The sequence below is a fragment of the Cherax quadricarinatus genome, unplaced genomic scaffold (assembly GCF_038502225.1).
Source record: "Cherax quadricarinatus isolate ZL_2023a unplaced genomic scaffold, ASM3850222v1 Contig507, whole genome shotgun sequence".
NCBI lineage: Eukaryota > Metazoa > Arthropoda > Malacostraca > Decapoda > Parastacidae > Cherax > Cherax quadricarinatus.
The window spans coordinates 45,333-117,421 of record NW_027195533.1 but is presented as its reverse complement, the minus strand read 5'-3'; the positions used below and the strand labels follow the sequence as shown (position 1 = coordinate 117,421).

At 43.9% G+C, this 72,089-nt stretch overlaps 1 non-coding gene across 1 annotated transcript; it reads right to left on the bottom strand.

Annotated features, from left to right (window-relative positions):
* Nucleotides 1-54,672: 54,672 nt before the first annotated feature.
* LOC128703365 (U6 spliceosomal RNA) lies at nt 54,673-54,779 on the bottom strand. Its single transcript, XR_008409236.1, has one exon. It is a non-coding gene; the product is annotated as a U6 spliceosomal RNA (small nuclear RNA).
* Between the last annotated feature and the right edge of the window lie 17,310 nt (nt 54,780-72,089).

Here is a 72,089-nt window from a genome sequence, read left to right as displayed (position 1 = left end):
CATGTTAATGTAGACCACTTTTATGACATGTTAATGTAGACCACTCTTATGACATGTTAATGTAGACCACTCTTATGACATGTTAATGTAGACCAGCCTTTTGCGATGATGTTCTTCCCTCTAAACTTTCATCACTACCCTCACACTTATCATCACCCTCTCCCTAGCCCTCACCCTCTCCCTCACTATCACTCTCCACTCCCATCATCACCCTCTCCCTAGCCCTCACCCTCTCCCTCACTATCACTCTCCACTCTCATCATCACCGTCTCCCTAGCCCTCACCCTCTCCCTCACTATCACTCTCCACTCCCATCATCACCCTCTCCCTTGCTCTCACCCTCTCCCTCACTATCACCCTCCACCCCACAACCACTACCTCTCAACATCAATATGAACAACAATCATTTATAATTATATGTGCTTTACTGTTCACAGATTTTTTATAATATTCACAGATAATGGAGAAGAAGAACTTGGAATTAGCAGCAGTGAAAGGTTTCAAGGTCGTGTTTACCACCAACTCATCTTCTCTAACACAAGTCAGTAACTTTCTCACTTAAATGTTCAATCCATTTGTCTTTAAATAACCATTTTATAATTCACTTAAATCTGATACCATGTACGGAGACCCATACATCTCGTGCCATGGGCGGAGACCTATACATCTCGTGCCATGCACGGAGACCCATACATCTCATACCATTCACGGAGATTCCATAAATCTCATACCATGCACGGAGACCCCAAACATCTCATGCCATGGAAAGAGACCCATACATCTCGTGCCATGCACGGAGACCCATACATCTCATACCATGCACGGAGACTCCATACATCTCATACCATGCATGGAGACTCCATACATCTTATACCATGCACGGAGACTCCATATATCTCATACCATGCACGGAGACCCCAAACAACTCATACCATGGAAAGAGACCCATACATCTCGTGCCATGCACGGAGACCGATACATCTCGTGCCATGCACCGAGACCCTTACATCTCACACAATGCATGGAGACCCCATACATCTCGTACCATGCACGGAGATCCCATACATCTCATACCATGGAAAGAGATCCATATATCTCGTGCCTTGCACGGAGACATATACATTTCATACAATGGAAGGAGGCCCATATATCTCCTACCATGAATGGAGCCCCATACATTTTTACATTATCATCTGTTGATGAGTTTGAACACGATTTTCATCCCACTTTTTGGCAAGACTCTTATTTAGAGGGGATATAAAGCTGAAATTTTAGAGTTAATGGTGGCATTTTTGTTTGGTTCACTTGTTCGTTTGCTGTGCACACTCGCGGCTCATGGTTCCCTGAGTTGTGTGGTTCATGGTTCCCTATGTTGTGTGGCTCATGGTTCCTTGTGTTGTGTGGTTCATGGTTCCCTGTGTTTTGTGGCTCATGGTTCCCTGTGTTGTGTGATTCAAGGTTCCCAGTGTTGCATGATTCATGGTTCCCTCTGTTGTGTGGCTCATGGTTCATTGTGTTGTGTGGTTCATGGCTCCCTGTTTTGTGTGGTTGATGGTTCCCTGTGTTGTGTGGCTCATCGTTCCCAGTGTTGCGTGATTCATGGTTCCCTGTGTTGTGAAGCTCAGGGTTCGTTGTGTTGTGTGATTCATTGCTCCTTGTGTTGTGTGGTTGATAAACCCCTGTGTTGTTTGGTTGGTTGTTCCCTGTATTTTGTGGCTCATGGATCCTTGTGTTGTGTGGTTCATGGTTCTCTGTGTTGTGTGGCTCATGGTTCCCTGTGTTGTGTGGCTCATTGTTCCTGGTGTTGTGTGGCTTACGGTTCCCTGTGTTGTGCGGTTCATGGGTCCCTGTGTTGTGTGGCTCATGGTTATTTGTGTTGTGTGGTTGATGGGGCCCTGTGTTGTGTGGCTCATGGTTCACTGTATTGTGTGGTTCATGGATCCCCGTGTTGTGTGGTTCACGGTTCCCTGTTTTATGGGGCTCATGGTTCCCTGTGTTGTGTGGCTCGTGCCTCCCTGTGTTGTGTGATTCCATGTGTTGTGTGGCTCATGGTTCACTGTATTGTGTGGTTCATGGATCCCCTTGTTGTGTGGTTCACGGTTCCCTGTTTTATGGGGCTCATGGTTCCCTGTGTTGTGTGGCTCGTGCCTCCCTGTGTTGCGTGATTCCATGTGTTGTGTGGCTCATGGGTCCCTGCATTGTGTGGTTCATGTTTCCCTTGTCATGTCGACGGGGGTATTGGACGGAATGGATAATTGAGGAATATGGGAGTAAGGGAAGGGAATAGGCAGGAGAGGCGAGGCGTGTGATTAGTGAAGGTCGGTAATGTGAGGTCACCGGTGACTACACCTTCACCTCTCACTACTCTACCCATCACCCTACTCACTCTCTCACTACTTGAAATAAAATAAATGAATAAATGAGTAAATAACCGGGATAGTGAATATTACTATTCTATTACTTTTCTATTAAGTCCTTGTACAATAATATATTTGAGAACAGGAGTACGTTATTGGGTTTTAGATAAATGGGGCGGTACATATAAGCAGTGAGACAGGGAATACAATCAACTTAACGAAACGGAATATAACTTACAATATAGTTCAGAGGACAGTACACCACAGGAACTAAGTGGGGGGGCTAGTCTCTAGCACCTGAACTTCTTTATTTTTCGTTCGATTTGTTTTTTTTTATGTATGTAAAGAAGCATCTTTCCATTTTAATACGATCAAGTTTCAATAAGATAGCTCAACAAACAACTGAGAAAAAAATTATTTACTAATAATCAGACATATTGCACACTATTGTCGTAATGGGACTTGCAGAAGATGTTTTTTTTTTCATTGTCTATGCATAAAACAATGCTAAACTGTATTTATCATGTGTGAAAAATAATTTTCCCAAAAATTATGCTGTATATTTTTATAATGTAAATATACCTGATTAATAAATTACTATTGCCCTAAGGTGTATTTTAAAGAAGAGAATTGACAGGGAAGCTCTGCACCTGCACTGATGAGCAGGGAAAGAGACACCATAGTTTTTGAATGTGATACAAGCACGTTAATGTAATGTGCATAATTTTCATCGCTCTATATTGGGCTTAAAACCTCTCAAATAGGAGCCAAAATTGTTCGATTTGCAGTCCTGCATAATGTGAGCATTAAGCAGATGGGCAGGACAGCTTCAGAACCCCAGCTAAGTTGTCTATTTATATTGGAATTCTTTCCAGTATTTTCTTCATAAATTTAGGCAAGGGGGTTGGTAAGATACACAGTAATCTCTAGACAAATTGGTGAGTGCTATGATTATAAATTCTCCTTCTGTTGCCTAAATGTGTATATGTAATCATTTATTAATTTTAACATACAGTCCACGTATATATATATTAATGTTTACCATAATTCCTGGTAACGTATATTTCATTTGAAATTAATATAGGTCAAGAGTGACTTGTGGATATGACAGTAGTAGGTATTGAAGGGGGACATTTTTTGTGGCCTAGGTGTCCTAAAATTCCTACTTGTCTCTGTAACTTTGATAAAAATTAATTATCTTTGTTACCATTTACTGGTATGTATCTTATGAGTTACATCCAGGTAAACTTAATTTTCCACATCATGGTTAACTTTACTGTAATTTATCCTATCTTCATTCTTAAAAAAAATAAAGTTTGTATGGTTTTGACATTCAGCCAAATATCTGACATTTGCCCTTACACAAATCAAAAACAAATTATGATATCTCAAAATGATAACCACCAGTTTGTAAAACAATCTTTTGTTTATGGTGATTGTGAATTTCATTGCATTCCTATCATTGTTAATGACAGAAAAGCAATATATATGTGAATAACTTACTTCCGAGATAATCCGCGAAACAATCTGACCACCGATTTTTTTCTTTTTCTTTTTTCTAGAAAATAGCATTTTTCTCCATTTTATACTGCATTATGAATGTATATCATAGTTACCCCATTCCGTTTTCTTTAATACAAGGACCCTGGAGGTGATAGGAGAAGAATATGGTAAGCCCATTCCCTGTTAATGAACATTATATTCCAGAGGGAGCGCTCGAAGAATATGCCATATATTAATCATTCTGGAGTATTTACCATATTTCTTTGTTATTTATGTTGTTTATTATGTCATATTAGATCAATTGTGATAGATAAATAAGCCGTAGTAGCGGTAATAGCGTTCGTTATGTTGAAGCATATTCCCCGGACTATACCGAGACAGGAATTTCTACTGATGTAAGCGCTGTATAACCCTTGTGGCTTAGCGCTTCTTTTCGATTATAATAATAATAATACTGATGTAAGCAAGATGTTCCAGACGGTTCCTGATTGGCTGTAAGTCTACGTATAAGTCCCGCCCACTTTCTTATGATGCCAAATCGTCAATTATTTTATTAGAAAGAATAATACAATAAACACACGAAAAAAATCGGAAAAAAAACATGAAAATTGACAGCAGGTAAGCAGACCTGCCGAGGGTGGTGACGTCACCATAAGGTGTTATAAATGACTATAATTCCTTGTAGGAATGTCCTAGAACAATGATTCTTTTACCAGTGTGTTGCCAGAGAGTTAAGCTACTTTTCTATATGATTAACTCAATTTGTGAAATTTTTTAAATATTTTTTCGTTTGTGCTGGGTGAGTGCATAGCCCCCTAAGCCACAGATCCCAAGACCTACACAGCCGAGTACTACTCCAAGCCAGTACTCTGCCCACTGTCTCCAACAGTCTCCTCCAGAGACTTCAGCAGCCTTCTCCCGAGCCCTGCACCTTAGCAGCAGCTCCTCTCAAATCTCCCTGCTCAGTGCTCTGCACACAGCAGCAGCTCTGCTCGAAGTCCCCCTGCTCAGTGCTTTGCACACAGCATCAGCTCCACTCGAAGTCTCTCTGTTCAGAGCTTGACACACAGCAGCAGGTCCGCTCGAAGTCTCCCCGATCATGCTGTTCCTTGGGCTTATATGGTGGCCCAAGCACCCTCCACAATGGGGTGTGCACCACGTGTATGACTTGATGCTGAGGTCTGATGCTGTCCAGAACAAAAGACCTCAGACTTAAGCCAAAAAGGCATGGCTGACAGATATTTGCGATGGCCTGGTGTGACCATATAATTGGTTATATTAAGTCTCCCCAGTGACCTCACAAGCACAGCCGAACTACATCACATCCTCCTTTCTTCCCCAGTTTAAAATATCTGAGAAGTAGGACAATTTGTCTTAAGTTATTAGACCATTTTAATCCTAACCCCTTAATTCTATTATAATACAAAGACAAAATTATACATAACATAATACAAAATTATTCAACTACATATATTTCCCTCAACCTCAACTCCCACAAGGCAGTAAAATCAGTACACCTGGCAGTTGACCAGCATAACAGTTGCTCTCTGGTGGAAAGCCTCCTTGCCCTTCATTTTTCCTTACAACTAAATATCAAGCTCCAGTGCTTTTCCTACTTTTACTAGAAATCCACTAGCCAATTCTAGTCACCTTCGCACGTTAACCATTTGGCCAAACCTCTCTAGGCTTCTTTGGCATGGAAAACTTCTCCAACGGGTTGCATTCTTTCAAGTAACTGCAACTGGACCACTTCACGACCACTAAGGTCGCATTTTCAACACACTTCACATTCACACTTCAACAACTGAAAATCAAGACAAGGCAGGCATCGCAGCAAAGACCCTCCATTATCCTATGCCACTACTAGGATTCACTGGCTTCATAAAATAAGGCTGCCATAATCACTGGACCGTATTCAAGGTCACCTTATTTCACACAGGTAACACTTACACTTCTGGCAATTCAAAGTAGGCTGGGGACATCTCACACTCTTAACTGTCTCTCATGGCTGGCAGGACATCCCCACATACCAGTCGTACAGGTTGACCAGCAAGGCAGGATACACCTCCATGCCGCCCTTGATAGCAGGCTGGTCCCAGCAGCTGGAGTCCATTCCCACAGCTCACGTCCTTCCACATCTCCGAGGATGGCAGCTTCATCATAGTAGATTGTCCTGTCCTGGCACACCAGACAGAATCCCTCATACACCGCCATCGTCTCCTCTTGAGCTAGGCAGCATCGCAGCATTACAGCACTGCCACAGCATCGTAGCACGGCTACAACATCGCAGCACGGTCCCAGCCTCTCAGCATCACAGTACGGCCACAGCATAGTCATCATCACAGCACGGCCACAGCATCTCAACATCACAGCATGGCTGTATCACAGCAGCACACAGCACTGCCACAGCATCTCAACATCACAGCATGGCTGTATCACAGCAGCACACAGCACGGCCACAGCATCACAGCACGGCTACAGCATCGCAGCACGGCCCCAGCCTCTCAGTAAACCACAGCATCATAAGTAGCCGACATCAGCAGCAGCAGGCTATGGTCAGCTTCTTGAGGTGAGATGAGGTGAGGTCACTTCAGGCCATCATTAGGGGTGCAGTCACCCATCCCTGGCAACTGAGGGTAACTGGCGGTCCGCCGGTGATGGTCACAGAGACTGTGACGCAGACAGACACCCAATACAATGGATGGCAGACCAGGACAGCAATTACATCTACTGGGGCACATCAACTAGGTGACTGGACACATCAGGTGGATAACAATCATAGGCAGCTCTTCAATGGTTGACAGTTGTGGGTGAGTCTTCCAAGGCGGGCTGGGTGACTTCTTCCTCTGTAAATATTCGGTTTAGGCCAGTAATTTCTTTCCCCAAAAGTCTCACCAAAACACTCATAACTTCCACCATTTCTCAAACCAACACACAGCTCCACCAAATATAATATTACAACCACACAATTACTCAGATTCACGGTCGAAAAGGGTCGGCTAGGGTCACTAGGATTATAATATCACATAAATATTTACTTTATCCTTACACACACAAGGAAAAAATTGGTAGCAAATGATAGCATAACATAGGTACAACCGAGCAGATAAAAAGGCACATGGGACTGATTCCTACTATAAAAATATTAAGAATCACTACCGCTTAGACACCATGTCATGTCGGGGGGGGGGGTTATTGGACGGAATGAATAATTGGGGAATATGGGAGTAAGGGGAGGGAATAGGCATGAGAGGTGGGAGATAGGCAGGAGAGGCGAGACGTGTGATTAGTGAAGTTCGGTAATGTGAGGTCACTGGTGACTACACCTTCACATCTCACTACTCTACCCACCACCCTACTCACCCTCTCACTGCTTGAAATAAAATAAATGGATAAATGAGTAAATAATGACGGCAGTGAATATTACTATTCTATTCAAACACAGTTTATCATTAAGTCCTTGTACAATAATATATTTGGGAACAGGAGTACATTACTGGGGTCTAGATAAATGGGGCGGTACATATAAGCAATGAGACAGGGACTACAATTAACTTGGAGGACAGTTCACCACAGAAACTAAGCCACAGGTCCAAAGCCCTACACAACCGAGTACTGCTCCAAGCTAGTACTCTGCCAACTGTCTCCAACAGTCTCCTCCAGAGACTTCAGCAGCCTTCTCCTGAGCCCTGCACCTCAGCAGCAGCTCCTCTCAAATTTCCCTGCTCAGAGCTCTGCACACAGCAGCAGCTCCGCTGGAAGTCCCCCTGCTCACAGCTCTGCACACAGCAGCAGCTCTGCTCGAAGTCTCCCTGCTCAGAACTCTGCACACAGCAGCAGCTCCTCTCGAAGTCCCCCCGATCATGCTGTTCCTTGGGCTTATATGGTGGTCCAAGCACCCTCCACAATGGGGTGTGCACCACGTGTCATATGCAACAGTTAGGTATCTTTATTTCGAAACGTTTCGCCTACACAGTAGGCTTCTTCAGTCGAGTACAGAAAAGTTGATAGAAGCAGAAGAGACTTGAAGACGATGTAATCAGTCCATCACCCTTAAAGTTTTGAGGTGGTCAGTCCCTCAGTCTGGAGAAGAGCATTGTTCCAAAGTTTGAAACAATATGGAGTTGAAGTGACAGGATGGAGCCTTATATAGCGCCAGGAGGTGAGACGTAGGTCACTAGTAGAACGCAGATGTTGGGAGGTCAGGTCCCTCTCAAATCCAGCCGTTCTCACTAGTAGAGGTAGTCGAAGTTGATTTCAGGTCTGTACCAAGATACCCTTGTGTTGCAGTGTCTGACAGATTGAACATTAAAATGGTATAAAATACCGACAGATTGTTAGGTAAGACACATATGCAACAGTTAGGTATCTTTATTTCGAAACGTTTCGCCTACACAGTAGGCTTCTTCAGTCGAGTACAGAAAAGTTGATAGAAGCAGAAGAGACTTGAAGACGATGTAATCAGTCCATCACCCTTAAAGCAGAAGAGACCTTGTTGCATATGTGTCTTACCTAACAATCTGTCGGTATTTTATACCATTTTAATGTTCAATCTGTCAGACACTGCAACACAAGGGTATCTTGGTACAGACCTGAAATCAACTTCGACTACCTCTACTAGTGAGAACGGCTGGATTTGAGAGGGACCTGACCTCCCAACATCTGCGTTCTACTAGTGACCTACGTCTCACCTCCTGGCGCTATATAAGGCTCCATCCTGTCACTTCAACTCCATATTGTTTCAAACTTTGGAACAATGCTCTTCTCCAGACTGAGGGACTGACCACCTCAAAACTTTAAGGGTGATGGACTGATTACATCGTCTTCAAGTCTCTTCTGCTTCTATCAACTTTTCTGTACTCGACTGAAGAAGCCTACTGTGTAGGCGAAACGTTTCGAAATAAAGATACCTAACTGTTGCATATGTGTCTTACCTAACAATCTGTCGGTATTTTATACCATTTTAATGTTCAGGGTTCCCTGTATTTTGTGGTTCATGGTTACCTGTGCTCTATGGTTGATGGTTCCTTGTGTTGTGTGGTTCGTGGTTCCCTGTGTTGTGTGGGTCATGGTCCCATGTTTTGTGTGGTTCATGGTTCCCTGTGTTGTGTGACGGATGGGTCATTGTGTTTTGTGGTTCTTGGTCCCCTGAGTTGTGTGCCTCATTGCTCCCAGTTTTGTGTGACTCATGGTTCCCTTTGTTGTGTGGTTCATGGTTTCTTGTGTTGTGTGGTTCATGGTTCCCTGTGTTGAGTGGTTCTTGGTTCTCTGTGTTGTGTGTTTCATGCTTCCATGTGTTATGAGGCTCATGGTTCCCTGCATTGTGTGGTTCATGGTTCACTGTGTTGTGTGGCTCATGGTTCCCTGTGTTGTGTGGTTCACGGTTCCCTGTGTTTTGTGGTTCATGGTTCTCTGTGTTGGGTTGTTGATGGTTCCTTTTGTGGCTCATGGTTCCCTGTGTTGTGTTTCATGGTCCCATGTTTTGTGTGGTTCATGGTTCCCTCTGTTGTGTGGTTCATGGTACCCATTAGTAGTGTAGATTTCTTCTCAAGCATCCCTTCTACAGAGTGGCTCCTCCTCTCAGGCATCCCTTCTACAGAGTGGCTCCTCCTCTCAGGCACCCCTACCTCTCAGGCATCCCTTTTTCACACCTATGTGCTAATGACCTTTTCACACCTATGTGCTAATGACCTTAACCCCGCCAACGACCCCCGCGCACGACCCACCCACGACCCCCCACCCGTGCCCCACGCGCACCCAATCGTGCCCCCCGTGCCCCTCACCCGCGCCCCCCGTCCACCCACCCGCGCCCCCCGCGCCCCCACCCGCGCACCCCGCGCCCTCACCCGCACCCCCCGCGCCCCCACCCGCGCCCCCGCGCCCCCCGCGCCCCCCACCCGCCCCCGCCCTCACGCCCCCCGCCCTCGCGCCGACCCACCGGCCCCGCCGCGCCCTCGCGCCCGCCCGTGCCCCTCGCGCCCGTCCGTCGCGCCCGCCCGCGCCTTCTGCTGCGCCTTCTGCAGCGTCGTCCGGATCGCCCCCGCGCCCCGAATTTTTTTCCGATTTTTTTCGAATTTTTTTTTTGAATTTCATTTGCTCTCCTCGAATCAAGTTTTCTCGATAATACAAAGACTCCAATTCCTCGGATCAAGGTTTTCTCGATAATACAAAGACTCTACTTCCTTGGATCAAGTTTTTTGGATTCCCCCACTTTCACCCCCATCCCAATTTTTTCTCGATATCAAAATAATACAAAGACTCTACTTCCTTGGATCAAGTTTTTCTCGAAATCAAAGACTCCATCTCCTCGGATCAAATTTTTGAGGTTTCCCCTCCCACTTTCACCCCCACCCCAAATTTTTTTTTCTCGATAATACAAAGACTCCAATTCATCGGATCAAATTTTTGGGTTCCCCCCTCTGTGTATAAGCATTCAAAATGGACTCCCACTTCAACCCCATTTTTTTTTCTCGATATCAAAATAATACAAAGACTCTACTTCCTTGGATCAAGTTTTCTCAATAATACCAAGACTCCATCTCCTAGGATCGAGGTTTTTGGATTCCCCCCTATGGGGTTTCGAAATTCTTATGATCTCCTCGGATCAAGTTTTTTTTGGATTCCCCCTCTGGGGGTAAGCATTCAAATGAACTCCTCCTATGGGGCATGGTACTTTCTCTTACTACAGGTCTAAACAAGTATTCCTCTCATTAAGTTAAATGAACTAAAAAGCGTGTTTACTCGGCGGTCAGTGACGTCACACACACACATACAAGCTGAATCTTGTCGACTTCCCCCTATGTCAGTGACGTCACGTGATAACCTCACACATACAAGCTGAATCTTGTCGACTTCCCCCTATGTCAGTGACGTCACGCGATGACCCCACACACACACAGGTTGAATCTTGTCGACTTACCCCTACACACATTTCATATACAACATAGGGAAAACATTTTCACTCTTAGAACATCAAAATGGTATAAAATACCGACAGGTTGGTAGGTAAGACACAAAGGCAACAGTTAGGCAACTTTATTCCGAAACGTTTCGCCTACACAGTAGGCTTCTTCAGTCGAATACAGAAAGTAGGCAGGAACAGTAGAGATGTGAAGACGATGTAATCAGTCCATCACCCTTGAAGTCGTAGAATTTGAGGTTGTCAGTCCCTCAGCCTGGAGAGTTCAGTTCCATAGTCAGGAACTATCTGAAGATCAAGCGACAGTGCGGAGACTTAAATACTGTCGGAAGGAGAGGTGCATAGTAGTAGTAGTAGTATTAGTAGTAGAATGTAGCCACTGATGAGGTCAGGTCCCTCTCAGATCCAACAGTTCTCACTTGAAAGGGTTGTCCAAGGTGTTTTCTGTACCAAGAGGCCATGTGTTGCAGTGTCTGACAAGATGAACATCAAAATGGTATAAAATACCGACAGGTTGGTAGGTAAGACACAAAGGCAACAGTTAGGCAACTTTATTCCGAAACGTTTCGCCTACACAGTAGGCTTCTTCAGTCGAATACAGAAAGTAGGCAGGAACAGTAGAGATGTGAAGACGATGTAATCAGTCCATCACCCTTGAAGTCGTAGAATTTGAGGTTGTCAGTCCCTCAGCCTGGAGAGTTCAGTTCCATAGTCAGGAACTATCTGAAGATCAAGCGACAGTGCAGAGACTTAAATACTGTCGGAAGGAGAGGTGCATAGTAGTAGTAGTAGTAGTAGTAGTAGTAGTAGTGAGAATGTAGCCACTGATGGGTCAGGTCCCTCTCAGATCCAACAGTTCTCACTTGAAAGGGTTGTCCAAGGTGTTTTCTGTACCAAGAGGCCACGTGTTGCAGTGTCTGACAAGATGAACATCAAAATGGTATAAAATACCGACAGGTTGGTAGGTAAGACACAAAGGCAACAGTTAGGCAACTTTATTCCGAAACGTTTCGCCTACACAGTAGGCTTCTTCAGTCGAATACAGAAAGTATTTCTGTATTCGACTGAAGAAGCCTACTGTGTAGGCGAAACGTTTCGAAATAAAGATACCTAACTGTTGCATATGTGTCTTACCTAACAATCTGTCGGTATTTTATACCATTTTAATGTTCAATTGGTTACCTGTGTTGTGTGATTCATAACTTCCTGTTTTGTGTGGCTCATGGGTAACTGCGTTGTGTGGTTGATTTGCCACTATGTTGTATGGCTCATGGGTCCCTGTGTTCTGTGGTTCATAATTCCCTGAGTTGTATAGTTCTCGACTCCCTATGTTGTATGGTTCATGGTTCTCTGTGCTGTGTGGTTCGTCGTTCCCTGTGTTATGTGGCATGTAGTTCCCTGTGTTGCATGGTTCATGGGTCCCTGTGCTGTGTGGTTCTTGGTACCCTGTGGTGTGTGGTTCATAGGTGACTATGTTCTGTAGCTCATGGGTCCCTGTGTTGCTTGGTTCATTTGTTCCCTGTGTTGTGTGGTTCATGGTTCACTGTGTTGTGTTGTTCATGGATTCCTGGGTTGTTTGGTTCATGGTTCCCTGTATTGTGTGGCTCATGGTTCCCACTGATGTGCAGTTCACACTCCTTGTGTTGAATGGCTCTTGGTTCTCTGTGTTGTGTGGTTCACAGTTCCCTGTGTTGAGTGGCTAATGGTTACCTGTGTTGTGTGGTTCATGGTTTTCTGTACTGCGGGGTTTATGGTTCCCTGTGTTGTGTGGTTCATGGATCCCTGGGTTGTTTGGTTCATGGTTCCCTGTGTTGTGTGGCTCATGGTTCTCTGCGTTGTGTGGTTCATGGTTTTCTGTGTTGAGCGGTTGATGGTTCCCTTTGTGGTGTGGATGATGGTTTTGTGTGTTGTGTGGTTCATGGTTCCCTTTGTTGTGTTGTTCATGGTTCCCTGTGTTGTGTGGTTGATGGTTCCTTGTGTTGTGTGGCTCATGGTTCCCTGTGTTGTGTGTTCCATGTTCCCATTTTTTGTGTGATTCATGGTTTTGTGGTTCACGGTACCCTCTGATATGTGGTTCATGGAACCCTGTTTTCCATGGCTCATTGTTCCCTGTGTCGAGTGGCTCATATTTCCCTGTGTTGTGTGGTTCTTGGTTCTCTGTGTTGTGTGGTTCTTGGTTCCCTGTGTTGTGTGGTTCAAGGTTCCCTGTGTTGTGTGGGTCATGGTCCCATGTTTTGTGTGGTTCATGGTTCCCTGTGTTGTGTGACGGATGGGTCCCTGTGTTGTGTGGTTCTTGGTCCCTTGAGTTGTGGGGCTCATTGCTCCCAATTTTTTGTGACTCATGGTTCCCTTTGTTGTGTGATTCATGGTTTCCTGAGTTGTGTGGTTCATATTTCCCTGTGTTGAGTGGTTCTTGGTTCTCTGTGTTGTGTGTTTCATGCTTCCATGTGTTATGAGGCTCATGGTTCCCTGCATTGTGTGGTTCATGGTTCACTGTGTTGTGTGGCTCATGGTTCCCTGTGTTGTGTGGTTCACGGTTCCCTGTGTTTTGTGGTTCATGGTTCTCTGTGTTGGGTTGTTGATGGTTCCTTTTGTGGCTCATGGTTCCCTGTGTTGTGTTTCATGGTCCCATGTTTTGTGTGGTTCATGGTTCCCTCTGTTGTGTGGTTCATGGTACCCATTAGTAGTGTAGATTTCTTCTCAGGCATCCCTTCTACAGAGTGGCTCCTCCTCTCAGGCATCCCTTCTACAGAGTGGCTCCTCCTCTCAGGCATCCCTACCTCTCAGGCATCCCTTTTTCACACCTATGTGCTAATGACCTTTTCACACCTATGTGCTAATGACCTTAACCCCGCCAACGACCCCCGCGCACGACCCGCCCACGACCCCCCACCTGCGCCCCCTGCGCCCCCACCCGCGCCCCCCGCGCCCCTCACCCGCGCCCCCCGCGCCCCCACCCACACCCCCCGCGCCCCCACCCGCGCCCCCCGCGCCCCCACCCGCGACCCCTGCGCCCCCACGCGCACCCCCCGCGCCCCCACCCGCGCCCCCGCGCCCCCCGCGCCCCCCACCCGCCCCCGCCCTCGCGCCCCCCCGCCCTCGCGCCGACCCACCGGCCCCGCCGCGCCCTCGCTCCCGCCCGCGCACCTCGCGCCAGTCCGTCGCGCCCGCCCGCGCCTTCTGCTGCGCCTTCTGCAGCGTCGTCTGGATCGCCCCCGCGCCCCGAATTTTATTCCGATTTTTTTTTAATTTTTTTTTTGAATTTCATTTGCTCTCCTCGAATCAAGTTTTCTCGATAATACAAAGACTCCAATTCCTCGGATCAAGGTTTTCTCGATAATACAAAGACTCTACTTCCTTGGATCAAGTTTTTTGGATTCCGCCCACTTTCACCCCCATCCCAATTTTTTCTCGATATCAAAATAATACAAAGACTCTACTTCCTTGGATCAAGTTTTTCTCGAAATCAAAGACTCCATCTCCTCGGATCAAATTTTTGAGGTTCCCCCTCCCACTTTCACCACCACCCCAAATTTTTTTTTCTCGATAATACAAAGACTCCAATTCCTCGGATCAAATTTTTGGGTTCCCCTCTGGGTATAAGCATTCAAAATGGACTCCCACTTCAACCCCATTTTTTTTTCTCGATATCAAAATAATACAAAGACTCTACTTCCTTGGATCAAGTTTTCTCGATAATACCAAGACTCCATCTCCTAGGATCGAGGTTTTTTGGATTCCCCCCTACGGGGTTTCGAAATTCTTACGATCTCCTCGGATCAAGTTTTTTTTTGGATTCCCCCTCTGGGGGTAAGCATTCAAATGAACTCCTCCTATGGGGCATGGTACTTTCTCTTACTACAGGTCTAAACAAGTATTCCTATCATTAAGTTAAATGAACTAAAAAGCGTGTTTACTCGGCGGTCAGTGACGTCACACACACACATACAAGCTGAATCTTGTCGACTTCCCCCTATGTCAGTGACGTCACGTGATAAAACCTCACACATACAAGCTGAATCTTGTCGACTTCCCCCTATGTCAGTGACGTCACACGATTACCCCACACACACACAGGTTGAATCTTGTCGACTTACCCCTACACACATTTCATATACAACATAGGGAAAACATTTTCACTCTTAACCCAGGATAACCCAAATAATTTCACATTTTTTCGTTAATACCCACATCAATCCACAATTTCTTCACAACTGGTAGGTAAGACACATAGGCAACAGTTAGGCAACTTTATTCCGAAACGTTTCGCCTACACAGTAGGCTTCTTCAGTCGAATACAGAAAGTAGGCAGGAACAGTAGAGATGTGAAGACGATGTAATCAGTCCATCACCCTTGAAGTCGTAGAATTTGAGGTTGTCAGTCCCTCAGCCTGGAGAAGTTCAGTTCCATAGTCAGGAACTATCTGAAGATCAAGCGACAGTGCGGAGACTTAAATACTGTCGGAAGGAGAGGTGCAGAGTAGTAGTAGTGAGAATGTAGCCACTGAGAGGTCACGTCCCTCTCAGATCCAACAGACTCACTTGAAAGGGTTGTCCAAGGTGTTTTCTGTACCAAGAGGCCATGTGTTGCAGTGTCTGACAAGATGAAGCCTGGTATACAATACCGACTGTGTAGGCGAAACGTTTCGGAATAAAGTTGCCTAACTGTTGCCTATGTGTCTTACCTACCAACCTGTCGGTATTGTATACCATTTTGATGTTCATCTTGTCAGACACTGCAACACATGGCATCTTGGTACAGAAAACACATTGGACAACCCTTTCAAGTGAGAAGTGTTGGATCTGAGAGGGACATGACCTCTCAGTGGCTACATTCTCACTACTACTACTACTACTCTGCACCTCTCCTTCCGACAGTATTTAAGTCTCTGCACTGTCGCTTGATCTTCAGATAGTTCCTGACTATGGAACTGAACTTCTCCAGGCTGAGGGACTGACAACCTCAAATTCTACGACTTTAAGGGTTACGGACTGATTACATCGTCTTCACATCTCTACTGTTCCTGCCTACTTTCTGTATTCGACTGAAGAAGCCTACTGTGTAGGCGAAACGTTTCGGAATAAAGTTGCCTAACTGTTGCCTATGTGTCTTACCTACCAACCTGTTCAATTGCCTTTAAATACTCCAAAAACATCATTCGAACACCCCCAAAATCACCTCTGAATACTCCCAGAACACCTTCATAAGTACTCTTGCACATCATTTGAACACCTTCAAAAACACCTTTGAACATTTCCAAACAACACTGAAACACTTCCAAAACACCATTTGAGTACTCCCAAATACACCACTGAATACTACTAAAACAAAACACCACCACCAAAATCACCATAAACTAAGATCAAAACACCACCACAAACCCACACACCCACAACCCACATCACCCACACCCCACAATTTTTTCTCGTTTTAACTAATTTCATCAGAAAAAGTCACAACAACAACCCACTTATAACACTTTTTCGGTATCTCTAGTTCGACAACACCCACACCCACAACACCCACAACCCCACAACACCCACCCCCACAACACCCCACAATTTTTTTCTCGTTTAAACTAATTTCATCAGAAAAAGTCACAACAACAACCCACTTATAACATCTTTTTCGGTATCTCTAGTTCGACAACAACACCCACAACACCCACATCCCACAACACCCACAACCCACATCACCCACACCCCACAACACCCACAACCCACAACACACACAACCCACATCACCCACACCCCACAATTTTTTTTCTCGTTTTAACTAATTTCATCAGAAAGTCACAACAACAACAACCCACAACTTATAATCACACCTTTGAATAACCTCAAAACACCATTTGAGTACTCCCAAATACACCACTGAATACTACTAAAACACCACTGAATACACTCAAAACACCACCAAAATCACCATAAACTAAGATCAACACCCACATCCCACAACACCCACAACCCACAACACCCACATCCCACATCACCCACAACCCACATCACCAACAACCCACAATTTTTTCTCGTTTAACTAATTTCATCAGAAAAAGTCACAAAAACAACCCACTTATATCATCTTTTTTTGGTATCTCTAGTTCGACTACATTACCCACAACCCTCATCAATTACCAATTTATTCACAATTTTTTTCCCCTTCTTTTTACTGAATCTTAAATGTAATACACATTCCTCTTTACATTACTAAAATTCTAATAAAATCCTCTCCATACCCATGTCCTTGTATCCACATAAATTGATATTATACTCGCATCAACTAATCTCACTACCCAACTATTGCGACATGTTTCAACACCCTCCATTCTTTTCCAATATATCATAACTTTTCAATTCTATAATTTCTTTTTAAAATATTCACACATTACCTTTATTTTCAGTAAAATCTCCCCATATTTCATTAAATTTCTAATACAACCCTCCCCATACCCCTCTCCATCTCACCCGCATTTCTTCACATCCACTCACCCATCTCCCAACACACCTCTTCTGAACACACACAAAAATCACATTTCACATCCACAAATGCATCTCATCACCCATCTCAAATCCACTAAAATCACTGTAACCAAGATATTCACAAAACTCTATGACCACCTAACACACACACACACACACACACACACACACACACACACACACACACTACTACACTAACCTAACCTAACCTAACCTAACCTAACCTAACCTAACCTAACCTAACCTAACCTAACCTAACCTAACCTAACCTAACCTAACCTAACCTAACCTAACCTAACCTAACCTAACCTAACCTAACCTAACCTAACCTAACCTAACCTAACCTAACCTAACCTAACCTAACCTAACCTAACCTAACCTAACCTAACCTAACCTAACCTAACCTAACCTAACCTAACCTAACCTAACCTAACCTAACCTAACCTAACCTAACCTAACCTAACCTAACCTAACCTAACCTAACCTAACCTAACCTAACCTAACCTAACCTAACCTAACCTAACCTAACCTAACCTAACCTAACCTAACCTAACCTAACCCAACCTAACCTATCCTAACCTAACCTAACCTAACCTAACCTAACCTAACCCTAACCTAACCTAACCTAACCTAACCTAACCTAACCCTAACCTAACCTAACCTAACCTAACCTAACCTAACCTAACCTAACCAAACCTAACCTAACCTAACCTAACCTAACCTAACCTAACCTAACCTATCCTAACCTAACCTAACCTAACCTAACCTAACCTATCCTAACCTAACCTAACCTAACCTAACCTAACCTAACAACCTATATAACACTAAAATAACCAATAACACTGTAACCAAGATATTCACAAAACTCTATGACCACCTAACACACACACACACACACACACACACACACACCACACACACACACACACACACACACACACACACACACACACACACACACACACACACTCACTTTACTTTGAACACCTTCAAAACACTCTCATACATCATTTGAGACCACCTTTTCTCAATATCTCTCATCCACAACCTTTATCATCTCACTACAGAACAACCCCAAGATTACTTCGAACACTCTCATAAATCATTTGAATACTCACATAAACACCTTTGAACATTTCCAAACAACACTGAAGCACTTCCAAAATATCATTTTGATTACTCCCAAATAAGATTTATCATCTCTAATTTATCTACACTTACACATTTCATTAACTGAAATTACAACACATCCACCATACTACTCCCTCAGTCTCCAGACTTTACAACATTAACACAAAAACTAACTCAGACACTTATGACATGAGACATTTTACCAAAACTAACACAAACACATATCTGTTATATCTCCAATATCTAAGATCACCACAATCAAGACGTTTGCCAAATTCTATAACCCCACCACTAAGACCACACATTTTTTTTTGTACACATTCTCTTAAAACATCATCATAACGAAGATCACTAAAACTATCTATACTTTTACTAAGATCACATAACATTTTGTCTTCTCTAACTCACCCACCAATTCACATTCTCATTCACACTTACACATTTCATTAAATTACAACTCATCCCCCCCCAAACTCCTCCCTCATTCTCCAGACTTTACAACATTAGCACAAAAAAAAAAAAAAACTAACTCATACACTTATGACATGAGACATTACCATATCTAACACACTGACTAACTTTGAACCAACTCTGAACACCACTGATCTTCTTCAAAAAATACTCTGCACATCATTTGAACACCTTCAAAAAACACCATCAAACACCTCCGAATACTCCCAAAACACTACTGATTACTACCAAATCACCACTGAATACTACCAAATCACCGTCAAAATCACCAGAAACTAAGTTTAACATCACCATCTAACATCCTTTTTATAGAAATCCCCTCAAATCACTATAACCAAGAACTCCCTCCCCATTTGGCGCATAAAAAAAAAAAAGCATGAACACAAACCTAATACGCAAACACTTAGTACATGATCACCATCAACTGAAAACATATCTTGTACACACACATAATCTAAGACAACCACCAACTACAATCACCCATGTTCACTTACCTCAAAAATCACTAATATCACAGAAAACACTCATTTTTATAAACATTTCACACACAAAAAAAAAATCATATTTGACAATATCTAAGCGCACTCACCTCACTACCACCAACACACGATGTCACACCTCACAGGACCGACGAGCTCACCTCCAGTGACGTCACACTCCCATTGTGTTACTTGGTGGTTGGTAACATCACACCCAACCCACCTTGTTTCAACCTGTTGTACCCTACATTATCTAAGAACACTATATCCAAGACGATTACCAGATTTTATGACCCCACCACCAAGATCACAGAAAACACACATTTTTATAATTATTCACACAAAAATCACGATCACCAATTCCATATCATGTTTACCGTCATCTATCAACACTCATCACCAAGATCACCAAAAATCTAAGATCATGCATCTCAAAACTACTATGATCACTGAAAACACTTATTTTTTAAACATTCGCACAAAAATAAGACATACACAAAAATACCACAACACTTCCACCAACATCTATAACATAACATGAGCACTATAACATATCACTATCACAAAAAAAAAATAATACACAGACACCCACATCTTATACATTTCAATCACAAATTTAAGACATGAGACATACACACCAAATCTAAGACATTCACCTCCAACTAAGACATACACATCTTAACTAAGACATACACCAAAAACCTATACTTGACATATTGCGGTATGAATATTCATACCGCATTTATGTTGCATATCACATTTCCTCATCCACATCATCCCTAAAACATCCTTCCTTATTCATTCCGTATATCTCCTAGAGTTGTTTTAACCCCGACGGGCCCATCACGACGTAGGAGCCAGAGTGTAGTATCACCACTCCAGTGGTGATGGTACTACACTCTGGCTCCTACGTCGTGATGGGCCCGTCGGGGTTAAAACAACTCTAGGAGATATACGGAATGAATAAGGAAGGATGTTTTAGGGATGATGTGGATGAGGAAATGTGATATGCAACATAAATGCGGTATGAATATTCATACCGCAATATGTCAAGTATAGGTTTTTGGTGTATGTCTTAGTTAAGATGTGTATGTCTTAGTTGGAGGTGAATGTCTTAGATTTGGTGTGTATGTCTCATGTCTTAAATTTGTGATTGAAATGTATAAGATGTGGGTGTCTGTGTATTATTTTTTTTTGTGATAGTGATATGTTATAGTGCTCATGTTATGTTATAGATGTTGGTGGAAGTGTTGTGGTATTTTTGTGTATGTCTTATTTTTGTGCGAATGTTTAAAAAATAAGTGTTTTCAGTGATCATAGTAGTTTTGAGATGCATGATCTTAGATTTTTGGTGATCTTGGTGATGAGTGTTGATAGATGACGGTAAACATGATATGGAATTGGTGATCGTGATTTTTGTGTGAATAATTATAAAAATGTGTGTTTTCTGTGATCTTGGTGGTGGGGTCATAAAATCTGGTAATCGTCTTGGATATAGTGTTCTTAGATAATGTAGGGTACAACAGGTTGAAACAAGGTGGGTTGGGTGTGATGTTACCAACCACCAAGTAACACAATGGGAGTGTGACGTCACTGGAGGTGAGCTCGTCGGTCCTGTGAGGTGTGACATCGTGTGTTGGTGGTAGTGAGGTGAGTGCGCTTAGATATTGTCAAATATGATTTTTTTTGTGTGAAATGTTTATAAAAATGAGTGTTTTCTGTGATATTAGTGATTTTTGAGGTAAGTGAACATGGGTGATTGTAGTTGGTGGTTGTCTTAGATTATGTGTGTGTACAAGATATGTTTTCAGTTGATGGTGATCATGTACTAAGTGTTTGCGTATTAGGTTTGTGTTCATGCTTTTTTTTTTTTATGCGCCAAATGGGGAGGGAGTTCTTGGTTATAGTGATTTGAGGGGATTTCTATAAAAAGGATGTTAGATGGTGATGTTAAACTTAGTTTCTGGTGATTTTGACGGTGATTTGGTAGTATTCAGTGGTGATTTGGTAGTAATCAGTAGTGTTTTGGGAGTATTCGGAGGTGTTTGATGGTGTTTTTTGAAGGTGTTCAAATGATGTGCAGAGTATTTTTTGAAGAAGATCAGTGGTGTTCAGAGTTGGTTCAAAGTTAGTCAGTGTGTTAGATATGGTAATGTCTCATGTCATAAGTGTATGAGTTAGTTTTTTTTTGTGCTAATGTTGTAAAGTCTGGAGAATGAGGGAGGAGTTTGGGGGGGATGAGTTGTAATTTAATGAAATGTGTAAGTGTGAATGAGAATGTGAATTGGTGGGTGAGTTAGAGAAGACAAAATGTTATGTGATCTTAGTAAAAGTATAGATAGTTTTAGTGATCTTCGTTATGATGATGTTTTAAGAGAATGTGTACAAAAAAAATGTGTGGTCTTAGTGGTGGGGTTATAGAATTTGGCAAACGTCTTGATTGTGGTGATCTTAGATATTGGAGATATAACAGATATGTGTTTGTGTTAGTTTTGGTAAAATGTCTCATGTCATAAGTGTCTGAGTTAGTTTTTGTGTTAATGTTGTAAAGTCTGGAGACTGAGGGAGTAGTATGGTGGATGTGTTGTAATTTCAGTTAATGAAATGTGTAAGTGTAGATAAATTAGAGATGATAAATCTTATTTGGGAGTAATCAAAATGATATTTTGGAAGTGCTTCAGTGTTGTTTGGAAATGTTCAAAGGTGTTTATGTGAGTATTCAAATGATTTATGAGAGTGTTCGAAGTAATCTTGGGGTTGTTCTGTAGTGAGATGATAAAGGTTGTGGATGAGAGATATTGAGAAAAGGTGGTCTCAAATGATGTATGAGAGTGTTTTGAAGGTGTTCAAAGTAAAGTGAGGTGTGTGTGTGTGTGTGTGTGTGTGTGTGTGTGTGTGTGTGTGTGTGTGTGTGTGGGTGAGTTTTGTGAATATCCAGTGATTTTAGTGGATTTGAGTAGGATAAGTTAGGTTAGGTTGGTTACAGTGAGTGGTTAGAGTTAGGTTAGGTTAGGTGGTTAAGGTTAGGGTTCTTAGGTTAGGTTAGTTAGGTTAGGTTAGGTTTTAGGTTAGGTTAGGTTAGGTTAGGTTAGGTTAGGTTAGGTTAGGATAAGGGTTATTAGGTTAGGTTAGGTTAGGTTAGGTTAGGTTAGGTTAGGATAAGTTAGGTTAGGTTAGGTTAGGTTAGGTTAGGTTAGGTTAGGTTAGGTTAGGTTAGGTTAGGTTAGGTTAGGTTAGGTTAAGTTTAGGTTAGGTTAGGTTAGTTTAGGTTAGGTTAGGTTAGGTTAGGTTAGGTTAGGTTAGGTTAGGTTAGGTTAGGTTAGGTTAGGTTAGGTTAGGTTAGGTTAGGATAGATTAGGTTAGGTTAGGTTTAGGTTAGCTTTGGTTAGGCTTAGGTTAGGTTAGGATAGGTTAGGTTTAGGTTAGATTTATGTTAGGTTTTGGATAGGTTCGGTTAGGTTAGGTTAGGTTAGGTTAGGTTAGGTTAGGTTAGGTTAGGTTAGGTTAGGTTAGGTTAGGTTAGGTTAGGTTAGGTTAGGTTAGGTTAGGTTAGGTTAGGTTAGGTTAGGTTAGGTTAGGTTAGGTTAGGTTAGGTTAGGTTAGGTTAGGTTAGGTTAGGTTAGGTTAGGTTAGGTTAGGTTAGGTTAGGTTAGGTTAGGTTAGGTTAGGTTAGGTTAGGTTAGGTTAGGTTAGGTTAGGTTAGGTTAGGTTAGGTTAGGTTAGGTTAGGTTAGGTTAGGTTAGGTTAGGTTAGGTTAGGTTAGGTTAGGTTAGGTTAGGTTAGGTTAGTGAGTGTGTGTGTGGTGTGTGTGTGGTGTGTGTGTGTGTGTGTGTGTGTGTGTGTGTGTGTGTGTGTGTGTGTGTGTGTTAGGTGGTCATAGAGTTTTGTGAATATCTTGGTTACAGTGATTTTAGTGGATTTGAGATGGGTGATGAGATGCATTTGTGGATGTGAAATGTGATTTTTGTGTGTGTTCAGAAGAGGTGTGTTGGGAGATGGGTGAGTGGATGTGAAGAAATGCGGGTGAGATGGAGAGGGGTATGGGGAGGGTTGTATTAGAAATTTAATGAAATATGGGGAGATTTTACTGAAAATAAAGGTAATGTGTGAATATTTTAAAAAGAAATTATAGAATTGAAAAGTTATGATATATTGGAAAAGAATGGAGGGTGTTGAAACATGTCGCAATAGTTGGGTAGTGAGATTAGTTGATGCGAGTATAATATCAATTTATGTGGATACAAGGACATGGGTATGGAGAGGATTTTATTAGAATTTTAGTAATGTAAAGAGGAATGTGTATTACATTTAAGATTCAGTAAAAAGAAGGGGAAAAAAATTGTGAATAAATTGGTAATTGATGAGGGTTGTGGGTAATGTAGTCGAACTAGAGATACCAAAAAAAGATGATATAAGTGGGTTGTTTTTGTGACTTTTTCTGATGAAATTAGTTAAACGAGAAAAAATTGTGGGTTGTTGGTGATGTGGGTTGTGGGTGATGTGGGATGTGGGTGTTGTGGGTTGTGGGTGTTGTGGGATGTGGGTGTTGATCTTAGTTTATGGTGATTTTGGTGGTGTTTTGAGTGTATTCAGTGGTGTTTTAGTAGTATTCAGTGGTGTATTTGGGAGTACTCAAATGGTGTTTTGAGGTTATTCAAAGGTGTGATTATAAGTTGTGGGTTGTTGTTGTTGTGACTTTCTGATGAAATTAGTTAAAACGAGAAAAAAAAATTGTGGGGTGTGGGTGATGTGGGTTGTGTGTGTTGTGGGGTGTGGGTGATGTGGGTTGTGTGTGTTGTGGGGTGTGGGTGATGTGGGTTGTGGGTGTTGTGGGATGTGGGTGTTGTGGGTGTTGTTGTCGAACTAGAGATACCGAAAAAAGATGTTATAAGTGGGTTGTTGATGTGACTTTTTCTGATGAAATTAGTTAAAACGAGAAAAAATTGTGGGGTGTGGGTGTTGTGGGTTGTGGGTGTTGTGGGTGTTTGTGGGGGTTGTGGGTGTTGTTGTCGAACTAGAGATACCGAAAAAGATGTTATAAGTGGGTTGTTGTTGTGACTTTTTCTGATGAAATTAGTTAAAACGAGAAAAAATTGTGGGGTGTGGGTGTGTGGGTGATGTGGGTGTGGGTTGTGGGTGTTGGGTGTGGGTTGTGGGTGTTGTTGTTGTGTGGGGGTTGATCTTAGTTTATGGTGATTTTGGTGGTGTTTTGAGTGTATTCAGTGGTGTTTTAGTAGTATTCAGTGGTGTATTTGGGAGTACTCAAATGGTGTTTTGGAAGTGTTTCAGTGTTGTTTGGAAATGTTCAAAGGTGTTTTTGAAGGTGTTCAAATGATGTGCAAGAGTACTTATGAAGGTGTTCTGAGAGTATTCAGAGGTGATTTTGGGGGTGTTCGAATGATGTTTTTGGAGTATTTAAAGGCAATTGATGGTGTTTTTTGGTGATGTTCAAAGTAAAGTGTTTGAGTTAGTTTTTGTGATAATGTTGTGAAGTCTGGAGACTGAGGGAGGAGTTTGGGGGGATGAGTTGTAATTTAATGAAATGTGTAAGTGTAGATAAATTAGAGCTGTCAAATCTTATTTGGGAGTATTCAAAATGTTGTCTTGGAAGTGTTTCAGTGTTGTTTGGAAATGTTCAAAGGTATTTTTGTGAGTATTCAAATGATTTATGAGAGTGTTTTGAAGGTGTTCAAAGTAAAGTGAGGTGTGTGTGCGTATTAACTTCGTAATATGTAAAATTGTGACTAGTGAATTTATCGAAAAGTGGTTATAAGTGTTGTGGTGACTTTCTGATGAAATAGTTAAAACGAGAAAAATTGGGGGTTATGAGTGAAAATTGTGAGGTGTTGGTTGGAGTGTGAGGGTTCGGGAGGGTGGGGAGGAGGAGAGAGAGAAGGTTACTTCGTGGGGAGTGACCTGAGATGAAATAGTTAAAACGAGAAAAATGTCTAGACTTGTGTTGTAAAGAAATTGTGGATTGTTGTGGGTATTAACGAAAAAAATGTGAAATTATTTGGATTATCCTGGGTTAAGAGTGAAAATGTTTTCCCTATGTTGTATATGAAATGTGTAGGGGGGTGGAAGTCGACAAGATTCAACCTGTGTGTGTGGGGGGGGAAGTCATCGCGTGACGTCACTGACATAGGGGGAAGTCGACAAGATTCAGCCTGTGTGTGGGGGTCATCGCGTGACGTCACTGACATAGGGGGAAGTCGACAAGATTCAGCCCGTATGTGTGAGGTCATCACGTGACGTCACTGACCGCCGAGTAAACACACTTTTTAGTTCATTTAACTTAATGAGAGGAATACTGACGTCACACTTGTTTAGACCTGTAGTAAGAGAAAGTACCATGCCCCATAGGAGGAGTTCATTTGAATGCTTACCCCCAGATGGGGGAATCCAAAAAACTCGATCCGAGGAGATGGAGTCTTTGATTTCGAGAAAAAAAAAGGGGGGAATTTGATCCAAGGAGATGGAGTCTTTGTATTATCGAGAAAACTTGATCCAAGGAGATGGAGACTTTGATTTCGAGAAAAAAAATCCGAGGAAGTGGAGTCTTTGAATTTATCCCAGAGGGGGGTCTTTGTATTATCAAAAACTTGATCCAAGGAGATCATAGAAAATGATTTCGAGAAAAAAAAAATTGATCCGAGGAGATGGAGACTTTGATTTCGAGAAAAAAATTTGATCCGAGGAATTGGAGTCTTTGATATCGAGAAAAACTTGATCCGAGGAGATGGAGACTTTGTATTATCGAGAAAAAATTTGGGGTAGGGGTGAAAGTGGGAGGGGAAATCCAAAAAACTTGATTCGAGGAGAGCAAATGAAATTAAAAAAAAATTCGAAGAAAATCGGAAAAAAATTCGGGGCGCGGGGGCGATCCGGACGACGCTGTAGAAGGCGCAGCAGAAGGCGCGGGCGGGGCTCGAGGGGCGCGGGGGCGCGGGGGGGCGCGGGCGGGCGCGGGGCGCGGGGCCGGTGGGTCGGCGCGACGGGGGGGGGCGCGGGTCGGGGGGGGGGGGGGGCGGTTGTGTGGTTCACGGTTCCCTGTGTTTTGTGGTTCATGTTTCCCTGTGTTCTTCTGTTCAAGGTTCCCTGTAATGTGTGATTCATTGTTTCCTGCGTTGTGTGAATCATGGATCCCTGTGTTGTGTGGTTGATAGCTCCCTGTGTTGTGTGGACGATGGCTCCCTGTGCTGAATGGTTCATGGTTCACTGTGTTGTGTGGTTGATGGTTCCATGTCTCGCGGGGATAATGTTTCCCGGTGCTGCGTGGCTCATGGTTCCCTGTGTTGTGTGGTTGATGGATCCCTGTGCTGTGTGGCTAAATGCTCCCTGTGTTTTCTGGTTCATGGTTCCCTGTGTTGTGTGGTTGATGGATCCCTGTGTTGTGTGGCTAATTGCTCCCTGTGTTTTCTGGTTCATGGCTCCCTTTGTTTTGTTGTTCATGGTTCCCCGTGTTGTGTGGTTGATGGTTCCTTGTGTTTTGAGGCTCATGGTTCCCTGTGTTGTGTGGCTCACTGTTCCTTGTGTTTTGTGATTCATGGTTCTTTGTGTTGGGTTATTGATGGTTCCTTATGTGGCTCATTGTTCCCTGTGTTGTGTGCTTCATGGTCCCATGTTTTGTGTGTTCATGGTTCCCTGTGTTGTGTGGTTCATGGTACCCTGTGTTGTGTGGTTCATGGTTCCCTGAGTTGTGTGGTGCATGGATCAGTGAGTTGTGTGGTTCACGGTTCCCTGTGTTTTGTGGTTCATGTTTCCCAGTGTTTCGTGGTTCAAGGTTTCCTGTGATGTGTGGTTCATTGTTCCCTGTGTTGTGTGGATCACGGTTACCTGTGTTGTGTGGTTGATGGTTCCCTGTGTTGTGTGGTTGATGGTTCCTTGTGTTGCATGGTTCCCTGTGTTGTGCGGCTCATGTTTCCCTGTGTTGTGTGGTTGATAGTTCCCTGTGTTGTTTGGTTCATGGTTCCCTGTGTTGAATTCTTGATGTTTCCCTGTGTTGTGTGGATGATGGTTCGCTGTGTTGTGTGGTTGATTGTTCCTTTTGTTGTGTTGTTCATGGTTGCATGTGTTGTGTGGTTAATGGTTACATGCGTTTTGTGGTTCATGGTTCCTTGTATTATAAGTTTCATGTTCCCATTTTTTGTGTGGTTCATGGTTCCCTGTGTTGTGTGGTTCATGGTACCTTGTGCTATGTGGTTCATGGTTCCCTGTGTTCTGTGGCTCATGGTTTCCTGTGTCGAGTGGCTAATGGTTCCCTGTGTTGTGTGGTTTATGATTCCCTATGTTGTGTGGTTCAATGTTCCCCGAGTTGTGAGATTCATGGTTCCCTGTGTTCTGTGGTTCATGGTTCTCTGTGTAGTGTTTTTCATAATTCCCTGTTGTATGGTTAATGGTTCCCTGTATTTTGTGGTTCGTGGTCTCCTGTGCTGTGTGGTTTATGGTTCCCTGTGTTGTGTGGTTATTACAACCTAGGATTTCAAAGGCCTGTTATCCCAGGTGTAATGGGAGCAAAAGAAACATAGCAGAAAAAGTTTAGACTTATATTATCCTTCACCAATTTAGAACAGCAATATGTACACTATGTACAGTAATAAGTATAGTTCACGTCACGGTAAGCAAGGCAGAAATAGAAGCCACAAGATAGCAGACCGTGCTCAACCAGCTCTAGAATGGGAATGACAAGGGCAGACAGGAGAGCGGTATCCACATAACCTCTGCGATTGCCAATCCCACCTTCTTATTGGCTAGAACCTGGTCACTAGTTGAACGATGGGGCCCCATCACCAACTCTTAGCAACCTGGTTCGCTGGTTGGGGGAGATAGCCTGTAAATGAGGGTGTGTCCATGCGCCGAATAAAGGTTACGTACTCTTTGCATGCCACACCCCCACCCCCGAGAAGGCTCAGGATTAGGCTGCCACCTCCCAGTGGTAACCGTGCCGCCATGGCACAAAATAATGGGACCGCCTATCCTCTCCACCATCCAACTCTTAGATAGAGCTCAGCTTTCCTAGTGACCAAAAGCCAAACCCTAAACTCAGAGCGAGACAGCAGTCAGATAGGCCAACATAGGTCCAAGATACAAGCGGACGGTAGCCCGTATCCCCTCACTAAAAAAAAACCCCACATCAGGGGATAAAAAAAAGAGCTTGAAAGGGGGTTACCACAAATACATCCTAACCTAAATAAAATATTAAACTAGACTCTTGACAAAGAGTCTGCCAACACATTTTCTTTGCCGGCAATATATTTAATTTTTATGTTGTAGGGCTGCAGCCTGAGCGTCCAACGCATAAGCCTTGTGTTGTGATTCTTCATGGCTTGGAGATAGACTAACGGGTTGTGATCACTGTAGACTGTGACCACCTGCGATGTCTGGCCCACATAAACATCGAAATGCTCCAAAGCCAGTACCAGCGCGAGGGCTTCTTTTTCAATGGTAGAGTAAGCTCTCTGATGTGGCTGGAACTTGGCTGAAAAGTATGCGATTGGCTGCAGCTCCTTGTTCCCGATTTGTAATAGTACTGCCCCAACCCCAGACTCACAAGCATCAACCTGTAATAAAAAAGGTTTGGAGAAGTCTGGAGACAGGAGAATGGGTGCAGAGCACAATAATCTTTTTGCTTTATTAAAAGCAGTGTTACAATCTGAAGTCCAAATAAAGGGAACTTTATGACTGGTAAGAGAGGTAAGAGGGGCTACAATATCTGAGAAATTCTTACAGAATCTTCTGTAAAATCCGATCATGCCTAGGAAACGTTGAAGAGATTTCCTATCATGAGGAACTGGATATTCTTTAATCGAAAGAACTTTAGCAAGTTTAGGTGCAACATTACCACTACCTACTTCATGGCCTAGAAAAGTGACAGTGGCCTGGCCAAAGGAAGATTTAGATAAATTAACTGTTAATTGGGAATTCTTAAAGGTCTCAAACAGAGCTTTAAGTCTAAGTAGGTGCTGATCCCAAGTATCAGACACCACAACAATATCATCTAGGTATGCTGCCGTGCCTTCAGGTCCTTTAATAGCCTGATGGATGAGTTTCTGGAATGAAGAGGGGGAATTTTTCATTCCGAAGGGGGTAACTGTATACTGATAATGACCTCCTGGAATTACGAAGGCAGAGATTTCCTTCGCCTTATCTGTCAAAGGTACCTGATAGTAACCTTTAAGGAGATCTAATTTGGACACAAAAGTAGCCTTACCCACAAAGTCAATTACGTCATCCAGACGAGGAAGAGGGTAAGCATCTGTAATTGTGACCTCGTTCACTTTACGGTAGTCTGTGCACATACGAAACCCTCCATCAGCCTTTTTTACTAGGATGCACGGTGAAGCCCATGGACTAGATGACTCCTCCACTAAACCATGTTCTAACAAGAAGTCTACTTCCTGCTGAAGTAGCCTTTGCTTTTCAGGATTAGCTCTGTAGGGGGAGAGTTTAATTGGTTTAGATTTTCCCACATCTACATCATGGTAACCTAACGTACATTTTTTCGGCACATCCGTAAAAATATTAGGATATGACTGTAGAAGCTCAGTTAAATTGGTTGCTTGTATTTCAGATAATCCATCCATTAACGGGCTAGGATCCTTGAGGAGGACAGAATTTGAAAGTTTAGTATTAATTTCAGAGATAGAGTGCAAAGAGTCAGAGTCGTCCTCAGAGGTAGAGGACAGAGTCATTACTGGGACTTTATCTGGTGTATGAAAGGCCTTGATTTGATTAATGTGGTAAGTTTTTGTTTTTGAGGTCTTATCAATGGGAGCTACCACATAATTTAAATCAGATAATCTACTTACTATCTGCATAGGTCCCGTAAATCTAGCTTTCAAGGTGTGGCCAGGTATAGGTTCCTGCACCAACACCTTGTCTCCTGGATGGAAGGAGCGGAATTGTGCACTTCTGTCATACCTCTGTTTCATCTTACTTTGAGCTGTCTTTAGGTTAGCCTTGGCTAACTCACGTGCCACCTGCAACCTTGAAGACGGGTTGTAGAGTGCTGAGCTTACGTCTTCTCCCATCCATCCTTCTTTGAGCACCCGAAGAGGACCTCGTACATTGTGCCCAAAGATCAGCTCAAACGGACTATACCCTGTAGACTCTTGCACCGTCTCTCGTACTGAGAACAGCAACAACGGTAGAGATTCATCCCAATCTGTCGGAAAGTGCATGCAAAAACTTCTCATCATTGTTTTTAATGTTTGGTGGAATCTTTCCAAGGCGCCTTGGGACTGAGGGTGATAGGCAGTGGATAAGTTGTGAATTATCCCTAACCTAGTTAATACTTCCCTAAATGCTTTGGCAGTGAAGTTAGTACCTTGATCACTTTGTATAGTTTTAGGAATGCCAAAACAAGAAATGAATTTTGTTAAAGCTTTGAGAATAGCTTTAGTATTGATACTACGCATAGGGATTGCTTCAGGATATCTGGTTACTTTATCCATAATTGTAAATAAATACTGGTTTCCAGACTTTGACTTAGGTAGTGGACCTACACAATCTATAATTAAATCTGCAAAAGGTTCTCCATCAGCAGGTATGGGTTGGAGAGGTGCAGGTTTAATGGAATGCCCAGGTTTTGCAACTTGCTGACATTCTCGGCAACACCTAATATGATTCTTCACATCTTTCTTTAATTTTGGCCAATAAAATTCTTTTGTGATTCTATACAAGGTTTTTGTAATTCCCAAGTGACCTCCTAATGACGTATTATGAGCTATATTTAATATCTGAGGTCTATACTTGGTTGGAACCACTAACCTGTCGTATAATTGCCGGCCCTCTATCTCCTTACCAGTCTCAGTGCAGACCAAATAATCATTTTTAACTTCATACTTGACTGGATGACCCAAAGAGGATTTACCCATGGCTGCCTGAAAAGCGAATTTTAAAGAAGGGTCCTTTCGTTGTTCCTCCCGGAAGGACAGTCCCTCGGGCATGGAAACAGAGACATCTGGCAATCCTGCAACCTGGGAATAGGAAGGCTTGATCGGGGTCTGTTCACTTGATTTACGAGACTCCGGCCGGTGTGTCTCATAAAACAACGTGGCTATTCCGAGATCGGAGTCGTTCAAGGATAGGTCAACATTCTCTCCAGACAACCCTTGGGATGTTGCCCGAGTTATGGCCAACACTGGAGAAGCATTAATCATTATAGGTTCAGGACACGAACTAACAGTAGTAATGTTATTACCCAGTAATAACATGGCATTTTTCATGGGAAATCCTTTTGAGACACCTACAGTCAAGTACCCAGTGTAATATTTGCACTGTACATAAATTTTATGCAAAGGAACAGAATATATAGCTCCTCCAAATGCTTCCAATAAAACTGAGGAATTCAAAGAAGTATTCTCTGAAAGGGGTAATATTCCTTCTCTGACAAGTGAGCAATATGCTCCAGTATCTCTAAAGGTATTTACTTTAGTTGGTTCTGAGTTTTCCTGAAGGGAAATAAGACTTTCGCAATAATAAGGGGCCATACCTTTTTCTACTTCTCTAGGGGACATGTTACTAGGGATATTAGAGATTTTCCCGATGGGGTGAGGTTTTTGGGGGCAGTTGGAACTGATGTGACCTACTTTATTACACCTGAAGCAGACGACAGGCTTGCCCTTTACTCCCTGATGACGTTGCAAGTGGTGTCGTTCTGGCTGGTGCCTCTCTGGATATTGTTGTCGAGATGCTCCATAAGTAGTTTGCCTCTCCGCAGGGGGACCATATGTTGAGAAGCGTGGCTCACCAGGTGACTTAGTTGGATGACGTAGACGCTCTCCCTCCGGCTGGCACTTCATTCTCCAATGTTGTCGATCTCTGCTCACGCCAGACTGTTGAAAAGAGAGACGAGACCGCTCGGACAAGGAGCGGTTCGTTTCGAAGGTATCAGCCCACCTGGCTGCCTCCAATGCAGTGGTTAAGTCACGATCCTGCAGAAAGACACGAACCTCGGGTCCCACAGACTCCAGCAGGTTATCAATCAGAATAAGCTGCACCAGCTCCTCAAAGTTAGAGACACCACTCGCTTTATAACAGCTGGTAAAAGCTTTGGTTTGCTGTCTCACAAAGTCCACCAGGGATTGACCAAGCTGCCGCCTGTTCAATTTGAAGGTCTTACGATATTTAGCTGGGATACATGTATATGCTCCCAACACTGTGGTCTTCACTATTTGATAATCAGAGAATTCAGCGTCAGTTAATACCGACGTAAATTCCTGTGCCTTACCCAATAATGCTGTATGAACCAACGCTGCCCAGTGCTGTTCCGGCCACCTCAAGGCTCGAGCCTGATTTTCGAAGCTTTCGAAAAATTGCTCTGGTTCGGCCTCATTGAAGCGGGGAACAAGCTTTTTGTAAACTGAAATCGTTTACAGAATGCGAAAACTGCCTCCTTTCTCTTTCCCTATCAAATTCTTCCCTTGCGAATGCTCTCTGTTCCCTAGTTTGCTCCAGCGTGATTTTTGCCAGCTCAAGTGCCAAGGACGCTGATTCACCTCGAGACAACCCAGCTGCACTATACTGACCATCTTGCTCCGTAGGTGTATCATCTTCCTCATGCGAGAACATAGGAGTTTTTTCCTTAGCTCCCGTAGAGGGAGGAGTTTGATGTGCCATCTCTTCTTCAATAAGTTTGTCAGCAATAAGTGAACGCAGTTGCGCAGCTGTAAGAGTGCGTTTATAGGGAATGCCAATGGAACGAGCAATTTGCCAACAACGCTGTAGGGACAATTTAGGTAGGTTATGCAAAGTATATGCCGACACCAGGCGTCTGACTCGTCTAGGTGGCATAAGTTATTCGCTATGCACAGTACGAATACCCCAACGTAACACGTTAATTTGCAGAACACGCTTAGCTATGCACAGTACGATTCCAGAATACGCATACAAGCAAAGCCGACTGCACACAAGATTGACCGTAGCAAAGCGAGCACACTGAACAAGCTAGTAGCGAGCTGTTGAACGATCACACAATAGCAAGGCTGATCATAAGCAACTGACACGCAAAATTTGTAAAGCGAAGCGAGACAGCAAGCTACACAATGTTCCTGCTACAAGCTTCACCCTAAGCTCAACCGTTTCTCTAAGTCCAGCTCCAGCTCTCGGACAGGCTACCCATATTACAACCTAGGATTTCAAAGGCCTGTTATCCCAGGTGTAATGGGAGCAAAAGAAACACAGCAGAAAAAGTTTAGACTTCACCAATTTAGAACAGCAATATGTACACTATATACAGTAATAAGTATAGTGCACGTCACGGTAAGCAAGGCAGAAATAGAAGCCACAAGATAGCAGACCGTGCTCAACCAGCTCTAGAATGGGAATGACAAGGGCAGACAGGAGAGCGGTATCCACATAACCTCTGCGATTGCCAATCCCACCTTCTTATTGGCTAGAACCTGGTCGCTAGTTGAACGATGGGGCCCCATCACCAACTCTTAGCAACCTGGTTCGCTGGTTGGGGGAGATAGCCTGTAAATGAGGGTGTGTCCATGCGCCGAATAAAGGTTACGTACTCTTTGCATGTTTTCTGTGGTTCAATGTTGCCAGTGTTGCGTGACTGACGGGTCACTGTGTTGTGTGGCTCATGGTTCCCTGTGTTGTGTGGTTTATGGTTCTCTGTGTTTTTTGGTTCATGGTTCTCTGTGTTGTGTTGTTGATGGTTCCTTTTATGGCTCATGGTTCCCTGTGTTGTGTTTTATTGTCCCATGTTTTGTGTGGTTCATGGTTCCCTGTGTTGTGTGGTTCATGATACCCTATGTTGTGTGGTTCATGGTTTCATGTGTTGTGTCTCATGGATCCCTGTGTTGTGTCTCATGGATCCCTGTGTTGTGTGGTTCATGGTTAGTGTGTTGTGTGGCTCATTGTTCTCTGTGTTGTGTGGTTCATGGGTCCCTGTTTTGTGTGGTTCATGGTTCACTGTGTTTTGTTGCTTATGGTTCCCTGTCTTGTGTGACTGATTGGTCCCTGTGTTGTGATGTTGATGGTTCCCTGAATTGTGTGGCTCATTGCTCCCTGTGTTGTGTCATTCATATTTCACTGTGTTGTGTGGCTGATGTTTCCCTGTGTTGTGTGGTTCATGGTTCCCTGTGATGAGTGGTTCTTCGTTCTTTGTGTTGTGTGGTTCATGGGTCCTTGCATTTTGTGGTTCATGTTTCCCTGTGGAGTGTGGTTGATGGCCAGTATCTTGTATGGCTCATGGTTACCTGTGTTGCGTGGTTCATAGTTCCCTGAGTTGTGTGGCTCATTTCTCCTTGTGTTGTGTGGTTCATAGTTCTCTGTGTTGTGTGCCTCTTGGTTCCCTGTATTATGTGGCATATGGTTCCCTATGTTGCATGGTTCATGGGTCTTTGAGTTGTATTTTTCCTCGTACCCTGTGGTGTGTGGTTCATGGGTGACTCTGTTGTGTGACTCATGGGTCCCTGTGTTGCGTGATTTATAGTTCACTTTTTTTGTGGCTCAGGGTTTACTGATTTGTGTGGTTTATGGATCTCTGTGTTGCTTGGTCCATGGTTCCCTGTGTTGCGTGGCTAATGATTAGCTGTGTTGTTTGGTTCATGTTTCCTTGTGTTTAGTAGTTCTTGGTTCTGTGCATTGTGTAGTTCATGGCTCCCTGTGTTGTGCTTAGTGGTTCCCTGTGTTGTGGTTAGTGGTTCCCTGTGTTGTGTTGCTCATGCATTCGTGTGTTGTGTGGTTCATGGTTCCTTGCGTAATGTGGTTGATGGTATCATGTGTTTTGTGATTCATGGTCCCCTATATTGCGTGGTTCACGGTTCCCTGTGTTACATGGCGCATGGTTCCCTGCGTTTTGTGCTTCATGGGTCCATGTGGTGGGTGGTTCATGGGTCACTGTGTTGTGTGGCTCATGGGTTCCCGTGTTGTGTGGTTCATTTTCCCTGTGTTGTGTGATTCATGGTTCCCTGTTTTGTGTGGTTCGTGCGTCCCTTCGTTGTGTGGTTGAGGGGCCACTATGTTGTATGGGTCATGGTTTCCTGTGTTATTGGTTCATAGTTCTCTGTGTTGCGTGGTTCATGGTCCCCAGTGTTATGTGGCATGTAGTTCATTGTGTTGCGTTGTTCATGGGTCAATGTGTTGTGTGGTTCATGGTTCCCTGTCTTGTGTAGTTCATGGATCCCTGGGTTGTTTCGTTCATGGTTCCCTGTGTTGTGTGGCTCATGGTTCCCTGTGTAGTGTGGTTCATGGTTCCCTGTGTTGAGTGGTTGATGGTTCCCTGTGTTGAGTGGTTGATGGTTCCTTGTGTTGTGTGGTTCGTGGTTTTCTTTGTTATGTTGTTCATTGTTCCCTGTGTTGTGTGGTTGATGGTTCCTTGTGTTGTGTGGCTCATGGTTCCCTGTGTTGTGTGGTTCATGATTCCCTGAGTTTTGTGGTTCAAGGTTCTCTGTGTTGTGTGGCTCATGGTTCCCTGTGTTGTGTGGTTCATGGTTCCCTGAGTTTTGTGGTTCAAGGTTCTCTGTGTTGTGTGGCTCATGGTTCCCTGTGTTGTGTGGTTCATGGTTCCCTGAGTTTTGTGGTTCAAGGTTCTCTGTGTTGTGTGGCATATGGTTCCCTGTTTTTTGTGGTTGATGGTTCCTTTTGTTCTGTGGTTCATGGATCCCTTCGTGTTGTAATTCATGGTTCCCTGTGGTGTGTGGTTCATTTGTTACTGTGTTGTTTGGCTTATGGGTCCCTAAATTGTGTGGTTCATGGTTCACTGTGTTGTGTGGTTCACGGTTCCCTGTTTTGTGTGGTTTATCCGTCACTGTTTTGTGTTGCTAACTTCTCATTGTGTTGTATGCTTCATTGTTCCTTGTGTTGTTTGGTTCATGGTTCCCAATGTTATGTGGCTCACGGTTTCCTATGTTGCGTGGTTCATGGGTCACTGTGTTCTGTGGTTCATGGTACCCTTTGGTGTGTTTTTCATGGGTGACTGTGTTGTGTCCCTGTGTTATGTGTTACATGGTTCGTAGTGTTGTGGCTCAAGGTTCACTGTGATATGGGAATTTTGGTACCCAGTGTTGTGTGGCTCATGTTTCCCTGTGTTGTGTGGTTGATGGTTCCCTGTGTTGAGAGCCTCATGGTTCCATCTGTTCTGTGGTTCATGGTTCCCCTTATTTTGTTATTCATGGTTTCCATTGTTTCCTGGTACAAGGTTCATTGTGCTGTGTTTTTCATGGTTCCCTGTTTAGTGTGGCTCATGATTCCCTCTGTTGTGTGGTTGATGGTTCCCTGTGTTGTGTGGTTGATGGATCCCTATGTTGTGTTGTTCATGGTTTCCTGTGTTGTGTGGCTTAGGGTTCTCTGTATTGAGTGGTTCATGGTTCCCTGTAATGTGTAGTTCATGGTTCCATGTGTTGTGTGATTCATGGTTCCCTGTGTTGTGTCGTTGATAGTTCCCTGTGTTTTATGGTTCATGGTTCCCTGTGTTTGGTGGTTGATGGTTCCTTGTGTTGCTTTGCTCATGGTTCCCTGTGTTGTGTGAGTCCTGGTCCAATGTTTTGTGTGGTTCATGGTTCCCTGTTTTGAGTGGTTCATTGTTCCATGTGTTGTGTACCTGACGTTTCCCTGTGTTATGTGGTTCATGAGTCCCTGTTTTGGACGGCTCATGGTTCCCTGTGTTGTGTGATTCATTTTTCCTTGTCTTGTGTATGTCATAGTTCCCTGTGTTTTATGGCTCATGCTTATCTGTGTTTTGTGCTCCATGGGTCCTTGCGTTCCGTGGTTCATGGAATCTTTGTGGTGTGTGGTTCATGGGTCACTGTGTTGTACGGCTCATGGGTACCTGTATTGTGTGGTTCATGGTTCACTGTGTTGTGTGGTTCGTGGTTAACTGTTTTGCGTGGGTCATGCGACCATGTGTTTTGTGGTTCATGTTTCCCTGTAGTGTGTGGTTCATGGTTCCCTGAGTTGTGTGGCTAACGGCTCCCTGTGTTTGTGGTTCATTGTTCCCTGTGTTGTTTGGTTCATGGTTCCCTGTGTTATGTGGCTCATAGTTTCCTGCATTGCGTGGTTGATAGGTCACTGTGTTCTGTGGTTCATGGTACCTTACGGTGGGTTTTTTATGGGTCACTGTGTTGTGTCGCTGTGTTATGTGGTTCATGGTTCGTAATGTTTTGGCTCATGGTTCACTGTGATGTGTGGTTTTTGGTTCTTTGTGTTGCATGGCTCATGGTCCCCTGTGTTGTGTGGTTCATGTTTGCCTTGTTGAGTGGCTCATGGTTCTCTCCATTGTGTGGTTCATTGTTACCCTTATTTTGTTGTTCATGGTTCTCAGTGTTTTGTGGTTCAAGTTTCCCTGTTCTGAGTGGTTCATGGTTCCCTGATTAGTGTGGCTCATGATTCCCTCTGTTGTGTGGTTGATGGTTCCCTATGTTGCGTGGTTGATGGTTCCCTGTGCTTTGCGGTTGTTTCCCTGCGTTGTGTATCTCATGGGTCCCTGTATTGTGTGGTTCACAGTTCCCTATGTTGTGTTGCTCAAGGTTCTCTGTATAGAGTGGTTCATGGTTCCCTGTGTCGTGAGATTCATGGTTCGAAGTGTTTGTGGTTTATTGTTCCATGTGTTGTTTCTTTCATGGTTCCCTGTGTTATGTCGCTCATGGTTTCCTGCGTTGCGTAGGTAATGGGTCTCTGTGTTCTGTGGTTCATGGTACGCTATGGTTTGTTTTTCATGTGTGACTGTGTTGTGTCCCTGCATTATGTGGTTCATGGTTCATAGTGTTGTGGCTCATGGTTCACTGTGATATGTGGTTTTTGCTTCCCTGTGTTGTGTGGCTCATGGTTCCCTGTGTTGAGTGGCTCATGGTTCCCTCTGATGGATGGATCATGGTTCCCCATATTTTGTTGTTCATGGTTCCCAGTGTTTTGCAGTAAAAGGTTCCCTGTGCTGTGAGGTTCATGGTTCCATGTTTAGTGTGGCTCATGATTCACTGTGTTGTGTGGTTGATAGTTCCCTGTGTTGTGTGGCCCATGGTTCCATGTTTAGTGTGGCTCATGATTCACTGTGTTGTGTGGTTGATAGTTCCCTGTGTCTTGTAGTTGATAGTTCCCTGTGTTGTGTGGCTCATGGTTCCCTGTTATGTTTGGATGAAGGTTCCTTGTGTTGTGTGGCTCATGGTTGCCTGTGTTGTGTGGTTCACGTTTCCCTATGTTGTGTGGTTCACGGTTCCCTGTGTTGTGTGGCTCAAGGTTCTCTGTATTGAGTGGTTCATGGTTCTCTGTGTTGTGTGGTTCATGGCTCTATGTGTTAAGTGATTCACGGTTGCCTGTGTTGTGTTGTTTTTGGTTCCCTGTGTTTTGTGGTTTATGGTTCCTTGTGTTGTGTGGTTCATGGTTTTATGTGTTGTGTGGTTCATGGTCCAATGTTTTGTTTGGTTCATGGTTCCCTCTGTTGTATGATTCATGGTTCCCTGTATTGTGTGGTTTATTGATCCCTGTGTTGCGTGGCTAATGGCTCCTTGTGTTGTGTGGTTCATGGTTCCTCTTGTTGTGTGGTTCATGGTTCCATGTGTTGTGTGGTTCATGGTTTCTCTTGTTGTGTGGTTCATGGTTCCTTGTGTTGTGTAGCTCATGGTTCCCTGTGTTGTCTGGTTTATGGTTCCCTGTGCTGTGTGGCTCATGGTTCCCTGTATTGTATGGTTCATGGTTTCTGGTGTTGTGTGCCTCATGGTACCTTGTTCTGTGTGGTTCATAGTTATGGGTGTTGTGTGGTTGATGGCTCCCTGTGTTGTTTGATTGATGGTTCTCTGTATTGCATGGCTCATCGTTCCATTTGTTGTGAGGTTCAATGTTCCCTGTGTTGTGTGGCTCATGGTTCCTTGTGTTTTGTGGTTTATGGTTCCCCATGTTATGTGGTTTATGGTTCCTTGTGTTGTGTGGCTCATTGTTCCCTGTGTTGTGTGGCTCATGGTTCCTGTTGTTGTTTGGCTCATGGTTCCCTGTTTTGTGTGGTTCGTTGTTATCTGCGTTGTGTGGTTGATTATTCCCACTGTTTTGTGCCTCATGGTTCCCTGTTTGGAGTGGTTCATGGTTCCATGTGTTGTGTACCTCATGGTTCTCTGTGTTGTGTGGTTCATGCGTCCCTGTGTTGGGCGGCTCATGGTTCCCTGTGTTGTGTGTTTCATAGTACCCTCTGTTTTATGGCTCATGCTTATCTGTGTTTTGTGCTTCATGTGTCCTTGTGTTCCATGGTTCACAGTACCCTGTGGTGTGTGGTTCATGGGTCACTGTGTTGTATGGCTCATGGGTCCTATATTGTGTGGTTCATCAATCACTTTGTTGTGTAGTTCACGGTTCCCTGTTTTGTGTGGTTCATGCGTCCCTGTGTTGTGTGGTTAATGTTTCCCTGAGTCGTAAGGTTGATGGGTCAGTGTTCTATGGCTCTTGGATCCCTGTGTTGTGTGGTTCAGGATTCCCTCAGTTGTGTTGCTAACGGCTCCCTGTGTTGTATGATTCATTATTCCCTGTGTTGTTTCGTTCATGGTTCCCTGTGTTATGTGGCTCATTGTTTCCTGCGTTGCCTGGTTCATGGGTCACTGTGTTCTGTGGTTCATGGTGCCCTGTGGTGTGTTTTTTATGGGTGACTGTGTTGTGTCCTTGTGTTATATGGTTCATTGTTCGTAGTGTTGCGGCACAAGGTTCATTGTGATGTGTGGATTTTGGTTCCGTGTGTTGTGTGGCTCATGTTTCCCTGTGTTGTGTGGTTGCTGGTTCACTGTGTTCTTTGTTTGATGGGTCCTTGTGTTGTGTGGCTCATGGCTTCCTGTGTTGTGTGCTTCACAGTTGCCTATGTTGTGTCGTTCACGGTTTCTTGTGTTGTGATTCATGGTTCATTGTGTAGTGTCGTTGATGGCTCCCTGTGTTTTATGGCTCATGTTTCCCTATGTTTTGTGGTTCTCTGTATTGAGTGGTTCATGTTTCCCTGTGTTGTGTGGTTCATGGTTCCCTGTGTTGTGTGATTCATGATTCCCTGTGTTGTGTCGTTGATGGTTCCCTGTGTTTTTTTGGCTCATGTTTCCCTGTGTTTTGTAGTTGATGGTTCCTTGTGTTACTTTGCTCATGGTTCCCAGTGTTGTGTGATTCACTGTCCAATGTTCTGTGTGGTTCATGGTTCCCTCTGTTGTGTGGTTCATGGTTCGCTGTGTAGTGAGGTTTATGGTTCTCTGCGTTGCGTAGTTAATGGTTCCTTGTGTTGTGTGGTTCATGGTTCCTTGTTTTGTGTGGTTCATGATTTCTGGTGTTTTGTGGCTTATGGTTCCCTGTTTTGAGTGGTTCATATTTTCATGTGTTGTGTACCTGATGTTTCCCTGTGTTATGTGGTTTATGCGTCCCTGCTTTGGACGGCTCATGGTTCCCTGTGTTGTGCGATTAATTTTTCCTTGTCTTGTGTGTGTCATAGTTCCCTGTGTTTTATGGCTCATGTTTATCTGTGTTTTGTGCTCCATGGGTCCTTGCGTTCCGTGCTACATGGAATCTTTGTGGTGTGTGGTTTATGGGTCACTGTGTTGTATGGCTCATGGGTCCCTGTATTGTGTGGTTCATGGTTCACTGTGTTGTGTGGTTCATGGTTCCCTGTGGTGTGTGGTTCATGCGACCCTGTGTTTTGTGGTTCATGTTTCCCTGTGGTGTGTGGTTCATGGTTCCCTGAGTTGTGTGCCTAACGGCTCCCTGTGTTTGTGGTTCATTGTTCCCTGTGTTGTTTGGTTCATGGTTCCCTATGTTATGTGGCTCATGGTTTCGTGCGTTGTGTGAGTCATGGGTCACTGTGTTCTGTTGCTCATGGGACCCTGCAGTGAGTTTTTCATGGGTGACTGTGTTCTGTCCCTGCGTTATGTGGTTCATGATTCGTAGTGTTGTGGCTCATGGTTCACTGTGATGTGTGGTTTTTGGTTCCCTGTGTTGTATGGATCATGGTACCCTGTGTTGTGTGGTTCATGGTTCCCCTTATTTTGTTGTTCATGGTTCCCATTTATTTGTAGTTCAAGGTTCCCTGTGCTGTGTGGTTCATTGTTCCGTGTTGTGTAGTTGATAGTTCCCTGTGTTTTGTGGATGATGGGTCCCAGTGTTGTTTGCATGAAGGTTCCCTGTATTTTGTGGCTCATGGTTGACTGTGTTGTGTGATTCACGTTTCCCTATGTTGTGTGGTTCACGGTTCCCTGTGTTGTGTTGTTCATGGCTCCCTGTGTTATATGATTCATGGTTGCCTGTGTTGCGTCGTTGATGGTTCCTTGTGGTTTATGGTTCCTTGTGTTGTGTGGCTCACATTTCCCTGTGTTGTGTGATTCATGGTCCAATGTTTTTTGTGGTTCATGGGTCAGTCTGTTGTGTGGTTCATGGTTCCTTGTATTGTGTGGTTTATGAATCCCTGCGTTGCTCGGCTAATGGTTCCTTGTGTTTTGTGGTTCATGGTTCCTTGTGTTGTTTAGCTCATGGTTACCTGTGTTGTCTGGTTTATGGTTCCCTGTGTTGTGTGGCTCATGGTTCCCTGTATTGTGTTGTTCATGGTTCCTGGTGGTGTGTGCCTCATCGTACCTTGTTTTGTGTGGTTCATAGTTTTTGATGTTGTTAAGTTGATGGTTCCCTGTGTTTGATTGATGGTTCCCTGTATTACGGGGCTCATGGTTCGTTGTGTTGTGTGGTTCAGTGTTTCCTGTGTTGTGTGGCTCATGGTTCCTTGTGTTGTGTGGTTTATCTTTCCCCGTGTTATGTGGTTTATGGTTCCTTGTGTTGCGTGACTCATTGTTCACTGTGTTGTGTGGTTAATGGTTCCTGGTGTTGTTTGGCTCTAGGTTCCATGTTTTGTGTGGTTCCTCGTTATCTGTGTTGTGTGGTTGATGATTCACTGTGTTTTGTGGCTCATGGTTCCCTGTTTTGAGTGGTTCATGGTTCCATGTGTTGTGTACCTCATGGTTCTCTGTGCTGTGTGGTTCATGCATCCCTGAGTTGGGCGGCTCTTGGTTTGCGGTGTTGTGTGTTTTATAGTTTCCTGTGTTTTATGGCTCATGGTTATCAGTGTTTTGTGTTTTATGGGTCCTTGTGTTCCGTGGTTCATGGTATCCTGTGGTGTTTGGTTCATCGGTCACTGTGTTGTGTGGTTAATGTTTTTCTGTAGTGTGTGGATGATGGGTCAGTGTTCTATGGCTTATGGGTACCTGTGTTGTGGTTCATGGTTCCCTCAGTTGTACTGCTAACTGCTCCCTGTGATGTATGCTTCATTGTTCCCTGTGTTGTTTGGTTCATGTTTCCCTGTGTTATGTGGCTCATGGTTTCCTGCGTTGCGTGGTTCATTGGTGACTTTGTTCTGTGGTTCATTGTACCCTATGGTGTGTTTATCATGGGTGACTGAGTTGGGTCCCTGCGTTATATGGTTCATGGTTCGTAGTGTTGTGGCTCTTGGTTCAATATGATGTGTGGTTTTTAGTTCCCTGTGTTGTGTGGCTCATGTTTCCCTGTGTTGTGTGTTTGATGGTTCCCTGTGTTGAGAGGGTCATGGGTTCATTCTGTTGTGTGGCTCACGGTTCCCCTTATTTTGTTGTTCATGGTTTCCAGTGCTTTCTGGTTAAAGGTTCTTGTGCTGTGTTTTTCATGGTTCACTGTTTAGTGCGGCTCATGATTCTCTGTATTTTGTGATTGATGGTTCTCTGTTTTGTGTGACTGATGGTTCCCTGTGTTGTTTATTTGATGGGTCCTTTTGTTCTGTGGCTCATGGCTGCCTGTGTTGTGTGGTTCAAGGTTCCTTATGTTGTGTATTTCACGGTTTCCTGTGTTGTGTGGCTTACGTTTCTCTGTATTGAGTGATTCATGGATCCCTGTGTTGTGTGGTTCATGGTTCCCTGTGTTGTGTGATTCATGGTTCCCTGTGTTGTATCGTTGATGGTTCCCTGTGTTTTATGGATCATTATTCCCTGTGATTTGTGGTTGATGGTACCCTCTGTTGCCTGGCTCATGGATCCCTGTGTTGTGTGATTCATAGTCAAATGTTTTGTGTGGTTCAGGGTTCCCTCTGTTGTGTGGTTCATGGTCCCTGTGCAGTGTGGTTTATGGTTCACTGTGTTGCGTGGCTAATGGTTCTTTGTGTTTTGTGGTTCATGGTTCCTAGTGTTGTGTGGTTTATGGCTTCTGGTGTTGTGTGGCTCATGGTTCCCTGTTTAGAGTGGTTCATGGTTCCATGTGTTGTGTACCTCATGTTTCTCTTGTAGATGAATGGTTCAGAGAACCTACATGTTGATAAATTAGACACATGTGCAACTCTTGGGTATCTTTATTGAGGAAACGTTTCGCCACACAGTTGCACATGTGTCTAATTTATCATGTTTCTCTGTGTTGTGTGGTTCATGAGTCCCTGTGTTGGGCGGCTCATGGTTCCCTGTGTTGTGTGTTTCATAGTACCCTCTGTTTTATGGCTCATGCTTATCTGTGTTTTGTGCTTCATGAGTCCTTGTGTTCGTGGTTTATGGAACCGTTGTGGTGTGTGGTTCATGGGTCACTGTGTTGTATGGCACATGGGTCCCTGTATTGTGTGGTTCATGGTTGACTCTGTTGTGTGGTTCATGGTTCCATGTGTTGTGTGGTTCATGCGACTCTGTGTTTTGTGGTTCATGTTTCCTTGTGGTGTGTGGTTCATGGTTCCCTGAGTTGTGTGGCTAATGGTTCCCTGTGTTTGTGGTTCACTGTTCCCTGTGTTGTTTCGTTCATGGTTTCCTGTGTTATGTGGTTCATTGTTCCTGCATTGAGTGGGTCATGGGTCACTGTGTTCTGTGGTTCATGGTACATTGTGGTGTGTTTTTCATTGGTGGCTGTGTTGTGTCCCTGTGTTATGTGGTTCATGGTTCGTAGTGTTGTGGCTCATGATTCACTGTGATTTGTGGTTTATGGTTCCGTGTGTTGTGTGGCTCATGGTTCCCTGTGTTGTGTGGTTCAAGGTTCCCTGTGTTGAGTGGTTCAAGGTTCCCTGTGTTGAGTTGCTCTTTGTTCCCTCTGTTGTATGGTTCATGGTTCCGCTTATTTTGTTGTTCATGGTTCCCAGTGTTTCATGGTACAAGGTTCTCTGTGCTGTGTGGTTCATTGTTCCCTGTTTAGTGTGGCTCATGATTCCCTGTGTTGTGTGGTTGATAGTTCCCTGTGTTGTGTGCTTGATGAGTCCCTGTGTTGTGCAGTTGATGGTTCCGTGTCTTGTGTGGCTCATGGTTGCCTGTGTTGTTTGGATGAAGGTTCACTGTGTTGTGTTGCTCATGTTTGTCTATGTTGTGTGGTTCACGTTTCCCTGTGTTTTGTGGCTCAAGGCTCTCTTTATTGAGTAGTTCACGGTTCCCTGCGTTTGTCATTCATGGTTCCCTGTGTTATGTGATTCATAGTTGCCTGTGTTGTGTCGTTGATGGTTCCCTGTGTTTTGTTGTTCATGGTTCCTTGTGTTGTGTGGCTCATGGTTCCATCTGTGTTCCATCTCTGTGTTGCATGGCTAATGGTTCTTTGTGTTGTGTGATTCATGGTTCCTTGTGTTGTGTGGTTCATGGTTTCTGGTGTTGTGTAGCTCATGGTTCTCTGTGTTGTCTGGTTTATGGTTCCCTGTGTTGTGTTGCTCATGGTTCTTTCTGTTGTGTGATTCATGGTCCAATGTTTTGCGTCGTTCATGGTGTGGTTCTATTGTGTGGTTTATGGATCCCAGTATTGCGTGGCTAATGGTTCCTTGTGTTGTGTGGTTCATGGTTCCTTGTGTTGTGTGGTTCATGGTTCCCTGAGTTGTGTCGTTGATGTATCCCTGTGTTTTATGGTTCATGGTTTCCTGTGTTTTGTGGTTGATGGTTTCTTGTGTTGCTTGGCTCATGGTTCCCTGTGTTGTGTGATTCACGGTCCAATGTTTTGTGTGGTTCAGGGTTCCCTCTGTTTTGTGATTCATAGTTCCCTGTGTAGTGTGGTTTATGGCTCTCTGTGTTGCGTGGCTAATGGTTCTTTGTGTTGTGTGATTCATGGTTCCTTGTGTTGTGTGGTTCATGGTTTCTGGTGTTGTGGTTCATGATTCCCTGCTTTGAGTGGTTCATGGTTCCATGTGTTGTGTATCTCATGGTTCTCTGTGTTGTGTGGCTCATGTGTCCGTGTTGGGCTGCCGATGGTTCCCTATGTTGTGTGTTTCATAGTTCCCTGTGTTTTGTGTTTCATTAGTCCTTTTGTTAAGTGGTTCATGGAAACTTTGTGGTGTGTGGTTCATGGGTCACTGTGTTGTATGGCACATGGGTCCTAGTGTTGTGTGGTTCATGGTTCACTCTGTTGTGTGGTTCATGGTTCTGTGTGTTGTGTGGTTCATGCGACCCTGTGTTTTGTGGTTCATGTTTCCCTGTGGTGTGTGGTTCATGGTTCCCTGAGTTGTGTGGCTAACGGATCCCTATGTGTTTGTGGTTCATTGTTCCCTGTTTTATTTCACTCATGGTTCCCTGTGTTATGTGGCTCATGGTTTCCTGCGTTGCATAGGTCATGGGTCACTGTGTTCTGTGGTTCTTGGTACCATATGGTGTGTTTTTCTTGGGTGTCTGTGTTGTGTCCCTGCGTTATATGGTTCATGGTTCGTAGTGTTGTGGCTCATGGTTCACTGTGATGTGTGGTTTTTGGTTCCCTGTGTTGTGTGGCTCATGGTTCCCTGTGTTGAGTGGCTCATGGTTCCCTCTGTTGTGTGGTTCATGGTTCCCCTTATTTTGTTGTCCATGTTTCCCAGTGTTTTATGCTTCTAGGTTCCCTGTGCTGTGTGGTTCATTGTTCCCTGTTTAGTGTGGCTTATGATTCCCTGTGTCGTGTGTTTGATAGAGTTCCCTGTGTTGTGTAGTTGATAGTTCCCTGTGTTGTGTGGTTGATGGGTACCTGTGTTGCGCAGTTGATGGTTCTCTGTGTTGTATGGCTCATGGTTCCCTGTATTGTGGGGCTCATGGTTCTGTGTGTTTGGATGAAGGTTCCCAGTGTTGTGTGGCTCATGGTTGCCTGTGTTGCGTGCTTCACGTTTCCCTATGTTATGTGGTTCATGGTTCCCTGTGTTGTGTGAATCATTTTTCTCTGTCTTGTGTGTTTCATAGTTCCCTGTGTTTTATGGCTCATGGTTATCTGTGTTTTGTGTTCTGTGGTTCATGGTGCCATGTGGTGTCTGGTTCATGTGTTGTATGGCTCATGGGTCCCTGCATTGTGTGGTTCATGCTTCACTATTTTATGTGGTTAATGGGTCCCTGTTTTGTGTGGTTCTTGCGTCCCTGTGTTGTGTGCTTCATGTTTCCTTGTGGTGTGTTGTTGATGGGTCAGTGTTCTATTGCTCATGGGTCCCTGTTTTGTGTGCTTCATGGTTTCCTGAGTTGTGTGGCTAACGGTACCCTGTGTTGCATGCTTCTTTGTTCCCTGTGTTGTTTGGTTCATGGTTCCTGGTGTTATGTGGCTCATGGTTTCCTGCATTACATGGTTCATGGGTAAATGTGTTCTTTGGTTCATGGTTTGTAGTGCTGTGTCTAATGGTTCACTGTGATGTGTGGTTTTTGGTTCGCTGTGCTATGTGGCACATGGTTCCCTGTGTTGTGTGGTTCATGGTTCCCTGTGTTCAGTGGCTCATGGTTCCCTCTGTTGTGTGGTTCACGGTTCCCCTTATTTTATTGTTCATTGTTCCCAGCGCTTTTTGGTTCATGGTTCACTGTGCTGTGCTTTTATGGTTCCCTGTTTAGTGTGGTTCATGATTCCCTGTGTTGTGCAATTGACGGTTTGCTGTGTTGTGTGGTTGATGGTTCCCTGTGTTGTGTTGTTGATGGGTCCCTGTGTTGTGCAGTTGAAGCTTCCCTGTATTGTGTGGCTCATGGTTCCCTGTGTTGTTTGCATGAAGCTTCCTTGTGTTGTGTTACTTATGGTTGCCTGTGTTTTGTGGTTCATGATTGCCTGTGTTGTGTGGTTCATGGTTAGCTATGTTTTGTCGTTCATGTTTCCCTGAGATGTGTGGGCAATGGCTCCCTGTGTTGTGTGGTTTATGGTACCTTGTGTTGTTTGGTTCATTGTTCACTGTGTTATGTGGCTCATGGTTTCCTGCATTGCGTGGTTCATTGGTCACTGTGTTCTTTGGTTCATGGTACCCTATGGTGTGGCTCATGTGTCCCTGTGTTATGTGGTTCATGGTTCATAGTGTTGTGGCTCATGGTTCACTATGATGTGTGGTTTATGGTTCCCTGTTATTGCGACCCCTGAATGGGTCACAATGCATATAATGTATATTACCTTTTCATATTGCTTATATTTGCGACAGGATGAAGGTTCCCTGTGTTGTGTGGCTCTTGGTTGCCTGTGTTGTGTTGTTCACGGTTCCCTATGTTGTGTGGTTCACGGTTCCTTGTGTTGTATTGCTCAAGGTTGTCTGTGTTGAGTGGTTCATGGTTCCCTCTGTTGTGTGGTTCATGGTTCCCTGTGTTTTGTGATTCATGGTTCCCTGTTTTGTGTCGTTGATGGTTCCCTGTGTTTTGTGGTTCATGGTTCCCTGTGTTTTGTGGTTCGTGGTTCCCTGAGTTGTGTGGCTAACGGTACCCTGTGTTGCGTGCTTCATTGTTCCCTGTGTTGTGTGGTTCATGGTTCCCTGTGTTCAGTGGCTCCTGGTTCCCTTTGTTGTGTGGTTTACAGTTTCTCTTATTTTGTTGTTTATGGTTCCCAGCACTTTCTGGTTCATGGTTCGCTGTGCTGTGTTTTTATGGTTCCCTGTTGAGTGTGGCTCTTGATTCCCTATGCTGTGTGGTTGACGGTTCACTGTGTTATGTGATTGATGGTTCCCTGTGTTGTGCGGTTGATGGTTCCCTTTGTTGTGTGGCTCATGGTTCCCTGTGGTGTTTGGATGAAGCTTCCTTATGTTGTGTGGCTCATGGTTGCCTGTGTTGTGTGGCTCAAGGTTGCCTGTGTTGTGTGGTTCACGGTTAGCTATGTTTCGTCGTTCATGTTTCCCTGAGTTGTGTTGGTAATGGCTCCATGTGTTGTGTGGTTCATGGTTCCTTGTGTTGTTTGGTTCATCGTTCCCTGTGTTATGTGGCTCATGTTTTCCTGCATTGCATGGTTCATGGGTCACTGTGTTCTTTGGTTCATGGTACCCTATGGTGTGTTTTTCATGGGTGACAATGTTGTGTGGCTCATGTGTCCCTGTGTTATGTGGTTCGTGGTTTGTAGTGTTGTGGTTCATGGTTCACTGTGATGTGTGGTTTTTGGATCCCTGTTATTGCGACCCCTGAATGGGTCACAATGTATATAATGTATATTACCTTTTCATATAATTTTATATTGCTTATATTTGCGACATTATCTAAATCGTAAATATGTTGCTTTATATTATTAATTAACTTAGTTATGTTATTTTTTTATATGTTATTTAAAACAATACAATACATTAAATAAATAAAGAACACAGTATCAGTTCTTCCAATGAAATTATAAATTTTCATTGTCGAAATACACACAGGACGTTTAACTTTGTGCTGACACAAACTGTCCCTCATCCTCTACACATTATATCCCTTTGTACCTATGTTAAATACAAGATTACACAAGATTATACATTACATCAACCAAAATACTTACAATATGCATTATTATTATTATAAACAAAGAGAAGCTCTAACCCTACAATATGCATTAATTTTTCACTTTTTTTATGTTATTAAAACCTTATACAGACATTGTACATAAACAAGTACATGGATAACAAAGAAACAAACACAAACTATAAGTCATGGTTCCAGTACTCAGTCTACTGTGTTACTACAATAAGACATCATAACAGTACATCGCTGTCTATAACTTACACAACAGATACTCACCCACACCTGTGAGTAATTATAATAATGATACAAAACAAAATTACAGTTCCCCTCAAAAAGTATACTTTCACTATTTTTTTTTATTTAAAAACAGTACAGCAGCACATAATTCCAGAATATAAATAGACATAAAAAGATAACAAAATTCTCAGAACCAATGGCTCTATAACCTCTGAAAAAATGGCGATACATAAAGCAAAAACTTACAACAAAACATCTCAAAACAACTACCAGTAACAGGGTACTAACCTATCATATATAACTTTAAAACATTAACATACCCATATTAGGAATGTACTGGAGTCTAACATTTAACAAAGGCTCAAAACGATATTTAAAGAGTAACACAAAAGAAAAAACTGATTTCACAAAGAAAAAAAGAAAACCCATGCGTATGTATACATGTACACAAACAAAACAGTATATAAAAATATTTTAATCTACAAAAATCAAACACATATCATGACCTCATAACCGATAATAAACATAACCAATTACATATACCATTAAAAACATATGACTCAAGAATCGGGTCATTACAAGACAGAAACACCTCCAAATACATGACAAAACCTTCGGGGTTACACTTTCATTCATTACACAAAAGTAACAATAAGTATCATGGAGCTCTCAAAGCTCCACAACCACACATCCATGACAACCAGGAAACACAATCCATACCAACATTCACCACACTCTCATGCCCCCCCCCCCAGAAGACGAGCCTACTATTGCCCACTGACTTACACTCAAAACCAAATTAAATCCCATATATAAAAAAAAAACTTACCCTTCGAATATTCATATTCATTCACAGATTCACAAGAATTTCTAACGTTAGCCTCCTACATCCTTCCGAAAATACCTGATCCCACCTCTTCCCGTATAACTCCCGGTTACGACACATCGTACGATAAAACGTTATCGCAAGAACGCGCCTTCGCACCTCACTAACCCCTTTCCCCCTCATCACCCACGATATGTAGATATAATCCACCATGATGTAATCTAAAGCTCTTATGACTTCCTCTTCTAAACCACCCATGTCAAGACTTAAAGCACGCAGAACCGCCACCCCACTCCCTCCCACCCTCAGTACCAACCTACCTAACCAACCCCTGACGTCTTCTAACCCTTCACAAAAATAAACTACATGGAACGCCGTGTCGTCCCCTCCACAAAAACCACACCCCCTCCCTCTACTACTCTCCTGGTTCTTAGTATGGCCCCTGACGGCAAGATACCGTGCAAAACCGAAACATAACGTCACGCATCCTAGGCAATAATTTCAGCTTGCTAAATCTATACCAAATGTTTCTCCACGAGTACATGGGGAACAAACCCTCAACAGGGGCAACGCACTTACCCACCAGTAACCTACACAAAACCCGTATTTGAATGTTTCTCCGTTCCCTAACCAACAACAAGACCCATAGAATAATTTCACATTCCCTCAGTTCAACGCTTCCATACCACTTCTTCAACCTCATATATACCTGTTGTATGTTTCCCGCCATCACGCCAGCACGCAATACCTCCCATTTAAGAAACACATTTAGCCCTCCATCTTAGATCCATCAATCCCAACCCACCCTGGCACACCGGTAGAAATAACAACCTCTCTTCTTAACCAATTACAACTTGATACCCACAAAAATTTAAATTCCCTTCTCAAAATTCCCACAATCGCCGTCCCTGTAATCGGGAACACAGCCGCAACATGCCAAACTTTACTATACAATAAAACATTTATGACAATCACACGTTGGGCCAGAGTGAGATGCTGGGGCCTCAAAACACCCAGACGTCCCACGATCCTTTCTAACAACCTATCTGAGTTTTCCTCATGTGCCACATCCATGTCATCCTTGTATAAAATACCACAAATCTATAGCGACACCGCACACTTTTTGACAACATTACAACTCACCTTACCCTCCCCTTTCCAAGTGCCCAACCCCATGATCATTAACTTCTCACTGTTTACCTTCATGCCCGTGGCACGTTCAAACACTTGCACAACATCGTCCAATACTTTCATAGACATCCTTTCACGAACCAGAACAGTCGTATCATCTACATAACCTATTAATCCCGGCCAAAGCATCCCTCCCTCAACCCCACCCTCACCCCGGGTGCTGACAGTACATTCAACCATTCTATAAAAGGGGTCCTGAAAACACCAAAATAAAATCTTTGACATAGGACACCCCTCCCTGAGACCTCTACCCATCGCAAATTCCTTCCCCATGCACCCATTTATTTGTACCCTCATTTTTGCTCCCCAATACAGCATATTTACCCAATCAACTATTCCTTCCCCATAACCTTGTCTCCTAAGTCTACCCAGCAGTGCATGCTTTTCCACTCTATCATAGGCTGCCTGCTAGTCCAAAGCCAGTAAAGTTGCCCCCTCCCCCCTCCTTTTGACTCCACAAAACTTCTTAGAATCCCGTGTCCTTCAGTCATCGACCTTCCGGGCAGCCGAAACTGTGATTTTGAGACGACCCTCCCAAATACACATTTAACCCTATTACCTAAAATTTTTGCAAAAAACTTATAGTCCGCACATAACGACGATATTGCCCGATACTCCCGAAGGGTGGGCTGCCCCTTACCTTTCGGGACTAGCACCACAACTGCTGTAGTCTGCTTATCCCCTAACTTACCCTTCTCCTTCATACAATTAAATAACCTAACCATGAAATTTCCTATCAACGCCCAATGCTGTAAATAAAATTCCACCGGTAGACCATCAATACCCGGGGCTTTTCCCTTCCTCATGCCCTGTAAAGCAATCTCTATTTCCTCTGCAGTAATAACCCCACCCAAAGCCGTCCTATCACTATTACCTAAATTGCACATTGCATATGTACACACCCTGTCTAACTCCACATCATCCACACCCCCACTTGTCCAGTACTTTTCATACCACATATCCGCATATGCACTCATACCCTTCGTATTTCTTATCTCCTGCCCTGCTCTATAGAGCCCCATCGCCTCATTTACCTCTAATCTCGGGATAGCCGTCATTGCCTGCCTTTGCTTTTGATGTCGCAACACACGCTGACGGTTTGTCCCCCCCACAAAACTTCTTCTAACACTGCTTGCACCCTTAAAGCTTGAAACCGATCATTTTGCAATATTCGCAATCTCTCTTTTATGCCTACTATTTCGTCAATGGGAAAAACACCACCAACCATCCCCTGCCCATAACAACCTCTTAATCGATCCTCAAAATAATTCGCAAGCCCATATTTTAAATTATTTATACGTTTACCCTCCCTCACATAGTATTTTCTTATCCTTTCTTTAGCCACATAATCCCACCATGTCACAATGTCATCCACCTCCTGAGCTTCCTTGTAAAGCTCTTTCCATAAAATAGAAAAACCCTTCAAACCTTCTTCATCACTCAACACACTAATGTTCAATTTCCTATAAGTCCTATATATTTCCGCCATCTCTTCCCACCCTACTTCCACCACTACAGCACTATGATCTGACATAGCCGCCTCAACGGTATTAAAAGATTTCACAACAACCCCTTGAGAAAGATACACTCTATCTAACCTCGCTGCATATCCCCTCCTAACAAAAGTATGTTCTGTTTCCCACACCCTTCCCCAAACGTATCACGTAACCTAACGTCCCTCATCAAATCCCTGAGAGTTACAGACATATGTCCTGCCCCTTTTGGTTCTACGTCAGCCTCCCTAATAACGCAGTTCCAGTCACCCCCCACTATTGCTACTTCTGGAAGTTCACGCAAAAAATAGACAAGATCCTCGCACACAAAATCCTTCCTTACCTGCATGCTATTCTCTGCAGTCGCATACACACTTACAAAAGATACACGCTTACCCATCCACAACCCATCCACATGCAACCCCCTCCCCCCTCCCCCTCACTTCTCTGCAAAATAAACGGGCTCATCTCCTTTATTAAAATACCCACACCACCTTTTAAACGGGTAGTTGGCAGGGTCATTACTTGATAACCTGCTTCCTCTAACACCTTACCCTCCTTGAAATTATGTTCCTGGAGGAACACAACATCCCCTCTATATTTTTTAAGAAACATACACAACCATTCTCTCTTTATTCTGCTACATAAGTCATTAACATTGACAGTCATACACCGAAGGCCTTTTAAATTTTCCACCCCTGCCTCTTCTCACTCTTTTCACCACTAGAATTAGTATTTCTGTATGTTATCTTCACAATACCTTCTTTCCCCCCTCCCTTCTTATGATGTGTCTTATCATGACCTCCCCCGTCGCCAACTCTTCCCTCTCCTACCATCCCAGTCTGCTTCCCAGGCCTCTGCGCTGGCGTCAGTACATCATCCGAGTCTGACGTAGCTGCCCGTTTCCTTGTTACAATCATGTCCCCCATAACATGGTCTGGGGAAGCCTCACGGTGAACCTCAACATCCACCTTACAAGGATTTATTAATCCCACTGACGTCTCCGTCTCATCATCATTCCCCAAATTCTCATATCGTTGACAAGCTGGAAGCGATAACTCTCCAGCTACTTCTTGCTCAGATGTAACTCCCTCCTCAGGCGGTGACAAGGTCATCAAAACTTCCTCCAATTCTTCCTCAATTTCCAACACTTCCTCCCGTGGTACCATCCCTGCAGAAGTCACTGAAGGAGATTCTGGGGCAGGGAACTGTGGGGGAGACTCACCCCCAGTCCTAAAAGCTTGCTCCACCATCTCGCTCCACAAACGACCACGCCCACCCTCAGGTGATTGATCCTCACCTGCCACCCGTAAGACAGGGGCTGCGTCTTCTACCACAGGTTCAGGCACGCCTCTTCTCTTCTCACATGCTGCAGCTATGTGGTCATACTCACCACATAGGCGACATATACGCCTTTGTCCAGGATATAAAACCATGACCTGTGTCCTGAATTCCTGAAGATAAACCTAAGACGGTATGGGATGTCTCAATGTCATTTTAAGATTAAAAGTACCTTCTGGCAAACCTGCGTAGGCGCTAGCTACCCACATACCATGCTGGGCAAAATGAACTGTCCCATATTTCTCGAAGACTTTTCTGATATCAGCTTCATCCGCTTCAAAGGGAACGTTATGTAACTTTATCCAGGTATAATGCCTGGAAACATCAATCATTCTCACACATACAGCAGGTGTAACATCAAGACTCACGTCCTGGAAACGAGTAACCAATGATTCATAAACCGTTGCAGTGAGCAGTTTCACGAAGATTCTATGCAATCCATTTAAAGCCACTCCATATAATTCTCCATCTTGAATTCCATACGTCTCTCTGATGATCTTAGGTAAGAGAACCTGTGTTGAACTAGGTGAAATCGTCCCCCGGAGAAGCTCAATACCAATAGTATTAATCTGGCGCCTATGACAAACCGCGATGTTGAAAGCAGTAATTTTCCTGAGGTGTCAAGAGAGACTTGACAGCACCACCTCATACCACTGCAGCCAGGTAACTGAGGAGCGTCTGCGCAGTAGGTCCACATGACACGAGAGTGATGAGGACAATATAATGTGGAACACTTCACGATTTTGTGTGCCATCCTTGCACAGGGGCCATGCTAATCTTCTCTGTATCGTTCTAATTTTAGTATATGTACTGCCGAAGCAAGTACATGGCTCATGTGTCCATGTGTTATGTGGTTCATGGTTCACTGTGATGTGTGGTTTTTGGTTCCCTGTTATTGCGACCCCTGAATGGGTCACAATGTATATAATGTACATTACCTTTTCATATAATTTTACATTGCTTATATTTGCGACATCATCTAAATCGTAAATATGTTGCTATATAATATTATTTGACTTAGTTATGTTATTAGGTAGGATGTAACATTTATATGTTATTCAGTGTTCATAGTTCATGAGAATTAAGTAGCTGACAGCATTGTCTAAGTACTGCATTTATCTCTCCGCTCGTTTCCCTGCCGGCTTCTTTGTTGCTGGGCAGCAGCAGTCCACCGAGAGTCAAGTGATCAGGGTGGGGTGATCACACCTCACCTGGAGGAGAGTCTGCCTGACCTGCACTGCTGCTTGTCTGCTTGACGCGCCTTCCAAGAAGACGGCCTCTCCAACTCTCCCTTGATGGCCCATGTTGGAAGATCGTCTCTGTCGCTTTCTTCTTGTTGGTTCTGTGTAACTCTGTTCACAGAACATAGCCTAGACTTAATGATTTTCGACGTTGTACTGAGGTTTTGTGTCGCATAGACACTCTGAGAAACTAAGGTCCTGAGCTGTAGCTTCTGACCTAATTTATACTGGTATCTGTGTATTGTCACAGTCGGGGATTTTCTAATGCTCAACTTAGATCCAGTAGTATGGGAGTTTTGTGACTTTTGTGGAGGATCTGCAGATGGTCCCTACTTGTTCCTGATTCTGTATCGCTGTTGCTTGTTATATTGCTGTTCGGCTTATCAGTCGTTTTATTGTTCAAGCAAGCTGTTCTGATTGCCAGATTGGTCAAGAAGTTAGTTTATGTGAGGACTTTTAGTCAGTCATAGGTTAAGTCTAGTCGAGTCTTGAGACATAGTGAACTACATAGAGCACTTACACACATACACACAAACTTACTTGCATATATATGTATTATGTTATTAAATGCTAACAATGTACCAGACAGTACTTAAAAGCCATAAAGATGTGATATGTGCCTTCAGCACAATATCACATCCTACACGAGAGAAGTGTAGGGAACTTGTGTCCTATATTATATTCAATTGATTACTATAAGTTACTTTGATATTATATGCCTAGACAACTTTGTTATCAATAAACTTATTAAATTTTAATTACTTTAGTTAGTAGCCTACCAGTTGTAATCCCGAATCACTATTGAATCTTACTGAATTCTAATGGATAATTGGACCAGGATACTGACTACTTGTTACGAAAACCCAGTAACAGGCTGGATGCTAGAAGGGCAGTCCTTTCTAGTATTCACTGGAGATCTCTATCATTATTAGATATCTCGTTTTTTGTAACACCTGTGTTGTGTGGGTCATGGTTCCCTATGTTGTGTGGTTCATGGTTCCCTGTGTTGAATGGCTTATGGTTCCCTCTGTTGTGTGGATCATGGTTCCCCTTATTTTGTTGTTCATGGTTCCCAGTGTTTTGTGGTTCAAGGTTCCCTGTGCTGTGTGGATCATGGTTCCCTGTTTAGTGTTGCTCATGATTCCCTGTGTTGTGTGGTTGATGGTTCTCTGTGTTGTGTGGTTTATGAGTCCCCATGTTGTATGGTTGATGGTTCCCTGTATTGTGTGGCTCACGGTTTGGATGTGTTTGGATGAAGGTTCCCTGTGTTGTGTGGTTCATGGTTCCCTGTGTTTTGTGATTCATGGTTCCCTGCTTTGTATCGTTGATGGTTCCCTATGTTTTGTGGTTCATGGTTCCCTGTGTTTTGCGGTTGATGATTCCTTGTGTTGTGTGCCTCACGGTTCCCCGTGTTGTGTGATTCATTTTCCAATATTTTGTGTGGTTCATGGTTCCCTCTGTAGTGTTTTTCATCGTTCCATGTGTTGTGTGGCTTATCGTTCCCTGTGTTGCATGGCTAATGGTTCCTTGTGTTGTGTGGTTGATGGTTCCCTGTGTTGTGTCGCTTATGGTTCTCTGTGTTCAGTGGTTCATGGTTATCTGTCTTATCTGGCTCATTGTTCCCTGTGTTGTGTGCTTCATGGTTACCTGTGTTGTGTAGTTGATGGTTCCCTGTGTTGTGTGGTTGATGGTTCCCTGTGTTGTGTGGTTGATAGTTCCCTGTGTTGTGAGGTTGATGGTTCTTTGTTTTCTGTGGCTCATGGTTCTCTGTGATGCGTGGTTCATGGTCCACTGTTTTGTGTGGTTCATGTTGTGTGGATTATGGTTCCCTGTGTCGTGTGCTAGATTGTGTTGATTGCTCCCTGTGTTGTGTGGCTCAGGGTTCCCTTAGTTGTGTGGTTCATGGTTCTCTGAGTTGTTTCTTTAATGGTTCCCTGTATTGTGTGGCTCATGATTCCTTGTGTTGTGTGGCTCATGTTCCCTGAGTTGTGGTTTATGGTTCCCTGTGTAATGTGGTTCATGGTTCCCAGTGTTGTGTTGGTCATGGTTCCTGGTGTTGTGGCTCATGGTTCCCTGTGACTGATGGGCCCCCTGTGTTGTGTGTTTTATGGTTCCTTTGTTTTATGTTTCATTGGTCCCTGTGTTCAGTGTTTTATGGTTTCCTGTGTAGTGTGGTACATGGTTCCCTGTCGTGTGTGGCTCATGGGTCTGTGATGTGTGGTTCGTGTTTCCCTGTGTTGTGTGGCTCACGGCTCTCTGTGTTATGTGGTTCATGGTTCCATGTGTTGTGTGGCTCATGTTTCCCTGTGTTGTGTGGTTTATTTTTCCTTGTGTTGTGTGGTTGATGGTTCCCTGTGTTTCGTGGTTCTTGGTTCCCTGTGTTTGGTGGCTCTTGGTTCCCTATGTTTTGTAGTTGATGGTTCCCTGTGTTTTGTGTTTGATGGTTCCCTGTGTTGTGTGGTTGATGGTTAACTGTGTTGTGTGGTTGATGGTTCCCTGTGTTGTGTGGTTGATGGTTCCCTGTGTTTTGTGTTTGATTTTTCCCTCTGATGTGTGGTTGATGGTTCCCTGTGTTGTGTGGTTGATGGTTCCCTGTGTTGAGCGGTTGATGGTTCAATGTATTGTGTGGCTCATGGTTCCCTGCTTTGTTTGGCTCAGGGTTCTCAGTGTTGTGAGACTCATTGTTCTCTGTGTTGTGTCGTTCATGGGCCCCTGAGTTGTGTGGTTTACGGCTTCCTGTGTTGTGTGGCTTATGGTTCCCTGTGTTTTGTGACCGATGAGTCCCTGTGTTATATGGTTCATGGTTCCCTGTGTTTTGTGCTTTATAGGCCCCTGCATTGTGTGCTTCATGGTATCCTGTGGTCTGTGGTTCATAAATCACTGTGTTGTGTTGCTCATGGGTCCCTGTGTCGTGTGGTTCATGATTCCGTGATGAGTGGTTCATGGGTCCCTGTGTTGTGTGGTTCATGTTTAACTGTGGTGTATGGTTGATGGGACACTGTGTTGTACGGCTCATGGGTCCCTGTGTTGTGTGGTTCATGGTTCCCTGAGTTGTTTGGCTCATTGAACCGTGTGTTGTGTGGTTCATGGTTCGCTGTGTTGCGTGGTTCATGGGTCTCTGTGTTGTGTGGTTCATGGCACCATGTGGTGTGTTGCTTATGGTTTGTTATGTTGTGTGACTAATGGGTGTCTGTGTTGTGTTGCTTATGGTTCCCTGTGTTGTGTAAGTGATGGGCCCTTATGTTGTGCAGTTCATGGTTCCCTGAGTTGTGTGGCTCATGCCTCCCTGTGTTACGTAATTCATGGTTAACTGTGTTGTGTGGTTCATGGTTCCCTGTGTTATGTGGCTCTTGGTTCCCTGTGTTTTGTGGTTCATGATTCCCTGTGTTGTGTGCTTCATGGTACACTGTGGTGTGTGGTTCAAGGGTCACTGTGTTGTGTGACTCATTTTTTCCTGTGTTGTGTGGTTCATGGTTCCCAATGTTTTAAGGTTCATGGTTCCCTGTGTTTCATGGTTGAAGGTTCTATGTGTTGTGTGGTTGATGGTTCCCTGTGTTGTGTGGCTCATAGTTCCCGATGTTATGTGGTTGATGGTTCACTGTGTTGTGCGGTTGTTGATTCCCTGTCTTGTGTGGCTCATGGTTCCCTATGTTTTCTGTGTCATTGGTCCCTGTGCTGCGTGGGTCATTGGTCTTGGTGCTGCGTGCGTCATGGATCCCTGTACTGCGTGGGTCATGGGTCCCCTTTGCTGCGTGGGTCATGGGTCCCTGTGCTTTGTGAGTCATGGGTCCCTGTGCTGTGTGGGTCATGGGTCTCTGTGCTGCGTGGGTCGTAGGTCCCTGTGCTGTATGGGTCATGGGTCCCTGTGCTGCGTGGGTCATGGGTCCCTGTGCTGCGTGGGCCATGGGCCCCTGTGCTGTGTGGGTCATGTGTCCCTATGCTGCGTGCGTCATGGGTCCCTGTGCTGTGTGAGTCATGGGTCCCTGTGCTGCGTAGGCCATGGGTCCCTGTGCTGCATGGGTCATGGGTTCCTGTGCTCTGTGAGTCATGGGTCCCTGTGCTTCGTGGGGCATTGATCTTTGTGCTGCATGGGCCATGGGTCCATGTACTGTGTGTGTCATGGGTCCCTGTGCTGCGTGGCTCATGGGTCACTGTGCTGCGTGGCTCATGGATCCCTGTGCTGCGATAGTCATGGGTCCGTGTGCTGCATGGGTCATGGGTCCTTGTGCTGCATGGCTCATGGGTCCCTGTGCTGCGTGGCTCATGGGTCGCTGTGCTGCATTGCCCATGGGTCCCTGTGCTGCGTGGGTCATGGATCCCTGTGCTGCGTGGGTCATGGGTCCATGTGCTGAGTGGCTCATGGGCCCATGTGCTGTATGGCTCATGGTTTTGTGTGCTGTTTGGCTCATGCATCCCTTTTCTGTCCGGCTCATGGGTCCCTGTGCTGTGTGTCTCATGTTCCCTGTGCTGTGTCCCTGTGCTGTGCGGTTTGGCTCATGGGTTCATGTGCGGTGTGGCTCATGGGTTCATGTGCGGTGTGGCTCACGGGTTCATGTGTGGTGTGGCTCACGGGTTCATGTGTGGTGTGGCTCACGGGTTCATGCGCTCTGTTTCTCATGGATTCCTGTGCTGCGTTGGTCATGAGTTCCTCTGCTGTGTCGCTCCTTTTTGCAGGTTCTGTATGGCTCTTGTAACTTTTATCTGTGGCTCATGGGTGCTTGCTTTGTATGGCTCGTGAATTCTCGTGCTCTGTTGCTCATGGGTCCTTGAGGTGTGTGGCTCATTTGTCCCTTTATTGTACGGTTCATTTTGTCATTGTGCTTTGTGGGTCATGGGTGCCTGTGCCGTGTGGCTTATGGGTCCCTGTACGGTGTGGCTCATGGGGTCCCTGTACTGTGTAACCATGGGTCACTGTACTGTGTGGCTCATGGGTACTTGTACTGTGTGACCATGGGTCTCTCTACTGTGTGGCTCATGGGTCCATGTACTGTGCGACCATGGGTCTCTGTACTGTGTGGCTAATGGGTCCCTGTACTGTGAGGCTTATGGGTCCCTGTACTGTGTGACCATGGGTCTCTACTGTGTGGTTAATGGGTCCCTGTACTGTGAGGCGTATTTGTCCATGTACTGTGTGACCATGGGTCTCTGTACTGTGTGTCTCATGGGTCCCTATAATGTGTGGCTCATGGTTCTTTGTACTGTGTGACTATGGGTCTCTGTACTGTGTGACTCATGGGTCCTTGTACTGTGTGACCATGGATCACTGTAATGTGTGGCTCATGGGTAACTGTACTGTACGACCATGGGTCACTGTACTCTGTAGCTCATGGGTCCCTGTACTGTGTGACCATGGGTCACTGTACTGTATTGTCAATGGGTCCCTGTACTGTGTGACCATGGGTCCCTGTACTGTGTGACCATGGGTCACTGTACTGTGGGGCTCACGGGTCCCTGTACTGTGTGGCTCATGGATCTCTCTGAAGTTTAAGTGATGGTATTGTAAGTAAAATGAGGCAGTATATAAGGTATAGTTAGGTTTTGATGGAGTGATATGCTGTGTGGCTCGTGGGTCCCTCTTTTGTGTGGCTCATGTGTCCCTGTACTGTGTGCCTCATGGGTCCCTTTACTGTGTGGCTCATGGGCCCCTGTACTTTGTGGCTTATGGGTCCCTGTACTGTGTGGCTTATGGGTCCCTGTACTGTGTGACCATGGGTCACTGTACTGTGTGGCTCATGGGTCCCTGTACCGTGTGGCTCATGGGTCCCTGTACCGTGTGGCTCATGGGTCGCTGTAGTGTGTGACCATGGATCACTGTACTGTGTGACCATGGATCACTGTACTGTGTGGCTCATGGGTCCCTGTATCATGTGGCTCATGGGTCCCTGTACTGTGTGACCATGGGTCCCTGTACTGTGTGACCATGGGTCCCTGTATCATGTGGCTCATGGGTCACTGTACTGTGTGACCATGGGTCCCTGTACTGTGTGACCATGGGTCCCTGTATCGTGTGGCTCATGGGTCCCTGTACCGTGTGGCTCATGGGTCGCTGTACTGTGTGACCATGGATCACTGTACTGTGTGACCATGGGTCACTGTACTGTGTGGCTTACGGGTCCCTGTACCGTGTCGCTGATGGGTCCCTGCGAAGTTTAAGTGATGGTAATGTAAGTAAAGTGAGGCAGTATATAAAGTATAGTTAGGTTGTGATGGAGTGATATGTTAGGTCAGTCAGTCAGTCAGAGATTCTGCTGCACAACCATTTATTACAGTGCTGCTCTTGACCCTTGGATGGTTATTTGTATATATCTCTATTATGACAGAGGCCATCAGTATATAGTACACAGTGAAAGGCGGTAACTCATGCGGATGGTGTTCCTGAAATATGTTGTACAGTGATTTTCGTTATTTAGAGATTGAATAATATATGTGGAAATAGGGTTGCTTTTATCACACCTCCAACAATAAGTCAAAAATATTAACTCTCATTCCTTGCTTTCTCTCCTTTTTGCTACACAAATTTGTAGAGATTGCCATTGTGGCCATTATAGGCCACCATAGGCGTCTTTGGTTGCTTGATGTGTGGCCCCCTATCCGGTAGCTTCCTGACACTCATCATTACATCATAACCACTACATAACTCCCATATATTAATTTTTTGCACATCGTATTGTCAATCATCAACTTATTTGACACATGTGAAGACATCTAAGGTGGATAAATGAGTATTAAAGGCATAACAATGTGTAATTACATTGTTTTCTCTGCTCAACCTTCCACTTCACTACACACTTCCAACTACAATTTAATCCACAATTTTCTTAGAAATAGTTTGGGTTTCACCCTTATATGTTTAGAGCTTCTCAATAACTTTAATAATAACCTATATTTATTAGATAATTTTCTTAATTATTTCAGTGATAAGATAATTAGTATTACTAAGTGTAGTATATGTGGGATTTTGTTTATTCTTTTGTTTCTATAAAAATAGACGTACTTACCAGAATTTTTCATATTTCTGCAGCAAATTTGTCAAGACATCTTGTGCTACCGTGTGCTACACAACCACCAGGTTAACCTGTATGTAGCACCTGATGGTAGCAAGCCCTTTGCTGCTGCTCCCTCATCTCAACGGCTCATTTCATCTGTCAAGTTTATATAGAAAAACAACTTTGTTAAATAACTATCATAACATAACCTGTTGCAAATTTTGTGTTACTGTTCAGAGTTATACACCAGTATAATAACACATTTATAAACTGATTTCAAGTAACTTGAAAGGTTTGTGTAGCAACTGTGACATATAAATATCTAGTTAGGTTTATACACATATATATTTACAAGGTGGTTATGCATAAGTGATGTTTTAGATTGGTCAGAATAATTTGTTGTGTGGCTCATGGGTCCCTGTACCGTGTGGCTCATGGGTCGCTGTACTGTGTGACCATGGATCACTGTACTGTGTGACCATGGGTCACTGTACTGTGTGGCTTACGGGTCCCTGTACCGTGTCGCTGATGGGTCCCTGCGAAGTTTAAGTGATGGTAATGTAAGTAAAGTGAGGCAGTATATAAAGTATAGTTAGGTTAGGCAGTTATACCACCCTATTGTTTACATATTCGTGAATCATAAACAAATTCTTCAGAGTGGTTCATCAACCTGAACTCTTGTGTCTGTGGCCCAACACATTCAGCTCTGAGTCTACAACAATAATGCTCAACCTTGGCGGACTGAGACAAGTGAAACGATAATTAACCATATATGGTCCAATATACTAGCCCCCTCTTAACCCGTAAACGGTCCAAACATATATATACGTTCTTACCGCTAGTACCCCAAACGTAAATATACGTTTCATTTTTTCTGCCTCCAAATTTGGCACGATTGGCCTGAGATGCCTGGTCAGCATAGAATGCGTCTTAACACTCGGTATGCACCATATTAAAAAAAATCTGGGATCACTTAATACCTTTTGAGAGCGACAGTTATATTGAGCGCAAGCTGGAGCAAACAGTGCGGCAAACACTAAGGATTCACTGATGTAATGTCATATTAACACTCCCCTTTTAAGAGGAAAGTGATGTTAACCCCAAATTTAGGGTCTGTTTATCTGTCTCTGTCTATCTCTGCCTCTGTCTATCTGACTCTGTCTATCTGTCTGTCTCTGTCTCTGTCTATCTGTCTCTGTTTATCTGTCACTGTCTATCTGTCTCTATCTATCTGTCTCTATCTGTCACTGTCTATCTGTCTATCTGTCTCACAGGTACACACAAATACAATTATACATAGTGTAAATTACCTAGGATAGCCTAAAAAATCCGAAGTGCTATACTGTGCTTGTAGATATAATGCATAAGAATACCTGTTGGTTCACAGTAGCTCTCTCTGAGACAGACAGAGAGAGACAAGCAGAGAGATGGAAAGAGACAAGCAGACAGAGAAATAAGACAGAGAGACAAATTATCAGAGATAATCTCTGCACTATCTCATCTGATCTCTGCAACCTCACTGGAGCCCATAAAATGTCATCTCATATCTGATCTTATCACTGCCCTCCAGATGCTTGTCACTGGACACTTGTCTTACACATTGCTTCAAGGTAATTTCTTCCTTCTTCCTTCTTCTTCTTCTATACTCCCGTGTATCCAAAAACATTGCTGGGACCTATAAATACTTTGTATATATTCCAAGGCAATAGTAAATGACTATTATAACCCAGGTATCAAAAGGCCTGTTATCCTGGGTGTAAAGGGAGTAAAATAAACACAGCAGAAAAACTTTTGACTTACATTATCCTTTCACCAAGTAAGAACAGAAGTATGTACACTATATACATTATGTAAAATAATAGGCATTAGTGCACGCCATGGTAAGCAAGGCAGAATAGAAACCACTAGAGAGCAGATCGTGCTTCAACCAGCTCTAGAATGGAAATGACAAGGGCAGACAAGCGGGTGGTGCCAACAACACCTCTGTGATTGCCAAAACCATCTTCTCATTGACTGAACCTGGGTACTGATCCAACGATGGGGCCCATCGTCCGACCCTTAGTACTGGTTCGCTGGTTGGGGGAGATAGCTTTTCAATGAGTGTGTGTACATGCACCGAATAAAGGTTACATACTCTTTGCATGCCACACTCCTACTACGAGAGGGCTCAGGAATAGGCTCCCACCTCCCATTGGTAATCGTGCCACCATGGCACCATATGAAACCGCGTTTCATCTCATCTATCCAACTCTTAGATAGAGCTCAGCTTTATTCACGACATAAAGCCAAACCCTAAACTTAGAGCGAGACAGCAGACAGTAGAGCTAACGTAGGTCCAAGGTACGGGCGGACAGTAGACCGCACCCCCTCATTAAAAAAAAAAAACCCAACCACATATATAAAGGGGGGAAAAAGAGCTAGAAACCAGTTAGCACAGGTCCCTAACACATCCTAACCTAATACATAAATACATTCTGGATAATGCATCTGCCAGCTTGTTTTCTTTGCCGGCAATGTATAATATTCTGAGAGAATAGGGTTGCAGTCATAGACTCCATCTCATGAGCCTTGTATTGTGGTTCCTCATGGCTTGGAGATATACCAGAGGGTTGTGGTCACTGTAAACAGTGACCACCTGTGACGTCTGGCCCACAGAAACATCGAAGTGCTCCAAGGCCAGTACCAGCGTGAGGGTTTCTTTTTCAATGTTAGAGTAAGCCCACTGGTGTGGCTGGAACTTTGTTGGGTAGAAGGCCACAGGCTGCAACCCCTCATCCCCGTTTTGCAACAGTACTGCCCCAACCACAGACTCACAAGCATCAACCTGTAATGAGAAAGGTTCGGAGAAGTCTGGAGACTTAAGAATGGGTGCAGTACACAATAATCTTTCTGCTGTCGTGAAAGCATTTTGACATTCTGGGGTCCAATTAAAGGGAACTTTGTGAATGGTAAGAGAGGTAAGGGGGGCTACAATATCTGAATTTTTTTTACAGAATTTTCTATAAAACCCTATCATCCCTAGGAAACGTGGAAGAGATTTCCTAACATTGGGAATTGGGTAATCTTTAATGGCAAGAGCTTTAGCAAATTTAGGAACAACTTTGCCACTACGTACTTCATGGCCCAGAAAAGTAACAGTGGCCTTCCCAAAGGAAGACTAAGATAAATTAACAGTTAAATTGGAACTCTGGAAGGTCTCAAAGAGAGCATTAAGCCTAAACAGGTGACGATCCCAAGTATCAGACACCACCACGATGTCATCAAGGTAAGCTGCTGTGCCTTGATGGATAAGTTTCTGGAATGAGGAGGGGGAGTTTTTCATTCCAAAGGGGTAACAGTATATTGATAATGACCTCCTGGAATTACGAAGGCAGAGATTTCCTTCGCCTTATCCGTTAAAGTTACCTGACTTAGACACAAAAGTAGCCTTACCCCAAAGTCGATTACATCATCCAGACGAGGAAGAGGGTAAGCATTTGTGATTGTGACCTCATTCACCTTTCGGTAGTCTGTACACATACGAAAACCTCCATCAGCTTTTTAAACAAGGATGCACGGTGAAGCCCATGGACTAGATGACTCCTCCACTAACCCATGCTCTAACAGAAATTCAACCTCCTGCTGAAGTAGCTTCTGTTTTTTTCAGGATTAGCTCTGTAGGGGGAGAGTTTAATAAGCTTAGAGTTTCCCACATCTACGTCATGACAACCTAATGTACATTTTTCCGGCACATCCAAAAAAATATCAGGGAATGACTGTAGAAGCGCAGTTAAACTTGTTACTTGAGTTTCAGATATCCCCACCATTAAAAGGCTAGGGTCCTTGAGGAGGAGAGCTTGGAAGCTTGACATTAATTTCAGAAATAGAGTGCAAAGAGTCAGAATCGTCCTCGGAGGTAGAGAACAGAGTCATTACCGGGATATTATCTCGTGTTTGAAAAGATTTTAATTGATTAATGTGGTAAGTTTTAGTTTTTGAGCTCTTATCAAGGAGAGACTCCACATAATTTACATCAGATAATTTACTTAAAATTTGCATAGGTCCCATAAATCTAGCTTTCAAGGTGTGTCCAGGTATAGGTTCCTGCACCAACACCTTGTCTCATGGATGGAAGGAGCGAAATTGTGTATTTCTGTCATACCTCTGTTTCATCTTGTTTAGAGCTGCCTTTAGGTTAGCCTTGGCTAATTGATGTGCCACCTGCAACCTAGAAGACGGGTCGTAGAGTGTTGAGCTAACGTCTTCTCCCATCCATCCTTCTATGAGCACCCGAAGAGGACCTCATACATTGTGCCCAAAGATCACCTCAAAAGGACTATACCCGGTAGACTCCTGCATAGTTTCCCTTATTTAAAACAGCAACAAAGGTACTGATTCATCTAAGTGAGTAGGAAAATGCATACAAAAAAGTTCTCATCATGATTTTTAATGCCTGATGGAATCTTTCCAAGGCGCCTTGGGACTGAGGATGATAGGCAGTGGATAAATTGGGGATTATCCCTAACCTAGTTAATGCTTCCCTAAATGCTTTGGCAGTGAAGTTAGTATCTTGATCACTTTCAATAGATTTAGGAACGCCAAAACAAGAAATAAATCTGGTTTAAGCCTTAAGAACAACTTTATTATAAATACTGTGCATGGGAATTGCTTCTCGATATCTAGTTACTCTATCCATAATGGTAAATAAGTACCGATTTCCAGACTTGAACTTAGGCAGTGGACCTGCACATTCTATAATTAATTCTACAAAAGGTTCTCCATCAGCAGGTATAGGCCTGAGAGGTGCAGGTTTAATGGAATGTCCAGGCTTACCTTCCTGCTGACATTCTCGGCAATATCGGATATGATTCTTCACATCCTGCCTTAATTTTGGCCAATAGAATTCTTCTGTGATTCTATATATTATTTTAGTAATTCCTAGGTGACCTCCTAATGAAGTATTATGAGCTATATTCTATATTTGAGGTCTAAACTTTGTTGGAACCACTACCTATCTGACAGTTGCCTACCCTCTATCTCCTTACCAGTCTCAGTGTAGAGCAAATAATCGTTTTTAAGTTTATAATTGACCGGATGATCTGAAAAGGATTTACCCATGGCTGCCTGAAAAGCAAAATTAAAAGAAGGGCCCTTTCGTTGTTCTTCCCGGAAGGACAGTCCCTCGGGCATGGAAACAGAGATATCTGGCAATCCTGCAACCTTGGAATAGGAAGGCTTGATCTGGGTCTGTTCACTTGATCTACGAGGCCCTGGCCAGCTTTCCTCGTAAAACAAATTTGCTATTCCGAGATCAGAGTCATCCAAGGATATGTCAGCATTATCGCCAGACAACCCTTGTGATGTTGCCCAAGTTATGGCCAACACCAGAAAAGAATTAGTCATTATTGGTTTTGGACATTCACTAGCAGTGGTAATGTTATTACCCAGTAATAACATGGCATCTTTCATAGGGAATCCTTCGGATACACACACAGTCAAATATCCAGTGTAATATTTGTACTGCACAAAGACTCTGTGCAAGGGAGGCATTGTTACCAAACTTGCAAAAGACTCAGCAGGAGATGCAGCATTCCCCCGATGAAAAGTAGGGGCGCCACGAGTACACTGACAGACAACACAATAAGTATCCGGGGCCGAAGACTGTTCAATTGCCTCCCTGCATACATAAGGGGGATTACCAATAGACCCCTGGCTGTCTTCAAGAAGGCACTGGACAGGCACCTAAAGTCAGTCCTGACCAACGGGGCTGTGGTTTGTACGTCAGCTTGAGTGCGGTCAGCAGTAACAGCCTGGTTGTTCAGACCTTGATCCACAATGAGACCTGGTCTTAGACCGGGCCGCTGGGGCGTTGACCTCCGAAACCCTCTCCAGGTAAACTCAATGTAAAGGGGACAGAAAAGTTTGCTCCTCCATAGGCTTCTAGCAAGATGGATGATTGTAACGAAGTGTGTTCAGAAAGGGGAAGTACTTCCTTTTTCATAACCGAGCAGTATGCTCCAGTATTCCTAAAGGTTCTGACTTCAGTTGTTTTTTAGTCTTCCTGAAGGGAAATACGACTCTGACAGTAATAAGGAGCCAACCCTTTCTCTGCTTCTTTCAGGGACATGTTACTAGGGACACTATAGATTTTCCCTAATGGTTGGGGTTTATGTGGGCAGTTCAGACGGGTGTGACCTACTTGGTTGCAGAGGTGGCAGACGACAGGCTTGACCCTAGCTCCCTGCTGACGTTGTAAATGGTGTCGCTCTAGTTGGTGTCGCTCTGGATACTGATGTTGGGTTGCTCCATGTTGAGTGGTTTGTCTCTCACCAGGTGGACCATAAGTTGAGAAGCGTGGCTCACCAGGTGACTTAGTTGGCTGATGTAGACGTTCTCCCTCCGGCTGGCACTTCATACTCCAATGTTGACGATCTCTGCTCATACCAGGCTGTTGAAAAGAGAGATGGGACCGCTCGGACAAGGAGCGATTAGTTTCAAAGGTATCAGCCAACCTGGCTCTCTCCAATGCAGTGGTTAAGCCATGATCCTGCAGAAAGACTCTAACCTCTGGTCCCACAGACTCTAGTAGGTTGTCGACTAGGATAAGCTGCACGAAATCATCAAAGGTGGCGAAATCACTTGCTTTATACCAGCTGGTATAAGCTTTGGTCTTCTGTCGCACGAAATCCACCAAGGATTGACCAAGCTGTCGTCTGCCTAACTTGAATTACTTCCTATACATAGCTGGGATGCATAGATAAGCTCCCAGAACTGTGGTCTTCACCACTTTATAATCGGAAAAATCAGTGTCATTTAACACTGACGTACCTTACCAAACAACGCAGCGTGAACCAATGACACCTAATGCTGTTCCGACCACCTCAAGGCTCAAGCCTGATTTTCGAAAGTTTCGAAAAATTGTTCTGGTTCTTCCTCATCGAAACGGGGATCAGCTGTACTGCTTTCTGTAAACTAAAGTTATTTACAACTTTAGAAAACTGCCTTCTTTCTATTTCCCTATCAAATTTTTCCTTGGCATATGCTCTCTGTTCCCTAGTCTACTCAAGATTTATTTTCGCCAACTCAAGTTCCAAAGCAGCTGATTCACCTTCAGACAACCCTGTTGCACGAGACTGATGGTTTTGCTCAGTTGATGTATCATTTTCCTCCTGCGAGAACATCGAGGTTTTATTCCTGGCTCCCGTAGAGGGAGGAGTTTGATGTGCCATCTCCTCTTCTCAAAGTTTGATACTTAAAAGAGTATGAAGCTGCGCAGCTGTGAGAGTGAGTTTGTAATCAATGCCAATGGAACAAGCAGTTTGCCAACAATGCTGTAGGGAAAGTTTAGACAAGTTTAATAAAGTGTATTCAGACACTAGACGTCTGACTCGTCAAGGCGGCATACCCCAACGTAACACACTATTTGCAATTCACGTTTAGCTATGCACAGCACAACTGCAGAATACACACATACAGTAGCAAGGCTGATTCACAATACCAAAGCTGACTGCAAAATATTAACACAACAGCAAGGTTGACCAAAGTAAAGCGAGCACAACGAACAACCTAATAGCAAGCTGTCAACGATCATGCAATAGGAGGCTGACCATAAAACGCAAGGCTGACATGCAAAGTTTCATAAAGCATTTGGCAAAGCTATTGCAATGCCAGACAGCAAACTACACAATGTTCCTGCTTCCAGCGACACCCTAGGCTCAACTCGTGCTCTAAGTCCAGCTTCAGCTCCCGGACAGGCTACCCATATTACAACCCAGGAATCCAAAGGCCTGTTATCCTGGGTGTAAAGGGAGCAAAATAAACACAGCAGAAAAACTTATGACTTGTATTATCCTTTCACCAAGTAAGAAAAGAAGTATGTACACTATATCCACTATGTACAGTGATAGGCATTAGGGCACTGCACGGTAACCAAGGCAGAATAGAAACCACTAAAGAGCAGACCGTGCTTCAACCACCTCTAGAATGGAAATGACAAAGGCAGACAGGCGGTTGGTGCAATTGCCAAAACCATCTTCTCATTGGCTGAACCTGGGTACTGATCGAATGACGGGGCCCCATCGTCTGACCCTTAGTACTGGTTCGCTAGATGGGGGAGATAGTCTTTCAATGAGTGTGTGTACATGCACCGAATGAAGGTTACATACACTTTGCATGTCACAATGACCAAGGCAGGTGTAAATGTCACACATGTCAATGTGTTTGTGACAATCTGAGTACAATTTCAGGACCTAATATTAGTGTCAGAACAAAGATTGGTTATGGAATGACATGAACTAAAATAAATTGAAATAATCAGAACATAAAAATTATATAAAATAATGTAAAAAGGAGAAAAAATGGTATAACGGCAGCACTTCTGCAAGCAGCAGGACTCTATGTTGCCATCAGGTGAGCATGAAGTGCCAACTTTGCAGCCTCATATCTCAGTAAGTACTCACCCTAATTCTTTTTTATTATCATCCTATTACACTTAGAAAAATGTGCTCTTTATTTTCATTAAAAAAATGATTTTTTTATTTTTCAAAATATTCGGGTCTTTGGACCGTTTACAGGTTAAATCCGGGATAATCACAGACAGCACTACTGACCACTACCCAACCTTCCTCTTAACAAACATTAATAAACCAGCACTGGAATACAACAAAGTTTCATTTAGACTCCATGACGAGGCTTCAACAAGAAACTTCACAGCAGAGCTAGTGACAGTTGACTGGCCTACAGAATTCTTTAATGCCAATGGTATCGATGATTGAACCGACATATTTCTTAATAAATTACAACAAACATTGTCCTATGAAAACGAAACAGATCTTCAATAAATCTATAGGTTGCCCATGGATAACTAACAGCATACTAAGATCCATTGATAAGAAACATCAAAATGAAAAGCAATATAGACAGGGCTTAATACACTAAGTTATTATTAAACACTATTCATCAGTTCTCTCCAAACTAATAAAAAAAGCCAAACAATTGTACTACTCCAGCAGATTCACTGAAAGAAGAGGAGATATAAAAAAAACCTGGAAAACACTCTCTCAGATTCTGGGAACACAGAAACTGAAAAAAAAACTAGGGATATTGTCCTAAGTAAACCGAACAAAACATCACTACAGCCTATTGTTACAGTTAACAAGATAAATGACTTCTTCCTAACCTTGGCTGGAGTTTACCTGGAGAGAGTTGCAGGGGTCAACGCCCCCATGGCCCGGTCTGTGACTAGGCCTTATGGTGGATCAGGGCTTGATAAACCAGGCTGTTACTGTTTTCTGCACGCAATCCAACGTACGAACCACAGCTCGGCTGGTCAGGTACCGACTTTAAGTGCTTGCCCATTGCCTGCTTGAAGACAGCCAGGGGTCTACTGGTAATCCCCCTTATGTATGCTGGGAGGCAGTTGAACAGTCTTGGGCCTCTGACACTTATTGTGTTGTCTCTTATCATGCTAGTGACACCCTTGCTTTTCATTGGGGGGATGTTGCATCATCTGCCGAGTCTTTTGCTTTTGTAGGGAGTGAGTTTCGTGTGCAAGTTTGGTACTAGTCCCTCTAGGATTTTCCAGGTGCATATAATCATGTATCTCTCCCACCTGCCTTCCAGAGAGTACAGGTTCAGGAACTTCAAGCACTCCCAGTAATCGAGGTGTTTTATCTCAGTTATGCGTGCCGTAAAGGTTCTCTGTACATTTTCACCCGCCTTGAAAGGTGTTATTAGTGTGCAGCAATATTCCAGCCTAGATTGAACAAGCGACCTGAAGAGTGTCATCATGAGCTTGACAACACTAGTTTTGAAGGTTCTCATTATCCATCCTATCATTTTTCTAGCAGATGCGATTGTTAAAATGTTATGGTCCTTGAAGGTGAGATCCTCCAACATGATCACTCCCAGTTTTTTTTTAGAGATTTTAAA